At 41.5% G+C, this 72,089-nt stretch overlaps 1 protein-coding gene across 1 annotated transcript; it reads right to left on the bottom strand.

Annotated features, from left to right (window-relative positions):
* Nucleotides 1-24,812: 24,812 nt before the first annotated feature.
* On the bottom strand, nucleotides 24,813-54,575 carry LOC135527739 (adenosine receptor A1-like). The gene is made up of 5 exons (XM_064956271.1): nucleotides 53,092-54,575; nucleotides 48,757-48,867; nucleotides 46,133-46,235; nucleotides 27,471-27,548; nucleotides 24,813-25,931 (listed from the first exon to the last, which is right to left on the bottom strand). The coding sequence occupies exons 1-5, from the start codon at nucleotides 53,430-53,432 to the stop codon at nucleotides 25,431-25,433; spliced, it is 1,134 nt and encodes a 377-aa protein (XP_064812343.1). The 5' UTR covers nucleotides 53,433-54,575; the 3' UTR covers nucleotides 24,813-25,430.
* Nucleotides 54,576-72,089: the final 17,514 nt, after the last annotated feature.

Below are 72,089 nucleotides of genomic sequence, written 5' to 3'. Positions count from 1 at the left end.
GCATTGTAGATGCCTACAATGACAGCAAGCTCAGTCCGATGATCCTGTGACACACCACCCCAGACCATGACGGACCCTCCACCTCCAAATCGATCCCACTCTAGAGTACAGGCCTCGGTGTAACGCTCATTCCTTCAATGATAAATCCGACCATCATCAATGGTGAGACAAAACTGCGACTCGTCAGTGAAGAGCACTTTTCTGCCAGTCCTGACTGGTTCCTGCGACGGTGGGTTCGTGGCCATAGGCGACGTTGTTGCCGGTGATGTCATCCTGTACCTGTCCGCAGGTGTGAAGTTCGGATGCACGGATCCTGTGCAGGTGTTGTTACACGTGGTCTGCCACTGCGAGGACGATCAGCTGTCCATCCTGTCTCCCTGTAGCTCTGTCTTAGTATGGACATTGCAATGTATTGTCCTGGCCACATCTGCAGTCCTCATGCCTCCTTGCAGCATGCTTAAGGCACATTCACGCAGATGAGCAGGGACCCTGGGCATCTTTCTTTTGGAGTTTTTCAGAGTCCGTAGAAAGGCCTCTTTAGTGTCCTAAGTTTTCATAACTGTGACCTTAATTGCCTACTTAATTGCCTCCTAAGCTGTTAGTGTCTTAACGACCGTTCCACTGGTGCATGTTCATTAATTGTTTATGGTTCATTGAACAAGCATGGGAAAAGGTGTTTAAACCCTTTACAATGAAAGATCTGTGAAGTTATTTGACAAATTATCTTTGAAAGACAGGGTCCTGAAAAAGGGACATTTAGTTCTTTGAGTTTATATACCATATGCTATTCTATTCTATTCTACTGTATCTTAGTCCATGCCACTCTGATATTGCTCGTCCATATATGTATATATTATTCATTCCATTCCTTCACTTAGACTTTTGTGTTTTATGTATATGTTGTGAAATTGTTCGATATTACTTGTTAGATATTACTGCACTGTTGGAGCTATAAACATAATCATTTCGCTACACCCGCAATTAAATCTGCTCAACGTGTATGTGACCAAAACAATTTGATTTGATTTGGTATTGTCCTATAGTAGAGGGAGTTAGTTAACAGTATTGTCCTATAGTACAGAGAGTTAGTTAACAGTATTGTCCTACATTACAGAGAGTTAGTTAACAGTATTGTCCTATAGTACAGAGAGTTAGTTAACAGTATTGTTCTATAGTACAGAGAGTTAGTTAACAGTATTGTTCTATAGTACAGAGAGTTAGTTAACAGTATTGTCCTATAGTACAGAGAGTTAGTTAACAGTATTGTCCTATAGTACAGAGAGTTAGTTAACAGTATTGTCCTATAGTACAGAGAGTTAGTTAACAGTATTGTCCTATAGTACAGAGAGTTAGTTAACAGTATTGTCCTATAGTACAGAGAGTTAGTTAACAGTATTGTTCTATAGTACAGAGAGTTAGTTAACAGTATTGTTCTATAGTACAGAGAGTTAGTTAACAGTATTGTCCTATAGTACAGGGAGTTAGGTAACAGTATTGTCCTATAGTACAGGGAGTTAGTTAACAGTATTGTCCTATAGTACAGGGAGTTAGTTAACAGTATTGTCCTATAGTACAGAGAGTTAGTTAACAGTATTGTCCTATAGTACAGGGAGTTAGTTAACAGTATTGTCCTATAGTACAGGGAGTTAGTTAACAGTATTGTCCTATAGTACAGAGAGTTAGTTAACAGTATTGTCCTATAGTACAGAGAGTTAGTTAACAGTATTGTCCTATAGTACAGGGAGTTAGTTAACAGTATTGTCCTATAGTACAGGGAGTTAGGTAACAGTATTGTCCTATAGTACAGGGAGTTAGGTAACAGTATTGTCCTATAGTACAGAGAGTTAGTTAACAGTATTGTCCTATAGTACAGGGAGTTAGTTAACAGTATTGTCCTATAGTACAGGGAGTTAGTTAACAGTATTGTCCTATAGTACAGGGAGTTAGGTAACAGTATTGTCCTATAGTACAGAGAGTTAGTTAACAGTATTGTCCTATAGTACAGGGAGTTAGTTAACAGTATTGTCCTATAGTACAGGGAGTTAGTTAACAGTATTGTCCTATAGTACAGAGAGTTAGTTAACAGTATTGTCCTATAGTACAGGGAGTTAGTTAACAGTATTGTCCTATAGTACAGGGAGTTAGTTAACAGTATTGTCCTATAGTACAGGGAGTTAGTTAACAGTATTGTCCTATAGTACAGGGAGTTAGTTAACAGTATTGTCCTATAGTACAGGGAGTTAGTTAACAGTATTGTCCTATAGTACAGAGAGTTAGTTAACAGTATTGTCCTATAGTACAGAGAGTTAGTTAACAGTATTGTCCTATAGTACAGAGAGTTAGTTAACAGTATTGTCCTATAGTACAGGGAGTTAGTTAACAGTATTGTCCTATAGTACAGGGAGTTAGGTAACAGTATTGTCCTATAGTACAGGGAGTTAGTTAACAGTATTGTTCTATAGTACAGGGAGTTAGTTAACAGTATTGTCCTATAGTACAGGGAGTTAGTTAACAGTATTGTCCTATAGTACAGAGAGTTAGTTAACAGTATTGTCCTATAGTACAGAGAGTTAGTTAACAGTATTGTCCTATAGTACAGAGAGTTAGTTAACAGTATTGTCCTATAGTACAGGGAGTTAGTTAACAGTATTGTCCTATAGTACAGGGAGTTAGGTAACAGTATTGTTCTATAGTACAGGGAGTTAGTTAACAGTATTGTCCTATAGTACAGGGAGTTAGGTAACAGTATTGTCCTATAGTACAGAGAGTTAGTTAACAGTATTGTCCTATAGTACAGAGAGTTAGTTAACAGTATTGCCCTATAGTACAGAGAGTTAGTTAACAGTATTGTCCTATAGTACAGGGAGTTAGTTAACAGTATTGTCCTATAGTACAGGGAGTTAGTTAACAGTATTGTCCTATAGTACAGGGAGTTAGTTAACAGTATTGTCCTATAGTACAGAGAGTTAGTTAACAGTATTGTCCTATAGTACAGAGAGTTAGTTAACAGTATTGTCCTATAGTACAGGGAGTTAGTTAACAGTATTGTCCTATAGTACAGGGAGTTGGGTAACAGTATTGTCCTATAGTACAGAGAGTTAGTTAACAGTATTGTCCTATAGTACAGGGAGTTAGTTAACAGTATTGTCCTATAGTACAGGGAGTTAGTTAACAGTATTGTCCTATAGTACAGAGAGTTAGTTAACAGTATTGTCCTATAGTACAGAGAGTTAGTTAACAGTATTGTCCTATAGTACAGAGAGTTAGTTAACAGTATTGTCCTATAGTACAGAGAGTTAGTTAACAGTATTGTCCTATAGTAGAGGGAGTTAGTTAACAGTATTGTCCTATAGTACAGGGAGTTAGTTAACAGTATTGTCCTATAGTACAGGGAGTTAGTTAATAGTATTGTCCTATAGTACAGGGAGTTAGTTAACAGTATTGTCCTATAGTACAGAGAGTTAGTTAACAGTATTGTCCTATAGTACAGGGAGTTAGTTAACAGTATTGTCCTATAGTACAGGGAGTTAGTTAACAGTATTGTCCTATAGTACAGAGAGTTAGTTAACAGTATTGTCCTATAGTACAGAGAGTTAGTTAACAGTATTGTCCTATAGTACAGAGAGTTAGTTAACAGTATTGTCCTACATTACATAGAGTTAATTAACAGTATTGTCCTATAGTACAGGGAGTTGGGTAACAGTATTGTCCTATAGTACAGGGAGATAGTTAACAGTATTGTCCTATAGTACAGGGAGTTAGTTAATAGTATTGTCCTATAGTACAGAGAGTTAGTTAACAGTATTGTCCTACATTACAGAGAGTTAATTAACAGTATTGTCCTATAGTACAGGGAGTTGGGTAACAGTATTGTCCTATAGTACAGGGAGTTAGTTAACAGTATTGTCCTATAGTACAGGGAGTTAGTTAATAGTATTGTCCTATAGTACAGGGAGTTGGGTAACAGTATTGTCCTATAGTACAGAGAGTTAGTTAACAGTATTGTCCTATAGTACAGGGAGTGAGTTAACAGTATTGTCCTATAGTACAGGGAGTTAGTTAACAGTATTGTCCTATAGTACAGAGAGTTAGTTAACAGTATTGTCCTATAGTACAGGGAGTTAGTTAACAGTATTGTCCTATAGTACAGAGAGTTAGTTAACAGTATTGTCCTATAGTACAGGGAGTTAGTTAACAGTATTGTCCTATAGTACAGGGAGTTGGGTAACAGTATTGTCCTATAGTACAGGGAGTTAGTTAACCGTATTGTCCTATAGTACAGGGAGTTAGTTAATAGTATTGTCCTATAGTACAGGGAGTTGGGTAACAGTATTGTCCTATAGTACAGAGAGTTAGTTAACAGTATTGTCCTATAGTACAGAGAGTTAGTTAACAGTATTGTCCTATAGTACAGGGAGTTTGTTAACAGTATTGTCCTATAGTACAGAGAGTTAGTTAACAGTATTGAACTACATTACAGAGAGTTGGTTAACAGTATTGTCCTATAGTACAGAGAGTTAGTTAACAGTATTGTCCTATAGTACAGGGAGTTAGTTAACAGTATTGTCCTACATTACAGGGAGTTGGGTAACAGTATTGTCCTATAGTACAGAGAGTTAGTTAACAGTATTGTCCTATAGTACAGAGAGTTAGTTAACAGTATTGTCCTATAGTACAGGGAGTTAGTTAACACTATTGTCCTATAGTACAGGGAGTTGGGTAACAGTATTGTCCTATAGTACAGAGAGTTAGTTAACAGTATTGTCCTATAGTACAGGGAGTTAGTTAACAGTATTGTCCTATAGTACAGAGAGTTAGTTAAAAGTATTGTCCTATAGTACAGAGAGTTAGTTAACAGTATTGTCCTATAGTACAGAGAGTTAGTTAACAGTATTGTCCTATAGTACAGGGAGTTAGTTAACAGTATTGTCCTATAGTACAGGGAGTTAGTTAACAGTATTGTCCTATAGTACAGAGAGTTAGTTAACAGTATTGTCCTATAGTACAGAGAGTTAGTTAACAGTATTGTCCTATAGTACAGGGAGTTAGTTAACAGTATTGTCCTATAGTACAGAGAGTTAGTTAACAGTATTGTCCTATAGTACAGGGAGTTAGTTAACAGTATTGTCCTATAGTACAGGGAGTTAGTTAACAGTATTGTCCTATAGTACAGAGAGTTAGTTAACAGTATTGTCCTATAGTACAGAGAGTTAGTTAACAGTATTGTCCTATAGTACAGGGAGTTAGTTAACAGTATTGTCCTATAGTACAGGGAGTTAGTTAACAGTATTGTCCTATAGTTCAGGGAGTTAGTTAACAGTATTGTCCTATAGTACAGAGAGTTAGTTAACAGTATTGTCCTATAGTACAGGGAGTTAGTTAACAGTATTGTCCTATAGTACAGGGAGTTGGGTAACAGTATTGTCCTATAGTACAGGGAGTTAGTTAACAGTATTGTCATATGGTACAGAGAGTTAGTTAACAGTATTGTCCTATAGTACAGGGAGTTAGTTAACAGTATTGTCCTATAGTACAGGGAGTTAGGTAACAGTATTGTTCTATAGTACAGAGAGTTAGTTAACAGTATTGTCCTATAGTACAGGGAGTTGGGTAACAGTATTGTCCTATAGTACAGGGAGTTAGTTAACAGTATTGTCCTATAGTACAGAGAGTTAGTTAACAGTATTGTCCTATAGTACAGGGAGTTAGTTAACAGTATTGTCCTATAGTACAGGGAGTTAGTTAACAGTATTGTCCTATAGTACAGAGAGTTAGTTAACAGTATTGTCCTATAGTACAGGGAGTTAGTTAACAGTATTGTCCTATAGTACAGAGAGTTAGTTAACAGTATTGTCCTATAGTACAGGGAGTTAGTTAACAGTATTGTTCTATAGTACAGGGAGTTAGTTAACAGTATTGTCCTATAGTACAGGGAGTTAGTTAACAGTATTGTCCTATAGTACAGGGAGTTAGTTAACAGTATTGTCCTATAGTACAGGGAGTTAGGTAACAGTATTATATGGTATTGTGATAAATATAGTCTACCTAATTACCCTGAACTAAGACGCCACTACTCTCTAACTTTAGACATGACAACCTTTCAAATTTGCTGGTGAACGTGACTTGAGTTACTTTAATTAAGCTTTTGGTGGGGAATAGCTTTGTACTGCGGGGCAAGAGGAAATTAGAGTATTTTTGGAGGGAAACTATATTTTATATTTTTGGAGCTATATTTATTTACATGTTCTATATGTGGTTCTGTTGGTGGAGGGTTGATGTCATATGTTATGTGTGTTAGAAATGGTCACACATCCAGTCTGTAAACTGAATTCATCCAGAGTCACAGATTTGACATTTCAAAACTGCTAGATGTTGTTTGTGTATTGTGTCTATCAGTGTTGTAAAGTACTTAAGTAAAAAATACTTGAAAGTACTACTTAAATAGTTTTTTGTAGGGTATCTGTACTTTACTATTTATATTTTTGACAACTTTTACTTCACTACATTCCCCCAAAAAATTATGACCTTTTAACTCCTGACACCCAACAGTATTCGTTGCATTTTGAATGCTTAGCAGGACAAGAAAATGGTCTAACTCATAAACTTATCAAGAGAACCTCCCTGGTCATCCCTACTGCCTTTGATCTGGAGGACTCACTAAACAGAGAACCTCCCTGGTCATCCCTACTGCCTCTGATCTGGAGGACTCACTAAACAGAGAACATCCCTGGTCATCCCTACTGCCTCTGATCTGGCGGACTCACTAAACAGAGAACCTCCCTGGTCATCCATACTGCCTCTGATCTGGAGGACTCACTAAACAGAGAACCTCCCTGGTCATCCCTACTGCCTCTGATCTGGCGGACTCACTAAACAGAGAACCTCCCTGGTCATCCCTACTGCCTCTGATCTGGAGGACTCACTAAACAGAGAACCTCCCTGGTCATGCCTACTGCCTCTGATCTGGAGGACTCACTAAACAGAGAACCTCCCTGGTCATCCCTACTGCCTCTGATCTGGAGGACTCACTAAACAGAGAACCTCCCTGGTCATCCTTACTGCCTCTGATCTGGCGGACTCACTAAACAGAGAACCTCCCTGGTCATCACTACTGCCTCTGATCTGGAGGACTCACTAAACAGAGAACATCCCTGGTCATCCCTACTGCCTCTGATCTGGTGAACTCACTAAACAGAGAACCTCCCTGGTCATCCCTACTGCCTCTGATCTGGTGAACTCACTAAACAGAGAACCTCCCTGGTCATCCCTACTGCCTCTGATCTGGTGAACTCACTAAACAGAGAACCTCCCTGGTCATCCCTACTGCCTCTGATCTGGCGGACTCACTAAACAGAGAACCTCCCTGGTCATCCCTACTGCCTCTGATCTGGAGGACTCACTAAACAGAGAACATCCCTGGTCATCCCTACTGCCTCTGATCTGGCGGACTCACTAAACAGAGAACCTCCCTGGTCATCCCTACTGCCTCTGATCTGGAGGACTCACTAAACAGAGAACCTCCCTGGTCATGCCTACTGCCTCTGATCTGGAGGACTCACTAAACAGAGAACCTCCCTGGTCATCCCTACTGCCTCTGATCTGGAGGACTCACTAAACAGAGAACCTCCCTGGTCATCCTTACTGCCTCTGATCTGGCGGACTCACTAAACAGAGAACCTCCCTGGTCATCACTACTGCCTCTGATCTGGAGGACTCACTAAACAGAGAACATCCCTGGTCATCCCTACTGCCTCTGATCTGGTGAACTCACTAAACAGAGAACCTCCCTGGTCATCCCTACTGCCTCTGATCTGGTGAACTCACTAAACAGAGAACCTCCCTGGTCATCCCTACTGCCTCTGATCTGGCGGACTCACTAAACAGAGAACCTCCCTGGTCACCCCTACTGCCTCTGATCTGGAGGACTCACTAAACAGAGAACCTCCCTGGTCATGCCTACTGCCTCTGATCTGGAGGACTCACTAAACAGAGAACCTCCCTGGTCATCCCTACTGCCTCTGATCTGGAGGACTCACTAAACAGAGAACCTCCCTGGTCATCCCTACTGCCTCTGATCTGGAGGACTCACTAAACAGAGAACCTCCCTGGTCATCCCTACTGCCTCTGATCTGGCGGACTCACTAAACAGAGAACCTCCCTGGTCATCCCTACTGCCTCTGATCTGGCGGACTCACTAAACAGAGAACCTCCCTGGTCATCCCTACTGCCTCTGATCTGGGGACTCACTAAACAGAGAACCTCCCTGGTCATCCCTACTGCCTCTGATCTGGCGGACTCACTAAACAGAGAACCTCCCTGGTCATCCCTACTGCCTCTGATCTGGGGACTCACTAAACAGAGAACCTCCCTGGTCATCCCTACTGCCTCTGATCTGGTGGACTCACTAGACACATGCTTCGTTTGTAAATTATGTATGAGTGTTGGAGCATGACCCTGGCTATCCGTAAATTAAAAAAACAAGAAAATGATGCTGTCTGGTTTGCTTAATATAAGGAATTTGAAATGATTTATACTTTTACTTTTGATACTTAAGTATATTTAAAACCAAATACTTTAAAACTTTTACTCAAGTAGTATTTTACTGGGTGATTTTCACTTTTACTTTAGTCGTTTTCTATTGTCTATATTTGGCTGTAGAATCAAAATTTAATGAATTGAGATAAAGGTTGTGGCTCATTTATAGAGCAAATATAACCTAATAGTCAGTTCATCTGAGGGCCAAACAGAGAGACCGCTGAGATCATTTGGTTGTGCGGTGCTGAGGACTGTTTTCTCGGCTCACACAGGAGTAATAAAGGCTTAGTTCAATCATTTTGTGATTTTTTTCCCCCCAAACATAAAAAAAAGAAACATTTTCGTATAATGTTTTTTTTAAGGGGTGCTGCTGCACCTTCAGCATCCCTACTTCCTGCGGCTTTGCTTTAGAGAACCACAGCTGTAACCCTGGTGCCCTCTATCTGTGGGCGGATATACCCTTTTAACACTACTGAGCAGAACCTGCTTGAATTACCTCTAATTCCCAGCAGAGGGCAGTCTGTTATTAGGACCCACAGTGGGACTCACAACACGAAGAAGTAACAGCAAGCCTTCTGCGCAGCATGTACAGTATGGAGGAAGGTGGAAGGTAAGCTATCTCCAAGAGTCAAAAACAAAACGACCAAACAAACGTCTTTAAGATGGACTTTAACAGGCAGTATCACAACCGGCCGTGATTGGGAGTCCCATAGGGCGGTACACAATTTGGCCCAGCGTCGTCCGGGTTTGGTCGGTGTAGGCCGTCATTGTAAATAATAATTTGTTGTTAACTGAGTTTCATAGTTAAATAAAGGTAATATATATATATTATTAAAAAGTATATATATGTTTATTTTGTTTTGGTTCATAAGCCATCTGTGTACAATATAAGGTGGAGGCCATTTTATCCTAAACAAGGACATCATTAGGATACAAGTTGCAAATAAAGTCTGACTAGGTGTGAGAGAAGTCCTTCCCTTTGGACTAAAGGACTTTAAGTTAACCTCAGAAAGAATGTGAACAACAAACAAGAATTCCCCCCCTCCTCTCCCTCTTCTCCCTCCTGTGGAAAGGTAGAATTCCCCCCCTCCTCTACCTCTTCTCCCTCCTGTGGAAAGGTAGAATTCCCCCTCCTCTCCCTCTTCTCCCTCCTGTGGAAAGGTAGAATTCCCCCTCCTCTCCCTCTTCTCCCTCCTGTGGAAAGGTAGAATTCCCCCTCCTCTCCCTCTTCTCCCTCCTGTGGAAAGGTAGAATACCCCCTCCTCTCCCTCCTGTGGAAAGGTAGAATTCCCCCCTCCTCTCCCTCTTCTCCCTCCTGTGGAAAGGTAGAATTCCTCCCCTCCTCTCCCTCTTCTCCCTCCTGTGGAAAGGTAGAATTCCCCCCTCCTCTCCCTCCTGTGGAAAGGTAGAATTCCCCCCCTCCTCTCCCTCTTCTCCCTCCTGTGGAAAGGTAGAATTCCACCCCTCCTCTCCCTCCTGTGGAAAGGTAGAATCCCCCCTACTCTCCCTCCTGTGGAAAGGTAGAATTCCCCCCCTCCTCTCCCTCTTCACCCTCCTGTGGAAAGGTAGAATTCCCCCTCCTCTCCCTCTTCTCCCTCCTGTGGAAAGGTAGAATTCCCCCCCTCCTCTCCCTCTTCACCCTCCTGTGGAAAGGTAGAATTCCTCCCCTCCTCTCCCTCTTCTCCCTCCTGTGGAAAGGTAGAATTCCCCCCCTCCTCTCCCTCCCGTGGAAAGGTAGAATTCCCCCTCCTCTCCCTCTTCTCCCTCCTGTGGAAAGGTAGAATCCCCCTCCTCTCCCTCTTCTCCCTCCTGTGGAAAGGTAGAATCCCCCCCCTCTCCCTCTTCTCCCTCCTGTGGAAAGGTAGAATTCCCCCCCTCCTCTCCCTCTTCTCCCTCCTGTGGAAAGGTAGAATCCCCCTCCTCTCCCTCTTCTCCCTCCTGTGGAAAGGTAGAATTCCCCCTCCTCTCCCTCTTCTCCCTCCTGTGGAAAGGTAGAATTCCCCCTCCTCTCCCTCTTCTCCCTCCTGTGGAAAGGTAGAATCCCCCCCTCCTCTCCCTCTTCTCCCTCCTGTGGAAAGGTAGAATCCCCCTCCTCTCCCTCTTCTCCCTCCTGTGGAAAGGTAGAATTCCCCCTCCTCTCCCTCTTCTCCCTCCTGTGGAAAGGTAGAATCCCCCCTCCTCTCCCTCTTCTCCCTCCTGTGGAAAGGTAGAATCCCCCCTCCTCTCCCTCTTCTCCCTCCTGTGGAAAGGTAGAATTCCCCCTCCTCTCCCTCTTCTCCCTCCTATGGAAAGGTAGAATTCCCCCCCTCCTCTCCCTCTTCTCCTGTGGAACTGTAGTTTTTGGTTGGTTTCTAAACCCACATTAATGGAGCCTTAAGGACAATAGGTCAGTTGAGAGAATGGTCACCGTTTCGTTTCCTTGGTGCTCTAATGATATGGGATGTGTCCCTATTGGCCCTGGTTGAAAGTAGTGCACTATGAAGGGAGTAGGGGGCCATTTGAGATGATTCACTAATGTGAAGGGCTGTAGCTATTTCCTCATCCTCTTATCTATACTCTTGACCTTAACACAATATCCACTCTCACCCAGAAACAGGACTTCAACACGATATCCACTCTCACCCAGAAAAAGAAGGACTTCAACACGATATCTACTCTCAACCAGATACAGAAGGACCTTAACACAATATCCACTCTCACCCAGAAAAAGAAGGACTTCAACACGATATCCACTCTCACCCAGAAAAAGAAGGACTTCCACACGATATCTACTCTCAACCAGATACAGAAGGACCTTAACACAATATCCACTCTCACCCAGAAAAAGAAGGACTTCAACACAATATCCACTCTCACCCAGAAAAAGAAGGACTTCAACACGATATCCACTCTCACCCAGAAAAAGAAGGACTTCAACACGATATCTACTCTCAACCAGATACAGAAGGACCTTAACACAATATCCACTCTCACCCAGAAAAAGAAGGACTTCAACACGATATCCACTCTCACCCAGAAAAAGAAGGACTTCAACACGATATCTACTCTCAACCAGATACAGAAGGACCTTAACACAATATCCACTCTCACCCAGAAAAAGAAGGACTTCAACACAATATCCACTCTCACCCAGAAAAAGAAGGACTTCAACACAATATCCACTCTCACCCAGAAAAAGAAGGACTTCAACACAATATCCACTCTCACCCAGAAAAAGAAGGACTTCAACACAATATCCACTCTCACCCAGAAACAGGACTTCAACACGATATCCACTCTCAACCAGATACAGGAGGAATTTGCTCAGGAAGGGTTGCTAAGATAAGATAACAAGTCATGTGTCCTAAATGGCATCCTATCACCTACACAGTGCACTACTCAGCTCTGGGCCCTAGTTAAAAGTAGTGCACTATGTAGGTGATATGGTGTGACTTGGGACATATTCATGGTTTGAAACTTGAATCCCATTGCTATGGATTGAGTCCTATTTGCATAGAACTCCACAGCCCCTCATTGATTATACCTTACAAGTAAAACACCTGTAATATTGAACAAAGAACCATCGACCTTCATGGTATAAACCAGACCAGTCTGTAGTATAATTATAAACCAGACCAATCTGTAGTATAATTATAAACCAGACCAATCTGTAGTATAAATTAAAACCAGACCAATCTGTAGTATAATTATAAACCAGACCAATCTGTTGTATATATATAAACCAGACCAATCTGTAGTATAATTATAAACCAGACCAATCTGTAGTATAATTATAAACCAGACCAATCTGTAGTATAATTATAAACCAGACCAATCTGTAGTATAAATTAAAACCAGACCAATCTGTAGTATAATTATAAACCAGACCAATCTGTTGTATATATATAAACCAGACCAATCTGTAGTATAATTATAAACCAGACCAATCTGTAGTATTATTATAAACCAGACCAATCTGTAGTATAATTATAAACCAGACCAATCTGCAGTATAATTATAAACCAGACCAATCTGTAGTATAATTATAAACCAGACCAATCTGTTGTATATATATATATATATATATATATATATATAAACCAGACCAATCTGTAGTATAATTGTAAACCAGATCAATCTGTAGTATAATTATAAACCAGACCAATCTGTAGTATAATTATAAACCAGACCAATCTGTAGTATAATTATAAACCAGACCAATCTGTAGTATAATTATAAACCAGACCAATCTGTAGTATAATTATAAACCAGACCAATCTGTAGTATAATTATAAACCAGACCAATCTATAGTATAATTATAAACCAGACCAATCTGTAGTATAATTATAAACCAGACCAATCTGTAGTATATATATATATATATATATATATATATATAAACCAGACCAATCTATAGTATAATTATAAACCAGACCAATCTGTTGTATATATATATATAAACCAGACCAATCTGTAGTATAATTATAAACCAGACCAATCTGTAGTATAATTATAAACCATACCAATCTGTAGTATAATTATAAACCAGACCAATCTGTAGTATAATTATAAACCAGACCAATCTGTAGTATATATATATATATATATAAACCAGACCAATCTGTAGTATAATTATAAACCAGACCAATCTGTAGTATAATTATAAACCAGACCAATCTGTAGTATAATTATAAACCAGACCAATCTGTAGTATATATATATATATATATAAACCAGACCAATCTGTAGTATAATTATAAACCAGACCAATCTGTAGTATAATTATAAACCAGACCAATCTGTAGTATAATTATAAACCAGACCAATCTGTAGTATAATTATAAACCAGACCAATCTGTAGTATAAATTAAAACCAGACCAATCTGTAGTATAATTATAAACCAGACCAATCTGTTGTATATATATAAACCAGACCAATCTGTAGTATAATTATAAACCAGACCAATCTGTAGTATTATTATAAACCAGACCAATCTGTAGTATAATTATAAACCAGACCAATCTGTAGTATAATTATAAACCAGACCAATCTGTAGTATAATTATAAACCAGACCAATCTGTTGTATATATATATATATATATATAAACCAGACCAATCTGTAGTATAATTGTAAACCAGATCAATCTTTAGTATAATTATAAACCAGACCAATCTGTAGTATAATTATAAACCAGACCAATCTGTAGTATAATTATAAACCAGACCAATCTGTAGTATAATTATAAACCAGACCAATCTGTAGTATATATATATATATAAACCAGACCAATCTGTAGTATAATTATAAACCAGACCAATCTGTTGTATATATATATATATAAACCAGACCAATCTGTAGTATAATTATAAACCAGACCAATCTGTAGTATAATTATAAACCAGACCAATCTGTAGTATAATTATAAACCAGACCAATCTGTAGTATAATTATAAACCAGACCAATCTGTAGTATAATTATAAACCAGACCAATCTGTATATATAAACCAGACCAATCTGTAGTATAATTGTAAACCCATAATAATAATGATGTCTGCTGCATTCTCTGACATATTGATTTGAAAAGCAGGAGAAAATGACATGAGATTCTGCTGTGGGGTTGTTAAGTCTTATGTCCGTACAAAAAAATGCAATCAAATAGTTATCACAAGAACCCCATGGAGAAGGCAAGACAGCACAAACAGATCTGGGACTCAGGCTAGGGGAAACGTCAAGATGCCCCTCAAATATCCAGAGATCCTTTGCATTCATTCATTCATAGACACACACGCGCACACACACACACCTTGTACCCAGATGTTCTTTGCATTCAGTCAGAGACCCCGGAACAGAATTGGACTGCTCAACCAAGCAATAACTCTTATCTCATAAGCAACCAAGCGCCCATCGCACTGCCTTGCTGTATCACATATTGAATAATAAACGATTTAGACAGCAGCTACCTAGCCACTATTACCATTAACCTGTTGTGGACCTGTTGATTGTCATTCTGTTAATTATGATTCAGGAAGTGGTGACTAATCTGGGGTTTAGGCATGATTGGGCCAGGCCCACCCAATCAGATTGAGCAAAATAAATAAACACATTTTTGTTTTATTTATTTATATTATTTTTATCCTCTTTACTTGTCAGTGTTCCAAACGGGATATTATTTGTATTTTTTTTAACCTAAACATGCAAACACCATCAGATATAATTCATACCAAGCAGTGCAGTGGGGAAGTCAGATTTGATTAAATATAGCAGAACAGATGAACTGGAATGACATTCACTCTCATGAGTTGCCAAAAATAACTAACTGAAAGCCACATCCCAAATATGAATATGACTCCATTGAGGCATACGTCACTTGGCTTTCTATCTGCACCGTGCTTCTGCCTACTTCATTTGTTCATTTAGCAAACAAGACAGCTCATAATCCAGTGCCTTTATCACAGTCAACACACCATTATTGTTCGCTTTAATAACCTTTAAAAAGAATAAACAAATATCTCAGCCTCATGGCAAAATGTGTAGAAAAGCCTGAGATGCGCTACAGTACCTTCTGAAAGTTATTTTTCCACATTGTGTCGTGTTACTGCCTTCATTTAAAATTATTACCCCATAAGGTCAAAATTGAGTACTGTTTGACAAAATTTGTACAAAATTAAAAGCTGAAATGTCTTGAGTTAATAAGTATTCAACCCCTTTGCTATGATAAGCCTTAATAAGATCAGGAGCAAAAATGTGCTTAACAGGTCACATCATAAATTGCAAGGAAGGACTCACTCTGTCTGCAATAATAGTGTTTAAAAGGATTTTTGAATGCCTACCTCCTCTCTGTACCGCACAAATACAATTATCTTTAAGGTCCCTCAGTTGAGCAGTGCATTTCAAACACAGATTCATCAATATAGACCAGGGAGGTTTTCAAATGACTCGTAAAGAAGGGCACCTATTGGTAGATGGGTCAAAAAAAAGAAGCAGACAATGATAATATCCCTTTGAGCCAGTTGAAGTTATTAATTACACTTTGGAACAGTTACAGAGTTTAATTCGGTGTGATAGGATAAAAACTGAGGAAAGATCAACAACAAAACTGCACATTTTTCCCATTGTCAAAATGTGAATTGAATTGCAGGAAATTAGCTTTAAAAAAGCAACATTTTCTCTCAGCCTCATTGCAAAATGTGTAGAATAGCATGAGATTAGCTATAGAACTGCACTTTTTGAAGGTAATTTTTGGCCCATCCAAATTTTCGCAGGACCACCCACCTTCCGAATTTCTGGCTACGCCACTGTGACTAAGAATAAGATATGCTCTCTGCACCATGCTCACAGCAGTATCATGTGCTTGATTTTGAATGCCATGGATAAGTAGAGTTCCACAATACATTCCAATGGAAGTGTGACCGTAGTTAGCGAGAACCACCGACACTTAACTGGTTAAATACATTTCCTGTATGCTTTGGTGTTCGTATGCACAGATCTCTAATGTCTTCATATAATACTGTTCTCTTGGCCAACATGCTGTAATGTTTCCAAAGTAATGCTTGCTTGCTTATGGAGGTACAATGCACAGAATGCAGGCATGCTACATTTTTACCTGACATTACATACTGTCTGTTTCTATAGGTCTCTGTTCTTTCTGGAAGCTTTAAGTAGCTGTTGATCATCAGTGATCACCTAGCGACAGTAGTGATGTGGACGTATTCCATTTTTCTGCGTCCCAAATTACACCCTTTGTACACTGCTTTTGCCCAGGGCTAGGGTTGTAAAGGAAGGTTATATTACCGTAAACCTTCAAAGCGTCCCAAATGACACCCTTTTTACACTGCTTTTGCCCAGGGCTAGGGTTGTAAAGGAAGGTTATATTACCGTAAACCTTCAAAGTGTACCAGTAAACTACCAGAATTGTAGAATATTTCAAGGATTTGATGTAATCTATTACAAGAGGCATCCAGTTGATTATCACAGGTGTCTGTTATTTACTCTGGCCCGCTCTCTGGAAAATATATGAAATCATTCAATAATATCATTTAAAAATAAAACAATTGAATGACAAAGCTGTAAAACATTATCCCACATATAAATCAGCAATTAAGTGAATACCATTGGTGTTTAATATGAGGGTTTCGGGAATGAAATATATATATATATATATAATTTATATTTTTTTTACACACTTTTATTTATTTTACTATGTCAATATGTATTTGTTGTCAATGTTTTAGCATCAATAGTTGGACAAGTTGCTGAGAAAATTTTAAATAATGCCATTGTTGATTAGATGCTTTTTTTGTTAATTAGGCTATTTTCCATTGAAGCAGATTTTTTTTTACAAAGTCATTCAAATATAAATGACCAAAGTTGACCATTGCCATATATGTTAATTACCAAAATTACAGAAATTAACATAACGTTGGTAAATTACCCATAGCTTTGCAACCCTATCCACCCATATTAGTTCATAGGATGCACAACATTCTCTCTACATGCCACCAGTAACATTACAACATTATCTTTACATGCCACCAGTAACATTACAACATTATCTCTACATGGCACCAGTAACATTACAACATTATCTCTACATGACACCAGTAACATTTTTTGAATTAATTATTTTTTTATTACACCTTTATTAAACCAGGTAGGCTAGTTGAGAACAAGTTCTCATTTGCAACTGCGACCTGGCCAAGATAAAGCGTAGCAATTCACACAACAACACAGAGTTACACATGGAATAAAAACATACAGTCAATAATACAGTAGAACAAAAGAAAACAACAAGTCTATATACAGTGAGTGTAAATGAGGTAAGTTACAGTAGTTAAGGACTGTTGAAGAACATGATAATATCATTTATTCAGTCATTTTTGAAAAATTTATTCTCCAAGTGTGATATTTAAATACATATGTCATCATCACATCAATATACAGGTAGTAGGTTGATTAAAGTTAAACAATTTTCCCTTGACATTTTTTTAACACAACTGGGTCTGCATTCACAGTCTCAGTGTAGCTGTGCTGATCTAGGATCAGTTTAGCCTTTCAGATCGTTATAAATAAGATTACATGGACCAAGGAAGGACCTGATCCTTGATCAGCACTCTTACTCTGAGACGCTTTGTGGTAAATACTGATTATTTCAGTATGCATCCATCGGATAGAGATTATGGTTATGATAAAATCTCAGTATTACATATATACACCTACTGCCTAAAGCATCATTAGACACAGTCTGGGATGGCATCAGTCATATAGCCATTTGGGGCGGCAAGTAGCCTTGTGGTTAGAGCGTTGCACTAGTTACCAGAAGGTTGTAAAGATAAAATCCCCGAGCTGACAAGGTATAATTCTGTCATTCTGCCCCTGAAGGACGCAGTTAACCCCCTGTTCCTAGGCCATCATTGAAAATAAGAATTTATTCTTCACTGACTTGTCTAGTTAAATAAAGGTAAGGAAAAACGTATTTAGACTCTACATACTGTACAATAAACTTCAATATAATACATTCTCATCCTCACACTGTACCAACAGCGAGTGTGGTCAAAGATGATGCGTGCATTACAAAATGGCACTCTATTCCTGATATAGTGCACTAGTTTTGACCGTAGCCCTTTGCACTACCATAGGCCCAAGGGCCCTGGATGAAAGTAGTGTACTCTATAGGTGAACAGGATGCCAATTGAGACACAAACAATGGCAAAAAAAAATAAAATCAAAAGAAAGAAGGACGTGCAGGATGCCATTCCAAGCTAGCCTGATCCCAGATCTGTGCTCTTGTCAAATCCCTAGCTGTCATTAAGGCATGACAGTGAGTGACAAGAAGTTGGCATGATAACACAAAAACAGGCAACCGGCCAATCAGGCTAAATACAAGCGGAGCATTATGCAAACAAAGCACAAAAAAAACAGTTGAGCTAGATACAGTGATTCTATAGATACAGTCTGAATCTGAATTTCCATGTTGAATCCTCAGCCAGTCAGTCAGTCAGTTAGTCCAGACAGATTAAAACACTGATTAAGGCTGTGGCCCGAAGAAGTGGCCCCGTTCAGTGGCATGTAGTCTTGAATACGATGAATGTATGACTGAGTCCCAAATGGCACCCCAGGGAGCCATTTGGGACATTCACACAGAGAAGTTGTAGAGAGCAGAGAGAGTGGGATCAAAAAGCCAAGCAACTCTTATCTCCAGCTGGTTTCAGAAGAGGGATAAACGCTTCTTCTCTATGCTGTCATCCCCCATCCACAGCCAATCACACACACAGATACCAGACCCTGAAAGGAAGGGCTAGAGAGAATATTCTTCAAAAGCTCCTTCAGTTGGAATGAATCCCCCCAGCCCTCTCCAAAGTGCCTCTTTCTCTCTTTCTCTCTCTCTCTCTTCTCTCTGTAGCAGATCAGCATTATTGGGCGGAGGGAGGGAGGAATGTAGCATTGGAGGGAGCGATGGCTGAGGAAGGAGGGAGGGAGGGGAGGAATAATTAAAATTGAGGAGTTAGAAAACCGTCATGTCAGCGCAGACACCTTTTTGTCCTTATCGTTTGTCCTCCCAGCGGTGTAGAGGGGAGGGAGAGGAGAGCAGAGGTGTGGAGGGGAGGGAGAGGACAGCAGAGGTGTAGAGGGGAGGGAGAGGAGAGCAGAGGTGTAGAGGGGAGGGAGAGGACAGCAGAGGTGTAGAGGGGAGAGAGAGGACAGCAGAGGTGTAGAGGGGAGGGAGAGGTGTAGAGGGGAGGGAGAGGAGAGCAGAGGTGTAGAGGGGAGGGAGAGGAGAGCAGAGGTGTAGAGGGGAGGGAGAGGAGAGCAGAGGTGTAGAGGGGAGGGAGAGGAGAGCAGAGGTGTAGAGGGGAGGGAGAGGACAGCAGAGGTGTAGAGGGGAGGGAGAGGACAGCAGAGGTGTAGAGGGGAGGTAGAGGTGTAGAGGGGAGGGAGAGGAGAGCAGAGGTGTAGAGGGGAGGGAGAGGAGAGCAGAGGTGTGGAGGGGAGGGAGAGGACAGCAGAGGTGTAGAGGGGAGGGAGAGGACAGCAGAGGTGTAGAGGGGAGGGAGAGGACAGCAGAGGTGTAGAGGGGAGGGAGAGGAGAGCAGAGGTGTAGAGGGGAGGGAGAGGACAGCAGAGGTGTAGAGGAGGAGGAGAGGAGAGCAGAGGTGTAGAGGGGAGGGAGAGGACAGCAGAGGTGTAGAGGGGAGAGAGAGGACAGCAGAGGTGTAGAGGGGAGGGAGAGGACAGCAGAGGTGTAGAGGGGAGGGAGAGGACAGCAGAGGTGTAGAGGGGAGGGAGAGGAGAGCAGAGGTGTAGAGGGGAGGGAGAGGACAGCAGAGGTGTAGAGGGGAGGGAGAGGACAGCAGAGGTGTAGAGGGGAGGGAGAGGAGAGCAGAGGTGTAGAGGGGAGGGAGAGGACAGCAGAGGTGTAGAGGGGAGAGAGAGGACAGCAGAGGTGTAGAGGGGAGGGAGAGGACAGCAGAGGTGTAGAGGGGAGGTAGAGGTGTAGAGGGGAGGGAGAGGAGAGCAGAGGTGTAGAGGGGAGGGAGAGGAGAGCAGAGGTGTGGAGGGGAGAGAGAGGTGTAGAGGGGAGGGAGAGGACAGCAGAGGTGTGGAGGGGAGGGAGAGGACAGCAGAGGTGTAGAGGGGAGGGAGAGGAGATCAGAGGTGTGGAGGGGAGGGAGAGGACAGCAGAGGTGTAGAGGGGAGGGAGAGGACAGCAGAGGTGTAGAGGGGAGGGAGAGGACAGCAGAGGTGTAGAGGGGAGGGAGAGGAGAGCAGAGGTGTAGAGGGGAGGGAGAGGACAGCAGAGGTGTAGAGGGGAGAGAGAGGACAGCAGAGGTGTTGTGGGGAGGGAGAGGACAGCAGAGGTGTAGAGGGGAGGTAGAGGTGTAGAGGGGAGGGAGAGGAGAGCAGAGGTGTAGAGGGGAGGGAGAGGACAGCAGAGGTGTAGAGGGGAGGGAGAGGTGTAGAGGGGAGGGAGAGGACAGCAGAGGTGTAGAGGGGAGGGAGAGGACAGCAGAGGTGTAGAGGGGAGGGAGAGGACAGCAGAGGTGTAGAGGGGAGAGAGAGGTGTAGAGGGGAGGGAGAGGACAGCAGAGGTGTAGGGGGGAGGGAGAGGACAGCAGCGGTGTAGGGGGGAGGGAGAGGACAGCAGAGGTGTAGAGGGGAGGGAGAGGAGAGCAGAGGTGTAGAGGGGAGGGAGAGGACAGCAGAGGTGTAGAGGGGAGAGAGAGGACAGCAGAAGTGTAGGGGGGAGGGAGAGGACAGCAGAGGTGTAGAGGGGAGGGAGAGGAGAGCAGAGGTGTAGAGGGGAGGGAGAGGACAGCAGAGGTGTAGAGGGGAGAGAGAGGACAGCAGAGGTGTAGAGGGGAGAGAGAGGTGTAGAGGGGAGGGAGAGGACAGCAGAGGTGTAGAGGGGAGAGAGAGGTGTAGAGGGGAGGGAGAGGACAGCAGAGGTGTAGAGGGGAGAGAGAGGTGTAGAGGGGAGGGAGAGGACAGCAGAGGTGTAGAGGGGAGAGAGAGGTGTAGAGGGGGGGAGGGAGAGGACAGCAGAGGTGTAGGGGGAGGGAGAGGACAGCAGCGGTGTAGGGGGGAGGGAGAGGACAGCAGAGGTGTAGAGGGGAGGGAGAGGAGAGCAGAGGTGTAGAGGGGAGGGAGAGGAGAGCAGAGGTGTAGAGGGGAGGGAGAGGACAGCAGAGGTGTAGAGGGGGAGGGAGAGGACAGCAGAGGTGTAGAGGGGAGGTAGAGGTGTAGAGGGGAGGGAGAGGAGAGCAGAGGTGTGGAGGGGAGGGAGAGGAGAGCAGAGGTGTGGAGGGGAGAGAGAGGTGTAGAGGGGAGGGAGAGGACAGCAGAGGTGTGGAGGGGAGGGAGAGGACAGCAGAGGTGTAGAGGGGAGGGAGAGGAGAGCAGAGGTGTGGAGGGGAGGGAGAGGACAGCAGAGGTGTAGAGGGGAGGGAGAGGACAGCAGAGGTGTAGAGGGGAGGGAGAGGACAGCAGAGGTGTAGAGGGGAGGGAGAGGACAGCAGAGGTGTAGAGGGGAGAGAGGTGTAGAGGGGAGGGAGAGGAGAGCAGAGGTGTAGAGGGGAGGGAGAGGACAGCAGAGGTGTAGAGGGGAGGGAGAGGTGTAGAGGGGAGGGAGAGGACAGCAGAGGTGTAGAGGGGAGGGAGAGGACAGCAGAGGTGTAGAGGGGAGGGAGAGGACAGCAGAGGTATAGAGGGGAGGGAGAGGACAGCAGAGGTGTAGGGGGGAGGGAGAGGACAGCAGAAGTGTAGAAGGGAGGGAGAGGTGTAGAGGGGAGGGAGAGGACAGCAGAAGTGTAGGGGGGAGGGAGAGGACAGCAGAAGTGTAGGGGGAGGGAGAGGACAGCAGCGGTGTAGAGGGGAGGGAGAGGTGTAGAGGGGAGGGAGAGGACAGCAGAGGTGTAGAGGGGAGGGAGAGGACAGCAGAGGTGTAGAGGGGAGAGAGAGGTGTAGAGGGGAGGGAGAGGACAGCAGAGGTGTAGAGGGGAGGGAGAGGACAGCAGAGGTGTAGAGGGGAGGGAGAGGACAGCAGAGGTGTAGAGGGGAGAGAGAGGTGTAGAGGGGAGGGAGAGGAGAGCAGAGGTGTAGAGGGGAGGGAGAGGACAGCAGAGGTGTAGAGGGGAGGGAGAGGTGTAGAGGGGAGGGAGAGGACAGCAGAGGTGTAGAGGGGAGGGAGAGGACAGCAGAGGTGTAGAGGGGAGGGAGAGGTGTAGAGGGGAGGGAGAGGACAGCAGAGGTGTAGAGGGGAGGGAGAGGACAGCAGAGGTATAGAGGGGAGGGAGAGGTATAGAGGGGATGGAGAGGACAGCAGAAGTGTAGGGGGGAGGGAGAGGACAGCAGAGGTGTAGAGGGGAGGGAGAGGACAGCAGAGGTGTAGAGGGGAGAGAGAGGACAGCAGAAGTGTAGAAGGGAGGGAGAGGTGTAGAGGGGAGGGAGAGGAGAGCAGAGGTGTGGAGGGGAGGGAGAGGAGAGCAGAGGTGTAGAGGGGAGGGAGAGGAGAGCAGAGGTGTAGAGGGGAGGGAGAGGACAGCAGAAGTGTAGAAGGGAGGGAGAGGAGAGCAGCGGTGTAGAGGGGAGGACAGCAGAGGTGTAGAGGGGAGGGGAGAGCAGCGGTGTAGAGGGGAGGGAGAGGGAAACAAAGCTCCACTCATTCCTCTGCTGTGCTTCTTGTGTCTTACATTTACATTACATTTAAGTCATTTAGCAGACGCTCTTATCCAGAGCGACTTACAAATTGGGTCTTAAGACCCTGAATCAAGATATGTGTCCATTCATAGCTGACGAGCTGCCACAGTAGCTACGTTTAATTCACATTCATATCATTACATTCATATTAAGCCTTTCTCAGCTAAAATCAATTCAGTTTAATGAACAGCAGGAAGATGACACTTATCGTTTGATAAGTGGAACATCTGTAACCCTTTTAAGTCATATGTTCATGTTGTTTTATCCAGGCTGTATCACATCCGGCTGTGATTGGGAGTCCCATAGGGCGGCGCACAATTGGCCCAGCGTCTTCCGGGTTTGACCCGGTGTAGGCCGTCATTGTAAATAAGAATTTGTTCTTAACCAACTTGCCTAGTTAAAAAAAAAAAGTTTTATTTTTAAATAATACAAAAAAATAAGATGATTTTGTTTCGGGTTTATAAGCCATCTTTGTACATGGTAAAATGTAAAACATTTTGAGAACCTCACAGTCAGTGTTGTACTTTGCACATTTTGTGATGAGAATCATATCAACTACCAGTTCCTTTCCAATTTCACAATGTCATAAAGACCCACTGTTCTGTTAACTGTAAATTGAAGCTTAGTGTCTCCAGATTAGTTTGTTATTAAGATGTCTGATTATCAAAGAGATTTAGGCCTAGATTCAATCAGATCAAGCGTTAACTGGCGATAGCCGAAACCCGTATTATAGCTGATGTTTTTGCTGTCTGAGGTGTAATTACGTCGGAGCTGTCAAATCGGTGCCACTGCTCTTGATCATTGTCACGAAGCCCCACCCCTCCCATTCACGTTAGAAGTTCAGAACGAGAAAGGCTATATAGTTGATGCTCAAATTGAAAATCATTATACAAAATAATGAGGATTTCTATCAGCCTGGATTACATCTAACATTCGAATCTGTATACAAGGCTACATAGGATTCCGTGTAGCCAGTGGCAATGTCCGCTTTAGATATAATTCCAGGAGCTGCTTGTGGACTTGACAGCTCTCGAGCAGTTTCACCTCCGACACCTCCTAAAGCGGATCTGATTGAATAATGGCCTTACATTATTGCAAATTTTTCATTACCCCTTTTTAGCGTATAAACCCTAATACTTATTTTCAGTGTTTTTACAGTATAAACTTTAATACTCCTTTTCAATGGTTTTCACCACATAAACCCTAATAGAGTACCACAGAATGAGTCATAATAACCATAAAACCAAACGGTCAAAGAGGGAAATGGTTCCAATCGTTTTTCTACCATACATTTTTTCCATAGAGGATTTTAAAACACTTAAAATGAGGGCTGTGTTTCGTGTAGGCTTACCCTGGCGTGACGTTTTGATTACCATGTAAATCTCTCTCGAACAAGGTGAATTAGATCAATTTTCATAGCCCACCAGAATTAAATTAATAAACTAAAAATGCCATGTTGATCTGGATGAGACTGCGGAATCGAGGCAAAGGTAAGAATCTCTGGATTAACTATGAATCAATCTATCAAAATTATTTATAAAGCCCTTCTTACATCAGCTGTTATCTCAAAGTGCTATACAGAAACCCAGCCAAAAAAAAACTAAAAGCAAGCAATGCAGGTGTAGAAGCACGGTGGCTAGGAAAACTCCCTAGAAAGGCAGGAACCTAGGAAGTAACCTAGAGAGGAACCATGCTCTGAGGGGTGGCATGTCCTCTTCTGGCTGTGCCGGATTGAGAAATATAACAATTACATGGCCAAGATGTTCAAACGTTCATAGATGACCAGCAGGGTCAATGTTAGCTAAATGTAGTAATGAATAAATTGGCTACATTTCTTTAAATGGACAATTCTGTTAACTGTCTTGAGCAAGTTTTAAATTGACACAATACCTGTTAGCAAAGGTGCCAGCTAGAGATGACCTGCAGGGATTTCTACTTTGATGCTAATTAGCATTTTCAACTCTGAGAGTAAATAGAGGCGAATATGTTGATAAAAGTCACCTTGTCCGAGAGAGATTTACATGATTATCAAAACGTCACGCCAGGGTAAACCTACATGAAACACAGCCCTTATTTTAAGTGTTTCTAAAATCCCCTATGGGAAAAATGATTGGAACCATTTACCTGTTTGACCTCGAGCTTTTATGGGTATTATGACACCTCCACCATGGGGCTAAATACTCCGTTTCAATGCTTTTACCATATAAACCCTAATACTCCGTTTCAATGTTTTTACCGTATAAACCCTAATACTCAGTTTCAATGTTTTTACAGTATAAACCCTGATACTCCATTTCAATGTTTTTTCCTCTGCCTCAAACTCGAATACACCTCCGCCTGTTAAAATGTGATTTCACAGTCTGTAAGATATCTTTACAAGTCCTGCAAGCCGCCAAACTCTGCTCCTAAATCCTTCCATTCAGTAGGTAACATGCCACACCCCCATTCACAAAAGGTGTACACACAACACATCCAATGACTTTCAGGTGCAAGGTACAAAAAGTAAACGGGTTAAACTTTTCTTTCACCATGTCATACTCCTCCATTGGTAGCTAGCTATACATTCAGAATGACTATGAGGATGCCTCTGACTCCTGTTAAACAACCTCTACTCATCTCCCAAGACATAGAAACTCATAAGGTTTCTGACACATTAATGTAGAAACTCCCTTCTGTTTCCGGGGTTAGTTAGATATCGTTGAGCTCCATTGGGGGCTTCTACTTGGTTGGGTCATCATTGTGAGACTGTGGCCGTTGGGGCTTGACCTCCTGCATCTGCTCTAGTGAAGGCTGCTGCCCTTCTCGTGGTGGCGATAGAGCTGGCCGTGAGTCTCTGTTCGGATTAGGATCCCCGTTCCCGTTTCCGTTGCCATTCTGGTTCTCTTTCCTATCCTTCTCACTAGGCTGGTTCAAGATGGCGGGTACGTCCTTACAACAGAGGTACTGCTTCCAGATCTTCAGGAAAGCGTCGCGGAACTTCTTGATGCGGAAGGCGTAGACGATGGGGTTGACGGCTGAGTTGCCATGCGTGAGCAATATGGCGATGTAGATCAGGAACAGGGGTTTGTCGCAGGTCGGACAGAACAACGTGATGCAGTTGATGATGTGGAGGGGAAGCCAGCTGATGGCGAACAGGAAGAGGACCAGGGCCAGGGACTTGGCCAGTTTGAGTTCCTTGTTGTAGTACTTGTTGGGATCGGTGTGGTTGGTGGTGCAAGCCTGTAAGAATAAAGATTACCTTTAAAAATGTATTATTGTAATTAACAAATAATAATTTTGATAGCTTTTATAGGGGATCCATTTCCCCTAGATAGATCATCTAGTGACCTTGGTTCTAGTCTGTTTCTGTTTTTGCCATCTCCTTATTTTTAATTTGATTTCACCTTTATTTAACCAGGTAGGCAAGTTGAGAACACATTTATTTAACCAGGTAGGCCAGTTGAGAACACCTTTATTTAACCAGGTAGGCCAGTTGAGAACACCTTTACATAACCAGGTAGGCCAGTTAAGAACACCTTTATTTAACCAGGTAGGCCAGTTGAGAACACCTTTATTTAACCAGGTAGGCCAGTTGAGAACACCTTTACATAACCAGGTAGGCCAGTTGAGAACACCTTTACTTAACCAGGTAGGCCAGTTGAGAACACCTTTACATAACCAGGTAGGCCAGTTGAGAACACCTTTATTTAACCAGGTAGGCCAGTTGAGAACACCTTTACATAACCAGGTAGGCCAGTTGAGAACACCTTTACTTAACCAGGTAGGCCAGTTGAGAACACCTTTACTTAACCAGGTAGGCCAGTTGAGAACACCTTTACATAACCAGGTAGGCCAGTTGAGAATACCTTTATTTAACCAGGTAGGCCAGTTGAGAACACCTTTACTTAACCAGGTAGGCCAGTTGAGAACACCTTTATTTAACCAGGTAGGCCAGTTGAGAACACCTTTACTTAACCAGGTAGGCCAGTTGAGAACACCTTTACATAACCAGGTAGGCCAGTTGAGAACACCTTTATTTAACCAGGTAGGCCAGTTGAGAACACCTTTATTTAACCAGGTAGGCCAGTTGAGAACACCTTTACTTAACCAGGTAGGCCAGTTGAGAACACCTTTATTTAACCAGGTAGGCCAGTTGAGAACACCTTTATTTAACCAGGTAGGCCAGTTGAGAACACCTTTATTTAACCAGGTAGGCCAGTTGAGAACACCTTTATTTAACCAGGTAGGCCAGTTGAGAACACCTTTACTTAACCAGGTAGGCCAGTTGAGAACACCTTTATTTAACCAGGTAGGCCAGTTGAGAACAAGTTCTTATTTACAGCTGCGACCTGGCCAAGATAAAGCAAAGCAGTGCGACAAAAACAACAACACAGAGTTACACATAAACAAACGTACAGTCAGTAACACAAAGTAAAATAAAAATAGAAAAATCTATGTACAGTGTGTGGAAATGTAGATGAGTAGGGAGGTAGGCAATAAACAGGCCCTAGAGGTGAAAATAATGACAATTTAGCATTAACACTGGAGTGATAGATGTGCAGATGATGATGTGCAAGTAGAGATACTGGGGTGCAAAAGAGCAAGAGGGTAGGTAATAATATGGGGATGAGGTAGTCAGTCGGGTGTGACTATTGAGACTTATGACTTATGGAAGTTTCCTGTTCGGCATTACAATGAGTGATAAGGAATTGACAAGGTATCCCCTACAGAGGTGGGGCGAGGCTACATGGACGGGAGGAAGGGTGGTGGTCACCTCACCTTCTTGTTGAGTTGCTTGTGGATCATGTAGAAGATCTCTGTGTAAATGACCAGCATGAGGAGTAAAGGAGGCAGCACCTGTAGTGGAAAATAGTCCAGTCCAGGTTATCTCCAGTACCATGTTTTACCCCATGCACTAGTTGAGCTACAGGGCTACTAAACAACAATACATGTATCCCTGAAATGCTTTAGTTCAACAAACAACATCAGACGTCCTGACCTCAAGTCTTAGAAACATAAGATACACTGCATATAGAGAGATGTTATAATACCCAGCTGATATACTACATATAGAGAGATGTTATAATACCCAGCTGATATACTACATATAGAGAGATGTTATAATACCCAGCTGATATACTACATATATATAGAGATGTTATACTACCCAGCTGATATACTACATATAGAGAGATGTTATAATACCCAGCTGATATACTACATATAGAGAGATGTTATAATACCCAGCTGATATACTACATATAGAGAGATGTTATAATACCCAGCTGATATACTACATATAGAGAGATGTTATAATACCCAGCTGATATACTACATATAGAGAGATGTTATAATACCCAGCTGATATACTACATATAGAGATGTTATAATACCCAGCTGATATACTACATATAGAGAGATGTTATAATACCCAGCTGATATACTACATATATAGAGATGTTATAATACCCAGCTGATATACTACATATAGAGATGTTATAATACCCAGCTGATATACTACATATAGAGATGTTATAATACCCAGCTGATATACTACATATAGAGAGATGTTATAATACCCAGCTGATATACTACATATAGAGATGTTATAATACCCAGCTGATATACTACATATAGAGAGATGTTATAATACCCAGCTGATATACTGCATATAGAGAGATGTTATAATACCCAGCTGATATACTACATAAAGAGAGATGTTATAATACCCAGCTGATATACTACATATAGAGATGTTATAATACCCAGCTGATATACTACATATAGAGATGTTATAATACCCAGCTGATATACTACATAAAGAGAGATGTTATAATACCCAGCTGATATACTACATAAAGAGATGTTATAATACCCAGCTGATATACTACATATAGAGAGATGTTATAATACCCAGCTGATATACTACATATAGAGAGATGTTATAATACCCAGCTGATATACTACATATAGAGAGATGTTATAATACCCAGCTGATATACTACATAAAGAGAGATGTTATAATACCCAGCTGATATACTACATAAAGAGAGATGTTATAATACCCAGCTGATATACTACATAAAGAGAGATGTTATAATACCCAGCTGATATACTACATATATATAGAGATGTTATAATACCCAGCTGATATACTACATAAAGAGAGATGTTATAATACCCAGCTGATATACTACATATAGAGAGATGTTATAATACCCAGCTGATATACTACATAAAGAGAGATGTTATAATACCCAGCTGATATACTACATATAGAGATGTTATAATACCCAGCTGATATACTACATATAGAGAGATGTTATAATACCCAGCTGATATACGACATAAAGAGAGATGTTATAATACCCAGCTGATATACTACATATATATAGAGATGTTATAATACCCAGCTGATATACTACATATAGAGAGATGTTATAATACCCAGCTGATATACTACATATATATAGAGATGTTATAATACCCAGCTGATATACTACATATAGAGATGTTATAATACCCAGCTGATATACTACATATAGAGAGATGTTATAATACCCAGCTGATATACTACATATAGAGAGATGTTATAATACCCAGCTGATATACTACATATAGAGATGTTATAATACCCAGCTGATATACTACATAAAGAGAGATGTTATAATACCCAGCTGATATACTACATAAAGAGAGATGTTATAATACCCAGCTGATATACTACATATAGAGATGTTATAATACCCAGCTGATATACTACATATAGAGATGTTATAATACCCAGCTGATATACTACATATAGAGATGTTATAATACCCAGCTGATATACTACATAAAGAGAGATGTTATAATACCCAGCTGATATACTACATAAAGAGAGATGTTATAATACCCAGCTGATATACTACATATAGAGAGATGTTATAATACCCAGCTGATATACTACATATAGAGAGATGTTATAATACCCAGCTGATATACTACATATAGAGAGATGTTATAATACCCAGCTGATATACTACATAAAGAGAGATGTTATAATACCCAGCTGATATACTACATATATATAGAGATGTTATAATACCCAGCTGATATACTACATATAGAGATGTTATAATACCCAGCTGATATACTACATAAAGAGAGATGTTATAATACCCAGCTGATATACTACATATATAGAGATGTTATAATACCCAGCTGATATACTACATATAGAGAGATGTTATAATACCCAGCTGATATACTACATAAAGAGAGATGTTATAATAATCAGCTGATATACTACATATAGAGATGTTATAATACCCAACTGATATACTGCATATAGAGATGTTATAATACCCAACTGATATACTACATATAGAGATGTTATAATACCCAGCTGATATACTACATATAGAGATGTTATAATACCCAGCTGATATACTACATAAAGAGAGATGTTATAATACCCAGCTGATATACTACATAAAGAGAGATGTTATAATACCCAGCTGATATACTGCATATAGAGATGTTATAATACCCAACTGATATACTACATAAAGAGAGATGTTATAACACCCAGCTGATATACTACATATATATAGAGATGTTATAATACCCAGCTGATATACTACATATAGAGAGATGTTATAATACCCAGCTGATATACTACATATAGAGATGTTATAATACCCAGATGATATACTACATAAAGAGAGATGTTATAACACCCAGCTGATATACTACATATAGAGAGATGTTATAATACCCAGCTGATATACTACATAAAGAGAGATGTTATAATACCCAGCTGATATACTACATAAAGAGAGATGTTATAATACCCAGCTGATATACTACATAAAGAGAGATGTTATAATACCCAGATGATATACTACATAAAGAGAGATGTTATAACACCCAGCTGATATACTACATATAGAGATGTTATAATACCCAGATGATATACTACATAAAGAGAGATGTTATAACACCCAGCTGATATACTACATATAGAGAGATGTTATACTACCCAGCTGATATACTACATAAAGAGAGATGTTATAATACCCAGCTGATATACTACATATATATAGAGATGTTATAATACCCAGCTGATATACTACATAAAGAGAGATGTTATAATACCCAGCTGATATACTACATAAAGAGAGATGTTATAATACCCAGCTGATATACTACATAAAGAGAGATGTTATAATACCCAGCTGATATACTACATAAAGAGAGATGTTATAATACCCAGCTGATATACTACATAAAGAGATATGTTATAATACCCAGCTGATATACTACATATAGAGAGATGTTATAATACCCAGCTGATATACTACATATAGAGAGATGTTATAATACCCAGCTGATATACGACATAAAGAGAGATGTTATAATCCCCAGCTGATATACTACATATATATAGAGATGTTATAATACCCAGCTGATATACTACATATATATAGAGATGTTATAATACCCAGCTGATATACTACATATAGAGATGTTATAATACCCAGCTGATATACTACATATAGAGATGTTATAATACCCAGCTGATATACTACATATAGAGATGTTATAATACCCAGCTGATATACTACATATAGAGAGATGTTATAATACCCAGCTGATATACTACATATAGAGATGTTATAATACCCAGCTGATATACTACATATAGAGAGATGTTATAATACCCAGCTGATATACTACATATATAGAGATGTTATAATACCCAGCTGATATACTACATATAGAGATGTTATAATACCCAGCTGATATACTACATATAGAGATGTTATAATACCCAGCTGATATACTACATATATAGAGATGTTATACTACCCAGCTGATATACTACATATAGAGAGATGTTATAATACCCAGCTGATATACTACATATAGAGATGTTATAATACCCAGCTGATATACTACATATAGAGAGATGTTATAATACCCAGCTGATATACTGCATATAGAGAGATGTTATAATACCCAGCTGATATACTACATATATATAGAGATGTTATAATACCCAGCTGATATACTACATATAGAGATGTTATAATACCCAGCTGATATACTACATAAAGAGAGATGTTATAATACCCAGCTGATATACTACATAAAGAGATGTTATAATACCCAGCTGATATACTACATATAGAGATGTTATAATACCCAGCTGATATACTACATAAAGAGAGATGTTATAATACCCAGCTGATATACTACATAAAGAGAGATGTTATAATACCCAGCTGATATACTACATAAAGAGAGATGTTATAATACCCAGCTGATATACTACATATATATAGAGATGTTATAATACCCAGCTGATATACTACATAAAGAGAGATGTTATAATACCCAGCTGATATACTACATATATAGAGATGTTATAATACCCAGCTGATATATTACATATAGAGAGATGTTATAATACCCAGCTGATATACTACATAAAGAGAGATGTTATAATACCCAGCTGATATACTACATATAGAGATGTTATAATACCCAGCTGATATACTACATATAGAGAGATGTTATAATACCCAGCTGATATACGACATAAAGAGAGATGTTATAATACCCAGCTGATATACTACATATATATAGAGATGTTATAATACCCAGCTGATATACTACATATAGAGAGATGTTATAATACCCAGCTGATATACTACATATATATAGAGATGTTATAATACCCAGCTGATATACTACATATAGAGATGTTATAATACCCAGCTGATATACTACATATAGAGAGATGTTATAATACCCAGCTGATATACTACATATAGAGAGATGTTATAATACCCAGCTGATATACTACATATAGAGAGATGTTATAATACCCAGCTGATATACTACATATAGAGATGTTATAATACCCAGCTGATATACTACATAAAGAGAGATGTTATAATACCCAGCTGATATACTACATAAAGAGAGATGTTATAATACCCAGCTGATATACTACATATAGAGATGTTATAATACCCAGCTGATATACTACATATAGAGAGATGTTATAATACCCAGCTGATATACTACATATAGAGATGTTATAATACCCAGCTGATATACTACATAAAGAGAGATGTTATAATACCCAGCTGATATACTACATAAAGAGAGATGTTATAATACCCAGCTGATATACTACATATAGAGAGATGTTATAATACCCAGCTGATATACTACATATAGAGAGATGTTATAATACCCAGCTGATATACTACATATAGAGAGATGTTATAATACCCAGCTGATATACTACATAAAGAGAGATGTTATAATACCCAGCTGATATACTACATATATATAGAGATGTTATAATACCCAGCTGATATACTACATATAGAGATGTTATAATACCCAGCTGATATACTACATAAAGAGAGATGTTATAATACCCAGCTGATATACTACATATATAGAGATGTTATAATACCGAGCTGATATACTACATATAGAGAGATGTTATAATACCCAGCTGATATACTACATAAAGAGAGATGTTATAATAATCAGCTGATATACTACATATAGAGATGTTATAATACCCAACTGATATACTGCATATAGAGATGTTATAATACCCAACTGATATACTACATATAGAGATGTTATAATACCCAGCTGATATACTACATATAGAGATGTTATAATACCCAGCTGATATACTACATAAAGAGAGATGTTATAATACCCAGCTGATATACTACATAAAGAGAGATGTTATAATACCCAGCTGATATACTGCATATAGAGATGTTATAATACCCAACTGATATACTACATAAAGAGAGATGTTATAACACCCAGCTGATATACTACATATATATAGAGATGTTATAATACCCAGCTGATATACTACATATAGAGAGATGTTATAATACCCAGCTGATATACTACATATAGAGATGTTATAATACCCAGATGATATACTACATAAAGAGAGATGTTATAACACCCAGCTGATATACTACATATAGAGAGATGTTATAATACCCAGCTGATATACTACATAAAGAGAGATGTTATAATACCCAGCTGATATACTACATAAAGAGAGATGTTATAATACCCAGCTGATATACTACATAAAGAGAGATGTTATAATACCCAGATGATATACTACATAAGAGAGATGTTATAACACCCAGCTGATATACTACATATAGAGATGTTATAATACCCAGATGATATACTACATAAAGAGAGATGTTATAACACCCAGCTGATATACTACATATAGAGAGATGTTATACTACCCAGCTGATATACTACATAAAGAGAGATGTTATAATACCCAGCTGATATACTACATAAAGAGATATGTTATAATACCCAGCTGATATACGACATAAAGAGAGATGTTATAATACCCAGCTGATATACTACATATATATAGAGATGTTATAATACCCAGCTGATATACTACATAAAGAGAGATGTTATAATACCCAGCTGATATACTACATAAAGAGAGATGTTATAATACCCAGCTGATATACTACATAAAGAGATATGTTATAATACCCAGCTGATATACGACATAAAGAGAGATGTTATAATACCCAGCTGATATACTACATATAGAGAGATGTTATAATACCCAGCTGATATACTACATATAGAGAGATGTTATAATACCCAGCTGATATACGACATAAAGAGAGATGTTATAATCCCCAGCTGATATACTACATATATATAGAGATGTTATAATACCCAGCTGATATACTACATATATATAGAGATGTTATAATACCCAGCTGATATACTACATATAGAGATGTTATAATACCCAGCTGATATACTACATAAAGAGAGATGTTATAATACCCAGCTGATATACTACATAAAGAGAGATGTTATAATACCCAGCTGATATACTACATATAGAGAGATGTTATAATACCCAGCTGATATACTACATATAGAGAGATGTTATAATACCCAGCTGATATACGACATAAAGAGATATGTTATAATACCCAGCTGATATACTACATATAGAGAGATGTTATAATACCCAGCTGATATACTACATATAGAGAGATGTTATAATACCCAGCTGATATACTACATATAGAGAGATGTTATAATACCCAGCTGATATACTACATATAGAGAGATGTTATAATACCCAGCTGATATACTACATATAGAGAGATGTTATAATACCCAGATGATATACGACATAAAGAGAGATGTTATAATACCCAGCTGATATACTACATATAGAGATGTTATAATACCCAGCTGATATACTACATATAGAGATGTTATAATACCCAGCTGATATACTACATAAAGAGAGATGTTATAATACCCAGCTGATATACTACATAAAGAGAGATGTTATAATACCCAGCTGATATACTACATAAAGAGAGATGTTATAATACCCAGCTGATATACTACATATAGAGATGTTATAATACCCAGCTGATATACTACATAAAGAGATGTTATAATAATCAGCTGATATACTACATATATATAGAGATGTTATAATACCCAGCTGATATACTACATATAGAGAGATGTTATAATACCCAGCTGATATACTACATAAAGAGAGATGTTATAATACCCAGATGATATACTACATAAAGAGAGATGTTATAATACCCAGATGATATACGACATAAAGAGAGATGTTATAATACCCAGCTGATATACTACATAAAGAGAGATGTTATAATACCCAGCTGATATACTACATAAAGAGAGATGTTATAATACCCAGCTGATATACGACATAAAGAGAGATGTTATAATACCCAGCTGATATACTACATAAAGAGAGATGTTATAATACCCAGCTGATATACTACATATAGAGAGATGTTATAATACCCAGCTGATATACTACATATAGAGATGTTATAATACCCAGCTGATATACTACATAAAGAGAGATGTTATAATACCCAGCTGATATACTACATAAAGAGAGATGTTATAATACCCAGCTGATATACTACATATAGAGAGATGTTATAATACCCAGCTGATATACTACATATATATAGAGATGTTATAATAATCAGCTGATATACGACATAAAGAGAGATGTTATAATACCCAGCTGATATACTACATACATATAGAGATGTTATAATACCCAGATGATATACGACATAAAGAGAGATGTTATAATACCCAGCTGATATACTACATAAAGAGATATGTTATAATACCCAGCTGATATACTACATATATATAGAGATGTTATAATACCCAGCTGATATACGACATAAAAGAGATGTTATAATACCCAGCTGATATACTACATAAAGAGATATGTTATAATACCCAGCTGATATACTACATAAAGAGATGTTATAATACCCAGCTGATATACTACATATAGAGATGTTATAATACCCAGCTGATATACTACATATAGAGAGATGTTATAATACCCAGCTGATATACTACATATATATAGAGATGTTATAATACCCAGCTGATATACTACATAAAGAGAGATGTTATAATACCCAGCTGATATACTACATATATATAGAGATGTTATAATACCCAGCTGATATACTACATATAGAGAGATGTTATAATACCCAGCTGATATACTACATATATATAGAGATGTTATAATACCAAGCTGATATACTACATATAGAGATGTTATAATACCCAGCTGATATACTACATAAAGAGATGTTATAATACCCAGCTGATATACTACACATATAGAGATGTTATAATACCCAGCTGATATACTACATATAGAGATGTTATAATACCCAGCTGATATACTACATATAGAGAGATGTTATAATACCCAGCTGATATACTACATATATATAGAGATGTTATAATACCCAGCTGATATACTACATATATATAGAGATGTTATAATACCCAGCTGATATACTACATATATATAGAGATGTTATAATACCCAGCTGATATACTACATATATATAGAGATGTTATAATACCCAGCTGATATACTACATATATATAGAGATGTTATAATACCCAGCTGATATACTACATATAGAGATGTTATAATACCCAGCTGATATACTACATAAAGAGAGATGTTATAATACCCAGCTGATATACTACATAAAGAGAGATGTTATAATACCCAGCTGATATACTACATATAGAGAGATGTTATAATACCCAGCTGATATACTACATATAGAGAGATGTTATAATACCCAGCTGATATACGACATAAAGAGATATGTTATAATACCCAGCTGATATACTACATATAGAGAGATGTTATAATACCCAGCTGATATACTACATATAGAGATGTTATAATACCCAGCTGATATACTACATATAGAGAGATGTTATAATACCCAGCTGATATACTACATATAGAGAGATGTTATAATACCCAGCTGATATACTACATATAGAGAGATGTTATAATACCCAGATGATATACGACATAAAGAGAGATGTTATAATACCCAGCTGATATACTACATATAGAGATGTTATAATACCCAGCTGATATACTACATATAGAGATGTTATAATACCCAGCTGATATACTACATAAAGAGAGATGTTATAATACCCAGCTGATATACTACATAAAGAGAGATGTTATAATACCCAGCTGATATACTACATAAAGAGAGATGTTATAATACCCAGCTGATATACTACATATAGAGATGTTATAATACCCAGCTGATATACTACATAAAGAGAGATGTTATAATAATCAGCTGATATACTACATATATATAGAGATGTTATAATACCCAGCTGATATACTACATATAGAGAGATGTTATAATACCCAGCTGATATACTACATAAAGAGAGATGTTATAATACCCAGATGATATACTACATAAAGAGAGATGTTATAATACCCAGATGATATACGACATAAAGAGAGATGTTATAATACCCAGCTGATATACTACATAAAGAGAGATGTTATAATACCCAGCTGATATACTACATAAAGAGAGATGTTATAATACCCAGCTGATATACGACATAAAGAGAGATGTTATAATACCCAGCTGATATACTACATAAAGAGAGATGTTATAATACCCAGCTGATATACTACATATAGAGAGATGTTATAATACCCAGCTGATATACTACATATAGAGATGTTATAATACCCAGCTGATATACTACATAAAGAGAGATGTTATAATACCCAGCTGATATACTACATAAAGAGAGATGTTATAATACCCAGCTGATATACTACATATAGAGAGATGTTATAATACCCAGCTGATATACTACATATATATAGAGATGTTATAATAATCAGCTGATATACGACATAAAGAGAGATGTTATAATACCCAGCTGATATACTACATACATATAGAGATGTTATAATACCCAGATGATATACGACATAAAGAGAGATGTTATAATACCCAGCTGATATACTACATAAAGAGATATGTTATAATACCCAGCTGATATACTACATATATATAGAGATGTTATAATACCCAGCTGATATACGACATAAAGAGAGATGTTATAATACCCAGCTGATATACTACATAAAGAGATATGTTATAATACCCAGCTGATATACTACATAAAGAGAGATGTTATAATACCCAGCTGATATACTACATATAGAGATGTTATAATACCCAGCTGATATACTACATATAGAGAGATGTTATAATACCCAGCTGATATACTACATATATATAGAGATGTTATAATACCCAGCTGATATACTACATAAAGAGAGATGTTATAATACCCAGCTGATATACTACATATATATAGAGATGTTATAATACCCAGCTGATATACTACATATAGAGAGATGTTATAATACCCAGCTGATATACTACATATATATAGAGATGTTATAATACCCAGCTGATATACTACATATAGAGATGTTATAATACCCAGCTGATATACTACATAAAGAGAGATGTTATAATACCCAGCTGATATACTACACATATAGAGATGTTATAATACCCAGCTGATATACTACATATAGAGATGTTATAATACCCAGCTGATATACTACATATAGAGAGATGTTATAATACCCAGCTGATATACTACATATATATAGAGATGTTATAATACCCAGCTGATATACTACATATATATAGAGATGTTATAATACCCAGCTGATATACTACATATATATAGAGATGTTATAATACCCAGCTGATATACTACATATATAGAGATGTTATACTACCCAGCTGATATACTACATATATAGAGATGTTATAATACCCAGCTGATATACTACATATAGAGATGTTATAATACCCAGCTGATATACTACATAAAGAGAGATGTTATAATACCCAGCTGATATACTACATATAGAGAGATGTTATAACACCCAGCTGATATACTACATATAGAGAGATGTTATAATACCCAGCTGATATACTACATAAAGAGAGATGTTATAATACCCAGCTGATATACTACATATAGAGAGATGTTATAACACCCAGCTGATATACTACATAAAGAGAGATGTTATAATACCCAGATGATATACTACATATTTATAGAGATGTTATAATACCCAGCTGATATACTACATAAAGAGAGATGTTATAATACCCAGATGATATACTACATATATATAGAGATGTTATAATACCCAGCTGATATACTACATAAAGAGAGATGTTATAACACCCAGCTGATATACGACATAAAGAGAGATGTTATAATACCCAGCTGATATACTACATATAGAGAGATGTTATAATACCCAGCTGATATACTACATATAGAGAGATGTTATAATACCCAGCTGATATACTACATATAGAGAGATGTTATAATACCCAGCTGATATACTGCATATAGAGATGTTATAATACCCAGCTGATATACTACATATATATAGAGATGTTATAATACCCAGCTGATATACTACATAAAGAGAGATGTTATAATACCCAGCTGATATACTACATAAAGAGAGATGTTATAATACCCAGCTGATATACTACATATAGAGAGATGTTATAATACCCAGCTGATATACTACATAAAGAGAGATGTTATAATACCCAGCTGATATACCACATATATAGAGATGTTATAATACCCAGCTGATATACTACATATAGAGAGATGTTATAATACCCAGCTGATATACTACATATAGAGAGATGTTATAATACCCAGCTGATATACTACATATATATAGAGATGTTATAATACCCAGCTGATATACTACATATAGAGATGTTATAATACCCAGCTGATATACTACATAAAGAGAGATGTTATAATACCCAGCTGATATACTACATAAAGAGAGATGTTATAATACCCAGCTGATATACTACATAAAGAGAGATGTTATAATACCCAGCTGATATACTACATATATATAGAGATGTTATAATACCCAGCTGATATACTACATATAGAGAGATGTTATAATACCCAGCTGATATACTACATATAGAGATGTTATAATACCCAGCTGATATACTACATAAAGAGAGATGTTATAATACCCAGCTGATATACTACATAAAGAGAGATGTTATAATACCCAGCTGATATACTACATATAGAGATGTTATAATACCCAGCTGATATACTACATATAGAGATGTTATACTACCCAGCTGATATACTACATATAGAGAGATGTTATAATACCCAGCTGATATACTACATATAGAGAGATGTTATAATACCCAGCTGATATACTACATAAAGAGAGATGTTATAATACCCAGCTGATATACTACATATATATAGAGATGTTATAATACCCAGCTGATATACGACATATAGAGATGTTATAATACCCAGCTGATATACTACATAAAGAGAGATGTTATAATACCCAGCTGATATACTACATAAAGAGATGTTATAATACCCAGCTGATATACTACATATAGAGAGATGTTATAATACCCAGCTGATATACTACATATAGAGAGATGTTATAATACCCAGCTGATATACTACATATAGAGAGATGTTATAATACCCAGCTGATATACTACATAAAGAGAGATGTTATAATACCCAGCTGATATACTACATAAAGAGAGATGTTATAATACCCAGCTGATATACTACATATATATAGAGATGTTATAATACCCAGCTGATATACTACATATAGAGAGATGTTATAATACCCAGCTGATATACTACATAAAGAGAGATGTTATAATACCCAGCTGATATACTACATATAGAGATGTTATAATACCCAGCTGATATACTACATATAGAGAGATGTTATAATACCCAGATGATATACTACATATAGAGATGTTATACTACCCAGCTGATATACTACATATAGAGAGATGTTATAATACCCAGCTGATATACTACATATAGAGAGATGTTATAATACCCAGCTGATATACTACATAAAGAGAGATGTTATAATACCCAGCTGATATACTACATATAGAGAGATGTTATAATACCCAGCTGATATACTACATATAGAGAGATGTTATAATACCCAGCTGATATACTACATAAAGAGAGATGTTATACTACCCAGCTGATATACTACATATAGAGATGTTATAATACCCAGCTGATATACTACATATAGAGAGATGTTATAATACCCAGCTGATATACTACATAAAGAGAGATGTTATAATACCCAGCTGATATACTACATATAGAGATGTTATAATACCCAGCTGATATACTACATAAAGAGATGTTATAATACCCAGCTGATATACTACATATAGAGAGATGTTATAATACCCAGCTGATATACTACATATAGAGATGTTATAATACCCAGCTGATATACTACATATATATAGAGATGTTATAATACCCAGCTGATATACTACATAAAGAGAGATGTTATAATACCCAGCTGATATACTACATATATATAGAGATGTTATAATACCCAGCTGATATACTACATATAGAGAGATGTTATAATACCCAGCTGATATACTACATATATATAGAGATGTTATAATAATCAGCTGATATACTACATATATATAGAGATGTTATAATACCCAGCTGATATACTACATATATATAGAGATGTTATAATACCCAGCTGATATACTACATAAAGAGATGTTATAATACCCAGCTGATATACTACATATAGAGATGTTATAATACCCAGCTGATATACTACATATAGAGATGTTATAATACCCAGCTGATATACTACATATAGAGAGATGTTATAATACCCAGCTGATATACTACATAAAGAGAGATGTTATAATACCCAGCTGATATACTACATATAGAGAGATGTTATAATACCCAGCTGATATACTACATAAAGAGATGTTATACTACCCAGCTGATATACTACATAAAGAGAGATGTTATAATACCCAGCTGATATACTACATATATATAGAGATGTTATAATACCCAGCTGATATACTACATAAAGAGATGTTATACTACCCAGCTGATATACTACATATAGAGATGTTATAATACCCAGCTGATATACTACATATAGAGAGATGTTATAATACCCAGCTGATATACGACATATATAGAGATGTTATAATACCCAGCTGATATACTACATATATATAGAGATGTTATAATACCCAGCTGATATACTACATAAAGAGAGATGTTATAATACCCAGCTGATATACTGCATATATAGAGATGTTATAATACCCAGCTGATATACTGCATATAGAGAGATGTTATAATACCCAGCTGATATACTACATAAAGAGAGATGTTATACTACCCAGCTGATATACTACATATAGAGAGATGTTATAATACCCAGCTGATATACTACATATAGAGAGATGTTATAATACCCAGCTGATATACTACATATAGAGAGATGTTATAATACCCAGCTGATATACTACATATAGAGAGATGTTATAATACCCAGCTGATATACTACATATATATAGAGATGTTATAATACCCAGCTGATATACTACATAAAGAGAGATGTTATAATACCCAGCTGATATACTGCATATATAGAGATGTTATAATACCCAGCTGATATACTACATAAAGAGAGATGTTATAATACCCAGCTGATATACTACATATAGAGATGTTATAATACCCAGCTGATATACTACATAAAGAGAGATGTTATAATACCCAGCTGATATACTACATATATATAGAGATGTTATAATACCCAGCTGATATACTACATATAGAGATGTTATAATACCCAGCTGATATACTACATAAAGAGAGATGTTATAATACCCAGCTGATATACTACATATAGAGAGATGTTATAATACCCAGCTGATATACTACATAAAGAGAGATGTTATACTACCCAGCTGATATACTACATATAGAGATGTTATAATACCCAGCTGATATACTACATATAGAGAGATGTTATAATAACCAGCTGATATACTACATATAGAGATGTTATAATACCCAGCTGATATACTACATATAGAGATGTTATAATACCCAGCTGATATACTACATATAGAGAGATGTTATAATACCCAGCTGATATACTACATATAGAGATGTTATAATACCCAGCTGATATACTACATATATATAGAGATGTTATAATACCCAGCTGATATACTACATAAAGAGAGATGTTATAATACCCAGCTGATATACTACATATATATAGAGATGTTATAATACCCAGCTGATATACTACATATAGAGATGTTATAATACCCAGCTGATATACTACATAAAGAGAGATGTTATAATACCCAGCTGATATACTACATAAAGAGAGATGTTATAATACCCAGCTGATATACTACATAAAGAGAGATGTTATAATACCCAGCTGATATACTACATAAAGAGAGATGTTATAATACCCAGCTGATATACTACATATATATAGAGATGTTATAATACCCAGCTGATATACTACATATATATAGAGATGTTATAATACCCAGCTGATATACTACATAAAGAGAGATGTTATAATACCCAGCTGATATACTACATAAAGAGAGATGTTATAATACCCAGCTGATATACTACATAAAGAGAGATGTTATAATACCCAGCTGATATACTACATAAAGAGAGATGTTATAATACCCAGCTGATATACTACATATATATAGAGATGTTATAATACCCAGCTGATATACTACATAAAGAGATGTTATAATACCCAGCTGATATACTACATATAGAGATGTTATAATACCCAGCTGATATACTACATAAAGAGAGATGTTATAATACCCAGCTGATATACTACATATAGAGATGTTATAATACCCAGCTGATATACTACATAAAGAGAGATGTTATAATACCCAGCTGATATACTACATATAGAGAGATGTTATAATACCCAGCTGATATACTACATATAGAGATGTTATAATACCCAGCTGATATACTACATATAGAGAGATGTTATAATACCCAGCTGATATACTACATATAGAGATGTTATAATACCCAGCTGATATACTACATATAGAGAGATGTTATAATACCCAGCTGATATACTGCATATAGAGAGATGTTATAATACCCAGCTGATATACTACATATAGAGAGATGTTATAATACCCAGCTGATATACTACATATAGAGATGTTATAATACCCAGCTGATATACTACATATATATAGAGATGTTATAATAATCAGCTGATATACTACATATATATAGAGATGTTATAATACCCAGCTGATATACTACATAAAAGAGATGATGATATACTACATATATAGAGATGTTATAATACCCAGCTGATATACTACATGTATAGAGATGTTATAATACCCAGCTGATATACTACATATAGAGAGATGTTATAATACCCAGCTGATATACTACATAAAGAGATGTTATAATACCCAGCTGATATACTACATAAAGAGATGTTATAATACCCAGCTGATATACTACATAAAGAGATGTTATAATACCCAGCTGATATACTACATAAAGAGATGTTATAATACCCAGCTGATATACTACATATAGAGAGATGTTATAATACCCAGCATATAGAGAGATGATATACTGATATATATATAGAGAGATGTTATAATAATCAGCTGATATACTACATATATATAGAGATGTTATAATACCCAGCTGATATACTACATAAAGAGAGATGTTATAATACCCAGCTGATATACTACATATAGAGAGATGTTATAATACCCAGCTGATATACTACATAGAGAGATGTTATAATACCCAGCTGATATACTACATATATATAGAGATGTTATAATACCCAGCTGATATACTATATAAAGAGAGATGTTATAATACCCAGCTGATATACTACATATATATAGAGATGTTATAATACCCAGCTGATAAACTACATAAAGAGAGATGTTATAATACCCAGCTGATATACTACATATAGAGATGTTATAATACCCAGCTGATATACTACATAAAGAGAGATGTTATAATACCCAGCTGATATACTACATATAGAGAGATGTTATAATACCCAGCTGATATACTACATATAGAGAGATGTTATAATACCCAGCTGATATACTACATATAGAGAGATGTTATACTACCCAGCTGATATACTACATATAGAGATGTTATAATACCCAGCTGATATACTACATATAGAGATGTTATAATACCCAGCTGATATACTACATAAAGAGAGATGTTATAATACCCAGCTGATATACTACATATAGAGATGTTATAATACCCAGCTGATATACTACATAAAGAGAGATGTTATAATACCCAGCTGATATACTACATATAGAGAGATGTTATAATACCCAGCTGATATACTACATATATATAGAGATGTTATAATACCCAGCTGATATACTACATAAAGAGAGATGTTATAATACCCAGCTGATATACTACATAAAGAGAGATGTTATAATACCCAGCTGATATACTACATAAAGAGAGATGTTATAATACCCAGCTGATATACTACATAAAGAGAGATGTTATAATACCCAGCTGATATACTACATATAGAGATGTTATAATACCCAGCTGATATACTACATAAAGAGAGATGTTATAATACCCAGCTGATATACTACATATAGAGAGATGTTATAATACCCAGCTGATATACTACATATATATAGAGATGTTATAATACCCAGCTGATATACTACATATAGAGATGTTATAATACCCAGCTGATATACTACATATAGAGAGATGTTATAATACCCAGCTGATATACTACATAAAGAGAGATGTTATAATACCCAGCTGATATACTACATAAAGAGAGATGTTATAATACCCAGCTGATATACTACATATATATAGAGATGTTATAATACCCAGCTGATATACGACATAAAGAGAGATGTTATAATACCCAGCTGATATACTACATAAAGAGAGATGTTATAATACCCAGCTGATATACGACATAAAGAGAGATGTTATAATACCCAGCCGAAGAAGTTGAAGTAGACCATATAGTCCATGCTGATTACGTTCTCAAATTGACAAGTGATAATGAGATCCTCGTTCAGGGAACCGTTCTGCTGCAGCCTGTAGGGAGGAAGACAAAATGGGGGGATAGAGAGGGGGTGAACAGCAGACTCGTACATTTCCTCAGTGAAAACAATGTACTGAGCAAATGTCAAATTGGCTTTTTACCAAACTACAGTACGTCAGACCACGTATTCACCCTGCACACCTTAATTGACAAACAAACAAAGCAAAACAAAGGCAAAGTATTCACATGCTTTGTTGATTTAAAAAATAACTTTGACTCAATTTGGCATGGAGGTCTGCTATACAAATTGATGGAAAGTGGTGTTGGGGAAAATTATACGACACTATAAAATCCATGTACACAAACAACAAGTGTGTGTCAGGACCCGGTTTTGAACCTGGGTCTCCGGAGTGAGAAACAGTCACTTAACCAACTGAGCCACGAATAGACAGCAGAACCCAGAAGATGAGGCAGACACAGCAGTACTTAAGACGGTGTATTTAATAAAGAAAAAATCCTAAAATACAAAAAATGGCAAATCCAAAAGGTGGTAGGAAAAACACAAAAAGACCTCAAAAGAAACTCACCAAAAATAAACAAAAACAAAAAAAACAGAATACCACAAGAACTTCACCCGGAATCGACAAGAGCACACAGAACACTAGGGCAGGGTGCTAACATACAAACACAGAGCACAGAACTGAGGGAAACAAAGGGTTTAAATACAATCAGGGAAAACGAGACACAGGTGCAAATAATAATGGGGATCAAGGGAAAAACATAGGGACAAAAAGCACAATGGGGACATCTACTGACCAAAACCCGGAACAACCCTGGCCAAATCCTGACAGTGTGCGGTTAAAATGGGCAAAAAACACACACATTTCTTGCCACAAGGCCGTGGGGTGAGACAGGGATGCAGCTTAAGCCCCACCCCCTTCAACAAATTGGTGAGGGCACAAGAACAGTCTGCAGCACCCGGCCTCACCCTACTAGAATCTGAAGTCTACTGTTTGCTGATGATCTGGTGCTTCTGTCCCCAACCAAGGATGGCCTACAGCAGCACCTAGATCTTCTGCACAAATTCTGCCAAACCTGGGCCTTGACTGTAAATCTCAATAAGACAAAAATAATGGTGTTCCAAAAAAGGTCCAGTCGCCAGGACAACAAATACAAATTCCATCTAGACACTGTTGCCCTAGAGCAAACAAAAAATCTATACATACCTCTGCCTAAACATCAGCGCCACAGGTAACTTCCACAAAGCTGTGAACGAGCTGAGACAAGACAGGGGCCTTCGATGCCATCAAAAGGAACATCAAATTCGACATACCAATTGGGATCTGGCTAAAAATACTTGAATCAGTTATAGAATCCATTGCTCTTTATGGTTGTGAGGTCTGGGGTCCGCTCATCAACCAAGAATTCACAAAATGGGAGAAACGCCAAATTGAGACTATGCATGCAGAATTCTGCAAAAATATCCTCTGTGTACAACGTAAAACACCAAATAATGCATGCAGAGTAAAATTAGGCCGATACCCGCTAATGATCAAAATCCAGAAAAGAGCAGTTAAATTCTACAACCACCTAAAAGGAAGTGATTCCCAAACCTTCCATAACAAAGCCATCCCCTATAGAGAATTAAACCTGGAGAAAAGTCCTCTAAGCAAGCTGGTCCAGACAGCGCCCCAGGACAGCAACATAATTAGAACCAACCAAATCATGAGACAACAAAAAGATAATTACTTGACACATTGGAAAGAATTAACTTTTTTTAGCAAACTAGGATGCTACTTGGCCCTAAACAGAGATTACACTGTGACAGAATACCTGACCACTGTGACTGACCCAAACTTAAGGAAAGCTTTGACTATGTACAGACTCAGTGAGCATAGCCTTGTATGACAATATTAGAGACACTTATTTCACTCAGATTACACAAATCCACAAAGAATTCGAAAACAAACCCAATTTTGATAATCTACTGGGTGAAATACCACAATGCCATCACAGCAGCAATATATGTGACCTGTTGCCACAAGAAAAGGGCAACCAGTGAATAACAAACATCATTGTAAATATAACCCATATTTATGTTTATTTATTTTCCCTTTTGTACTTTCACTATTTGCACATTGTTACAACACTGTATATATACATAATATGACATTTGAAATGTCTTTATTCTTTTGGAATTTCTGTGAGTGTAATGTTTACTGTTTATTTTGATTGTTTATTTCACTTCTGTTTATTATCTATTTCACTTGCTTTGGCAATGTTACCATATGTTTCCCATGCCAATAAAGCCCTTGAATTGAAATGAGAGGGTACGGGGGAGGGGGGAGAGTGAGATAGAGAGAGGTGTTATTTACTTTGAATTGGGTAGATTATAGATACAGAGTATCAATAGCAGAACTAGAATAGATTAATTGTTTATAAATACATGATTGAAAGGACAATTGGGGAGCCTGAAACGACAACCCTATGGGGCAACCCTATGGGGCCCTGTTCAAAAGTAGTGCACTATATAGAGAATAGGAAGCAACTAATTTAAAATACATAGCTATCTACCTCCAGAGGTTGTTCCAGCCCAGCATGGGGGTCAAGCCCACGATGAAGGCCACAGTCCAACACACCACCACCGCCACGGCCGCTCGCTGCTTTGTCACCACACGTTTATAGCTGTAGAGATAGAGACAAACCAGGCGGTTAGGGAGTTAGTCACCTATATCATAACACAAGGAGTTAGTCACCTATACCATAACACAAGGAGTTAGTCACCTATATCATAACACAAGGAGTTAGTCACCTATACCATAACACATGGAGTTAGTCACCTATACCATAACACAAGGAGTTAGTCACCTATACCATAACACATGGAGTTTGTCACCTATACCATAACACATGGAGTTAGTCACCTATACCATAACACAAGGAGTTAGTCACCTATACCATAACACAAGGAGTTAGTCACCTATACCATAATACAAGGAGTTAGTCACCTATACCATAACACAAGGAGTTAGTCACCTATACCATAACACAGGGAGTTAGTCACCTATACCATAACACACGGAGTTAGTCACCTATACCATAACACATGGAGTTGGTCACCTATACCATAACACATGGAGTTAGTCACCTATACCATAACACATGGAGTTGGTCACCTATACCATAACACAAGGAGTTAGTCACCTATACCATAACACAGGGAGTTAGTCACCTATACCATAACACAAGGAGTTAGTCACCTATACCATAACACATAGAGTTAGTCACCTATACCATAACACAGGGAGTTAGTCACCTATACCATAACACACAGAGTTAGTCACCTATACCATAACACATAGAGTTAGTCACCTATACCATAACACACAGAGTTAGTCACCTATACCATAACACATGGAGTTGGTCACCTATACCATAACACATAGAGTTAGTCACCTATACCATAACACACAGAGTTAGTCACCTATACCATAACACATAGAGTTAGTCACCTATACCATAACACACAGAGTTAGTCACCTATACCATAACACATAGAGTTAGTCACCTATACCATAACACACAGAGTTAGTCACCTATACCATAACACAGGGAGTTAGTCACCTATACCATAACACACAGAGTTAGTCACCTATACCATAACACATGGAGTTGGTCACCTATACCATAACACATGGAGTTAGTCACCTATACCATAACACATGGAGTTGGTTCACCAGACACTTATAGCTTCAAGAAAAAGTGTGATTCACAAAAAAATGTTTGTGAGAATCTCACTTGGTCTTAAAAAAAAAGGTTCTTATTAAAAATTGACAATAAAAACACAATGTCACCTTTGTGTCATGAACTCCCTGCACCACAAACAAGGAAAGCATAGTAGTGTGCGTGCTCACACCCCCCCCCCATTTTTTAAATGACAGCTTTTCAACATAAAGAAAACTACAAAATGTAGAACTATACTGATGATATTCTTTCTCTTTCATACCTCCTCCCTCCAACCATTGCAATCGTTTTATTTTTCTCTCGAAGCGATGACAGTGATTTATGGTTTAAAAATGTTTACTAAATCTCAATATTCACATAGAGTACTAATGTATACCCCACACACACACACACACGCCCACACCCACACGCACACGCACACACACACCCACACCCACATGCACACGCACACACGCCCGCACACACCCGCTCACGCTCACGCTCACGCACACGCACACGCACACACACACACACACACACACACACACACACACACACACACACACACACACAGTCTAGTGTAGATAACGCACATAGCTCCCATAACAGCCTGACGGTTTAGTAACAATGGAAATAGTTTCTTATCAAACATAGAAAATGATTCACACGGCCTATTGTTTCCTCTTGCGTTACTCTGTCCATGTGCATATCATGTAGATTAGTGAGAGGTGGTGGGAGTGGCATTTCAACTACCCTTTCTTAAGCTATATAGGACTGCGTGTATTTTACAGGCCGGATTTAGATTGATGCATTATTAGGGCATATTACATGTATGATGATGACTGTTTAACGATGAAAACAAATCCAGAAATTGATTTTAATCCATTATTGACACTAAATTGTTCATTATGGACAGTTCCTTTTCATATGGATTGTTCCTTTTTGTCCTTCGGTCATATAGAACAACTCCTCTGGAATCATTGATTGGTTTATAATGGGAAATAGTTTAATTATAGTACTGCCTCATTTGAAGTGTTATTTTCTGTAGAAGTGTTAAAAGTGTTGTGAAAGAGGTCGATGGCACGTATGAGCTAACTGATAACTTGAGAAGGATTAATGATAGAAACATACATCAAAGACAGTAAATAATGAGATTCAGCTATGCTACTGCCATGAGGAGACAATCCTTTTCTCTCTCTCTCTCTCTCTCTCTCTCTCTCTCTCTCTCTCTCTCTCTCTCTCTCTCTCTCTCTCTCTCTTTCTCCCTTTGTCTCTCATTGTCATGACAAATTCCCAATCTCTCCCTAGCTCTCTCTTTCGCTCTCTCTCTGTCTGTTTCATTCTCATGACAAATTCCCAATCTCTCTCTAGCTCTCTCTCTCTCCTTCTCTTTCTTTCTCTCTCTCTCTCTCTCTCTCTCTCACTCTCGCTCCCTGTCGCTCTCATTCTCATGATAAATTTCCCAATCTCTCCAGCTCTCTCTCTCTCTCTCTCTCTCTGTTATGACAAATTAACCATTCACAATCTATCTCACAAGTCAAAAGTGGCTTCGTTAAAAAAGGATTCAAAGCAAGTATATCACTGTCTAACAATATTCTACAACAAATGGACCACATTCTCTCCTCCTCAGCCTCCTCCTGCTTCTCCTCAGCAGCATAGTCCCAAACCTTTTGTTTCACTCTGAACATGGCAGCAGTAGTGGGTGTGTCATTTATGTTACTGTAACAGACTCACTCAGTCCACTGTAACACAAACCATCTTTCAAAAAAGAAAGCTGTCTCCCCAAAGTACTGCAAAAACAAATAAAACATTATAATGCACACATGCTCTTTTATTAATTAAATAAGCTGATGCGTTTTGGCCTCAACGGTATCCTCTATGGTATTCTCCTCTAATATCTTTCAGTAAGCCCCATAGAAAATGGACAAATACTGTAAGTTGAACAGCAAAAAGCAGCACATCGACAGCAGAGAAGACTAAGACAGACAGAGATGTGATTTTCTCCAAAAGGTAACAGTAGAGAAGAAAGGGTAAGACAGACAGAGATGTGATTTTATCCACACATCTTGTTAGTTTCTCATCCTTCCTTCACTGCATTCCCGAGGACAAAAAAAAAGCTAATTAGAGCTGCTTGTATCAGCTCTGCTATGGTAAGCTGTCAGTGTGTGTGTGTCTTCACACGTTTGTGTGTGTACTTGGGTGTGTGCTTGCATGTGTTTGCGTGCTTGCCTTACTGCGTGTGTGTGTGTGTGTGTGTGTGTTAAGCTGTCATGTCAATACCAGCATGTCAGAGTCCCTCCCTTCTCCATGCCTACAGGGTATTGGCAGTGAGGATAGGATATAGGACATCCTAGTCAAATAAGAAACAGATAAATGAATGTCAGGAGAGGAAACATGTGTGTGAGATAGAGAGAGAGAGTGTGTGTGTGTGTGTGTGTGTGTGTGTGTGTGTGTGTGTGTGTGTGTGTGTGTGTGTGTGTGTGTGTGTGTGTGTGTGTGTGTGTGTGTGCGTGTGTGTGTGCGTGTGTGTGTGTGTGTGTGATTGAGTATAGCAGCTATAAATAAGCAAGCTCACATGTCCTTCTCCTCTTCCATACCTCCATCTCCCCATCCACACCTGCTTCTCTTCCACCTCCTCTTTTCCTTCTCCTCCCCCTCCACTCCTCCTTCTCCTCTTCCCCCTCCACACCTCCCCATCCCCCTCCACACTACCTCCTCCTCCCCACATCCTCCTCACTCTCCACACCTCCTCCCCCTCCACACCTCCTTCTCATCCTCCTCCCCCTCCACACCTCCTTATCACTACACCCTCTTCATTACCTCCTCTTCCTCATCAGCCCCTCCTCCTCATCATTACACCCTCTTCATCACCTCCATATCACCTCCTTCTTCCCTTCACCCTCATTTCACCTTTTCCTTACATCCTCATCCTCATCATCCTCAGTAGTGCCTTTTATCCACCTGCTAATGTAATAGCCTATAACTGGATGGCACCTGAGAGAACGGGCTCATAATAATGTCTGGAACAGGGCAAATAGAATGGAAACCATGTGATTAATTTGATACCATTCCACTAATTCCACTCCAGTCATTACCACGAGCCAGTTCTCCCCAATGAAGGTGCCACCAACCTCCTGTGCGATGGTCAGTTTACATAGAAGACACAATGAGCTGGTTTGGGTTTACCTGGTTGGAATCTTGACCCTGAGATAGCGGTCAATCGCAATGGCCAGGAGGGCCAGGATGGAACTTTGCGTCAGTACCAGCACCGTGCACGCGACCATTAGGCAGCTGTAGAAGTGAGTTTGGAGTCCGATGCTGATAGTTATCGCCAAGGGGATGACGAGGGCTCCCACTGCGATATCCGCCAGGGCCAGAGAAACAATGAAGCAGAATGTTGTGTCTCTCAACGACTTGTTAATTTTCACCGCCCAGACCACCATCACATTACCCAGGACGGAGAAAACGGCAATCACCACCTCCATGCCGATGTAGAGCGCCTGGGCTGGGGCGAGTGCTTCAGACATCCTTACAGCCTATTATAGCCCAAATGAGAAGACTAGGTATTATTCCAACAAAAGCAAGCTTGGAAAGCCAACAAAATAATCATTTGATTAGGGTTACACTCCTATAGTGCAAATTGACTTGTGCGTTGCGCGCCCATTCAATGTCCGTTCTACAGTGGCCACATCACTTGGATTATTCAATTTTCACCATACTGAAGTTCTGATACACATCCAGCTTGTGAAGCGATTTAGCATCATATGGACACCAAGAAGCAGATCTAGGAATGAATGGCTAGGCCTATTCTTTTGACGGTGTAGCAGACTGGTAGTTCAGAGGTTATTGTGGTGCGTTGTTGCTACTGTCCTCGTCCAAAAACCCTGTTCCACCGCTTAGCTGGATCCACCTGCGCTCGGGGAAGGGACCTGGCCGCCGAGTATTGTTTATTATTTACCCCCAGGTAGTCACTTCATCATCTTCCACTTCAAGAAGAAGAAAAATCGCCCTGGAAAGTATTTTGTGGACGAAGTACGAACACTGAGCACACACTGGTTGAATCAACGTTGTTACCACGCAATGAAATGACTTTGAACCAACTTGGAATAGACATTGAATTGACATCTGTGCCCAGTGGGAAGAGGTTTCTTTCTCTCCATGTTGTGCAAGGCGGCAGCTCAAATCAAATGCTCAACTGCAATCCCGGTGCCCGTGCCCGTGCGCCGTGCTCTTTCCCGTTGTGCTTTGAGAGTCAAAGCAATGCGTGACCTAAAATATAATATCTTCTTTGTTTTGGTCCCACACGCTCTGATTTCGCCTTCTTCGTGTCATTATGCTATTCTCTGATTTGAACCTTCTCTGTTTCATTAATCTATTCTCTGATTTCACTTTCCGGTTTCATGAGGCTATTCTCTGATTTCAAACTATTGGTCATTGCCATAATTCCAACTCTGCCATTGCAAGTTGCGTCCCTCTTGTTTCTTCCAATGTATAGAGAAATGAAGGAGAATTGTACTGTGCTGCCGTGGCCGTCCCATAGATGTCTCTCTCTTTGTGCCAACGGGCGAATGGCGATTGAACTCACTCTTTGATTTATCTAGTAGGTTTTCTCCGAGGATACCCTAGACTATTTATTTGGGGTTTAATTATTCTCCCTCCCACCTCGTACTGTCCCGGTGTCAATTCGATTGTGAAAACGTTACTCACAATCAACGGGTGTCTCAGGCAGCGCTCGTTGATTACTCTGTTGTGACAAGGGTGTGAGTGGTTCAAATCAAATCAAATCCCTCTGAAAGGAGATTTCGAATGGGAGACAATGGACGAGATAAAAACAAATAAAAGAGGATGTTATGCAGTAGACTGCAGTCCAACTAACATCAATCAAATTACGTGGTTAGCAGATGTTATTGCGAGTGTAGCGAAATGCTTGTGCTTAATTTCCGACAGTGCAGTAATATCTAACAATTCCACAACAACTACCTAATACACACAAATCTAAGTAAAGGAATGGAATAACAAAATGTGCATATAAATATATGGATGAGCAATGACCAAGCAGCATAGGCAAGATGGAATAGATGCTATAAAATACAGTATATACATATGAGATGACTACTGCAAGATATGTAAACTTAATTAAAGTGGCATTATTAAAGTGACTCGTGATCCATTTATTAAAGTTGTCAATAATTTAAAGTCTGTATGTAGGCAGCAGCCTTTCTTTGTCAGTGATGGCTGTTTAACATCAGCCTTGAGATAGATGCAATTTTTCAGTATCTCTTTCCCAGCTTTGATGCACCTGTACTGACCTTGCCTTCTGGATGGTAACAGGGTGAACAGGCAGTGGCTCGGGTGGTTGTTGTCCTTGATGATCTTTTTGGCCCTCCTGTGACATCGGGTGCTGTAGGTGTCCTGGAGGGCAGGTAGTGTGCCCCCAGTGATGCGTTGTGCAGATTGCACCACGTTCTGGAGAGCCCTGCGGGTGTGGACAGTGCAGTTGCCGTACCAGGCGGTTATACCGGATGCTCTCAATTGTGCATCTGTAAAAGTTATAGTTAAGTATATCCAGTGTAGACTCAATGGTCCCAGGATCAATTACTATATATGTAGGCCTTCTCGCCCTGGTCGTGCTCCAAATGGCACTCTTTTCCTTAGTACACTACTTTAGGCTGTGGTCAAAAATAATGCACTAAATAGGGAACAGGGTGCCATTTGGGATGAATCCCCAGTTTTCTGTCTGTGTTAGAGCAGTGTATGTGGAACACTCAGCAATGTGAGGTCTGGGCTCACCAGTGAGTGAGTGATGGCTCTTGTCCTGTCTCTGGTTCAAAGGTGGAGAGAGAGAGAAAGAGACAGATGGAGAGAAAGAGAGCGAGAGAGAGAGACAGACAGAGAGAGGGAGAAAGAGAGAGAGACAGAGCGAGAGAGAGGGAGAGAAAGAGGGAGAAAGAGAGAGAGACAGAGCGAGAGAGAAGGAGAGCGAGAGAGAGAGACAGAGAGAAGGGGGGAGAGAGAGAGAGAGCTACATTAAGAGGGAAAGGGGTCCCAGATGGTGTACTGTGCTCTGACACTCACTTACATAACATTGAATAGGCAGGAGCTAGATTAGGGCAGGGAGCTAGATTAGGGCAGGGAGCTAGATTCAGGCAGGGAGCTAAATTAGGGCATGGAGCTAGATTAGGGCAGGGAGCTAGGTTAGAGCAGGGAGCTAGATTAGGGCAGGGAGCTAGGTTAGGGCAGGGAGCTAGATTAGGGCAGGGAGCTAGGTTAGTACAAGGAGCTAGGCTAGGGAGCTAGATTAATGAAGGGAGCTAGGCTAGGGCAGGGAGCTAAGGCAAGGAGCTGGGGAAGGGAGCTAGGCTAGGGCAGGGAGCTAAGGCAAGGAGCTGGGGAAGGGAGCTAGGCTAGGGCAGGGAGCTAGGTTAGTACAAGGAGCTAGGTTAGTATAAGGAGCTAGGCTAGGGTAGGGAGCTAGATTAATGAAGGGAGCTAGGCTAGGGCAGGAAGCTAGGCTAGGGCAGGAAGCTCGGTAAGTACAAGGAGCTAGATTAGTACAAGGAGCTAGGCTAGGGTAGGGAGCTAGATTAATGAAGGGAGCTAGGCTAGGGCAGGAAGCTAGGCTAGGGCAGGAAGCTAGGCTAGGGCAGGGAGCTAGGCTAGGGCAGGGAGCTAAGGCAAGGAGCTGGGGTAGGGAGCTAGGTTAGGGCAGAGAGCTAGGTTAGTACAAGGAGCAAGGCTAGGGTAGGGAGCTAAGGCAAGGAGCTGGGGCAGGGAGCTAGGCTAGGGCAGGGAGCTAGGTTAGGGCAGGGAGCAAGGTCAGTACAAGGAGCTTGGCTAGGGTAGGGAGCTAGATTAATGAAAGCAGCTAAACTAGGGCATAGAGCTAGGCGAGGGCAGGGAGCTAGGGCAGGGAGCTAGGCTAGGGCAGGGAGCTAGGCTAGGACAGGGAGCTAGGATTGAACAGGGAGCTAGATTAGGGCAGGGAGCGAGGTTTGTGCAAGGAGCTAGTCTAGGGCAGGGAGCTAGTGAAGGGTGCTAGGCTAGGGCAGGGAGCTAAGGCAGGGAGCTAGGTCAGGGAGCTAGGCTAGGGCAGAGAGCTAGGATAGGGAGCTAGGGCAGGGAGCTAGGCTAGGGCAGGAAGCTAGGTCAGGGAGCTAGGCTAGGGCAGGGAACTAGGACAGGGAGCTAAGGCAGGGAGCTAGGGCAGGGAGCTAGGGAAGGGAGCTAGGCTAGGGAGCTAAGGCAGGGAGCTAGGTCAGGGAGCTAGGCTAGGGCAGAGAGCTAGGTAAGGGAGCTAGGCTAGGGCATGGAGCTAGGATAGGGAGCTAGGGCAGGGAGCTAGGCTAGGGCAGGAAGCTAGGTCAGGGAGCTAGGCTAGGGCAGGGAACTAGGATAGGGAGCTAAGGCAGGGAGCTAGGGCAGGGAGCTAGGGAAGGGAGCTAGGCTAGGGCAGGGAGCTAGGGCAGGGAGCTAGGCTAGGGCAGGGAGCTAAGGCAGGGATTTAGGTCAGGGAGCTAGGCTAGGGCAGAGAGCTAGGTAAGGGAGCTAGGGCAGGGAGCTAGGCTAGGGAGCTAGGCTAGGGCAGGGAGCTAGGATAGGGAGCTAGGGCAGGGAGCTAGGCTAGGGAGCTAGGCTAGGGAGCTAGGATAGGGAGCTAGGGCAGGGAGCTAGGCTAGGGCAGGGAGCTAGGATAGGGAGCTAGGGCAGAGAGCTAGGTAAGGGAGCTAGGGCAGGGAGCTAGGGCAGGGAGCTAGGTCAGTGTGCTAGGGATGGGAGCTAAGGCAGGGAGCTAAGGCAGGGAGCTAAGGCAGGGAGCTAGGTCAGGGAGCTTGGGCAGGGAGCTAGGTCAGGGAGCTAGGGCAGGGAGCTAGGGCAGGGAGCTAGGGCAGGGAGCTAGGGCAGGGAGCTAGGGATGGGAGCTAAGTCAGGGAGCTAGGTCAGGGAGCTAGGTCAGGGAGCTAGGGATGGGAGCTAAGGCAGGGAGCTAAGGCAGGGAGCTAGGTCAGGGAGCTAGGGCAGGGAGCTAGGGATGGGAGCTAAGGCAGGGAGCTAGGGCAGGGAGCTAGGGCAGGGAGCTACGTCAAGGTAGGGTAGATTTACTGTAGCTGGAGGGGGTGAAAAGGATATGTGATACTTACAGAAGCAAAAATAATACAGTACATATTTTTTTTCTCCTGTTTAAAAAAAATCCCCATTTGCTCTTTTAGAGGCAGCAGCTACACTTCCTGGGGTCCATTACAGTAGACTAATTTTTATAACAGCTGCAATTAGATTATATTACACTAATAAGGATATTTCCAGAATAAAATACATAACTGTCAAGACAATTATATTGATTTAATGGTCTTTAATATTACAAATGCCTTTATGGATGCAATTTAATATACTGTGTCCATCCTTAGCCTTTAGAAATGATCAATTATATTGAATCGAAGTTAATTTCCCTATATAAGTGATAGTCAGAAATCAATACTGAGTTTAAAACAGATCGTTAACAGTATAGACAAAATAAGTGTGTCCACTGTAGAATCAATGGTCCCAGGATCACTTACTATATATGTAGGCCTTCTCTCCCAGGCCGTACTCCAAATAGCACCCTTTTCCTTAGTACACTACTTTAGGCTGTGGTCAAAAGTAGTGCACTAAATAGGGAACCGGGTGCCATTTGGGATGAATTGTACATTTTCTGTCTGTGTCAGAGCAGTGTCTGTGGAACACTCAGCAATGGGAGGTCTGGGCTCACCAGTGAGTGAGTGATGCCTCTTGTCCTGTCTCTGGTTCAAAGGTGGAGAGAGAGAGAGAAAGAGACAGAGGGAGAGAGAGAGAGAGAAAGAGAGAAAGAGAGAGAAAGAGAGAGAGAGAGAGCTACAGTAAGAGATCCCAGATGGCGTACTGTGCTCTGACACTCACTTACATAACATTGAGTAGACAGGAGACAGGCAGGCAGGGAGCTAGATTAGTACAAGGAGCCAAGTTAGGGCAGGGAGCCAAGTTAGGGCAGGGAGCTAGGGCAAGGAGCTAGGGCAGGGAGCTAGGTTAGGGCAGGGAGCTAGTTTAAGGCAAGGAGCCAGGGCAGGGAGCTAGGCTAGGGAGCTAGGCTAGGGCAGGGAGCTAGGCTAGGGCAGGGAGCTAGGCTAGGGCAGGGAGCTAGGGCAGGGAGCTATGACAGGGCAGGGAGCTAGGCTAGGGCAGGGAACTAGGCTAGGGCAGGGAGCTAGGCTAGGGCAGGGAGCTAGGAAAGGACAGGGAGCTAGGCTAGGGCAGGGAGCTATTCTAGGGCAGGGAGCTAGGCTAGGGCAGGGAGCTAGGCTAGGGCAGGGAGCTAGGAAAGGGCAGGGAGCTAGGCTAGGGCAGGGAGCTAGGCTAGGGCAGGGAGCTAGGGCAGGGAGCTATGAAAGGGCAGGGAGCTAGGCTAGGGCAGGGAGCTAGGCTAGGGCAGGGAGCTATTCTAGGGCAGGGAGCTAGGCTAGGGCAGGGAGCTATTCTAGGGCAGGGAGCTAGGCTAGGGCAGGGAGCTAGGAAAGGGCAGGGAGCTAGGCTAGGGCAGGGAGCTAGGGCAGGGAGCTATGAAAGGGCAGGGAGCTAGGCTAGGGCAGGGAGCTAGGCTAGGGCAGGGAGCTAGGCTAGGGAGCTAGGAAAGGCCAGGGAGCTAGGCTAGGGCAGGGAGCTAGGCTAGGGCAGGGAGCTAGGAAAGGGCAGGGAGCTAGGCTAGGGCAGGGAGCTAGGCTAGGGCAGGGAGCTAGGCTAGGTTAGGGAGCTGGGGCAGGGAGCTAGGCTAGGGCAGGGAGCTAGGGCAGGGAGCTAGGGCAGGGAGCTAGGGCAGGGAGCTAGGAAAGGGCAGGGAGCTAGGGCAGGGAGCTAGGAAAGGGCAGGGAGCTAGGAAAGGGCAGGGAGCTAGGGCAGGGAGCTAGGGCAGGGAGCTAGGGTAGGGAGCTAGGAAAGGGCAGGGAGCTAGGGCAGGGAGCTAGGAAAGGGCAGGGAGCTAGGGTAGGACAGGGAGCTAGGAAAGGGCAGGAAGCTAGGAAAGGGCAGGGAGCTAGGAAAGGGCAGGGAGCTAGGGCAGGGAGCTAGGAAAGGGCAGGGAGCTAGGAAAGAGCAGGGAGCTAGGGCAGGGAGCTAGGAAAGGGCAGGGAGCTAGGAAATGGCAGGGAGCTAGAGCACGGAGCTAGGCTAGGGCAGGGAGCTAGGAAACGGCAGGGAGCTAGGGCAGGGAGCTAGGAAAGGGCAGGGAGCTAGGAAAGGGCAGGGAGCTAGGGCAGGGAGCTAGTAAAAGGGCAGGGAGCTAGGTCAGGGAGCTAGGCTAGGGCAGAGAGCTAGGATAGGGAGCTAGGGCAGGGAGCTAGGCTAGGGCAGGAAGCTAGGTCAGGGAGCTAGGCTAGGGCAGGGAACTAGGACAGGGAGCTAAGGCAGGGAGCTAGGGCAGGGAGCTAGGGAAGGGAGCTAGGCTAGGGAGCTAAGGCAGGGAGCTAGGTCAGGGAGCTAGGCTAGGGCAGAGAGCTAGGTAAGGGAGCTAGGCTAGGGCATGGAGCTAGGATAGGGAGCTAGGGCAGGGAGCTAGGCTAGGGCAGGAAGCTAGGTCAGGGAGCTAGGCTAGGGCAGGGAACTAGGATAGGGAGCTAAGGCAGGGAGCTAGGGCAGGGAGCTAGGGAAGGGAGCTAGGCTAGGGCAGGGAGCTAGGGCAGGGAGCTAGGCTAGGGCAGGGAGCTAAGGCAGGGATTTAGGTCAGGGAGCTAGGCTAGGGCAGAGAGCTAGGTAAGGGAGCTAGGGCAGGGAGCTAGGCTAGGGAGCTAGGCTAGGGCAGGGAGCTAGGATAGGGAGCTAGGGCAGGGAGCTAGGCTAGGGAGCTAGGCTAGGGAGCTAGGATAGGGAGCTAGGGCAGGGAGCTAGGCTAGGGCAGGGAGCTAGGATAGGGAGCTAGGGCAGAGAGCTAGGTAAGGGAGCTAGGGCAGGGAGCTAGGGCAGGGAGCTAGGTCAGTGTGCTAGGGATGGGAGCTAAGGCAGGGAGCTAAGGCAGGGAGCTAAGGCAGGGAGCTAGGTCAGGGAGCTTGGGCAGGGAGCTAGGTCAGGGAGCTAGGGCAGGGAGCTAGGGCAGGGAGCTAGGGCAGGGAGCTAGGGCAGGGAGCTAGGGATGGGAGCTAAGTCAGGGAGCTAGGTCAGGGAGCTAGGTCAGGGAGCTAGGGATGGGAGCTAAGGCAGGGAGCTAAGGCAGGGAGCTAGGTCAGGGAGCTAGGGCAGGGAGCTAGGGATGGGAGCTAAGGCAGGGAGCTAGGGCAGGGAGCTAGGGCAGGGAGCTACGTCAAGGTAGGGTAGATTTACTGTAGCTGGAGGGGGTGAAAAGGATATGTGATACTTACAGAAGCAAAAATAATACAGTACATATTTTTTTCTCCTGTTTAAAAAAATCCCCATTTGCTCTTTTAGAGGCAGCAGCTACACTTCCTGGGGTCCATTACAGTAGACTAATTTTTATAACAGCTGCAATTAGATTATATTACACTAATAAGGATATTTCCAGAATAAAATACATAACTGTCAAGACAATTATATTGATTTAATGGTCTTTAATATTACAAATGCCTTTATGGATGCAATTTAATATACTGTGTCCATCCTTAGCCTTTAGAAATGATCAATTATATTGAATCGAAGTTAATTTCCCTATATAAGTGATAGTCAGAAATCAATACTGAGTTTAAAACAGATCGTTAACAGTATAGACAAAATAAGTGTGTCCACTGTAGAATCAATGGTCCCAGGATCACTTACTATATATGTAGGCCTTCTCTCCCAGGCCGTACTCCAAATAGCACCCTTTTCCTTAGTACACTACTTTAGGCTGTGGTCAAAAGTAGTGCACTAAATAGGGAACCGGGTGCCATTTGGGATGAATTGTACATTTTCTGTCTGTGTCAGAGCAGTGTCTGTGGAACACTCAGCAATGGGAGGTCTGGGCTCACCAGTGAGTGAGTGATGCCTCTTGTCCTGTCTCTGGTTCAAAGGTGGAGAGAGAGAGAGAAAGAGACAGAGGGAGAGAGAGAGAGAGAAAGAGAGAAAGAGAGAGAAAGAGAGAGAGAGAGAGCTACAGTAAGAGATCCCAGATGGCGTACTGTGCTCTGACACTCACTTACATAACATTGAGTAGACAGGAGACAGGCAGGCAGGGAGCTAGATTAGTACAAGGAGCCAAGTTAGGGCAGGGAGCCAAGTTAGGGCAGGGAGCTAGGGCAAGGAGCTAGGGCAGGGAGCTAGGTTAGGGCAGGGAGCTAGTTTAAGGCAAGGAGCCAGGGCAGGGAGCTAGGCTAGGGAGCTAGGCTAGGGCAGGGAGCTAGGCTAGGGCAGGGAGCTAGGCTAGGGCAGGGAGCTAGGGCAGGGAGCTATGACAGGGCAGGGAGCTAGGCTAGGGCAGGGAACTAGGCTAGGGCAGGGAGCTAGGCTAGGGCAGGGAGCTAGGAAAGGACAGGGAGCTAGGCTAGGGCAGGGAGCTATTCTAGGGCAGGGAGCTAGGCTAGGGCAGGGAGCTAGGCTAGGGCAGGGAGCTAGGAAAGGGCAGGGAGCTAGGCTAGGGCAGGGAGCTAGGCTAGGGCAGGGAGCTAGGGCAGGGAGCTATGAAAGGGCAGGGAGCTAGGCTAGGGCAGGGAGCTAGGCTAGGGCAGGGAGCTATTCTAGGGCAGGGAGCTAGGCTAGGGCAGGGAGCTATTCTAGGGCAGGGAGCTAGGCTAGGGCAGGGAGCTAGGAAAGGGCAGGGAGCTAGGCTAGGGCAGGGAGCTAGGGCAGGGAGCTATGAAAGGGCAGGGAGCTAGGCTAGGGCAGGGAGCTAGGCTAGGGCAGGGAGCTAGGCTAGGGAGCTAGGAAAGGCCAGGGAGCTAGGCTAGGGCAGGGAGCTAGGCTAGGGCAGGGAGCTAGGAAAGGGCAGGGAGCTAGGCTAGGGCAGGGAGCTAGGCTAGGGCAGGGAGCTAGGCTAGGTTAGGGAGCTGGGGCAGGGAGCTAGGCTAGGGCAGGGAGCTAGGGCAGGGAGCTAGGGCAGGGAGCTAGGGCAGGGAGCTAGGAAAGGGCAGGGAGCTAGGGCAGGGAGCTAGGAAAGGGCAGGGAGCTAGGAAAGGGCAGGGAGCTAGGGCAGGGAGCTAGGGCAGGGAGCTAGGGTAGGGAGCTAGGAAAGGGCAGGGAGCTAGGGCAGGGAGCTAGGAAAGGGCAGGGAGCTAGGGTAGGACAGGGAGCTAGGAAAGGGCAGGAAGCTAGGAAAGGGCAGGGAGCTAGGAAAGGGCAGGGAGCTAGGGCAGGGAGCTAGGAAAGGGCAGGGAGCTAGGAAAGAGCAGGGAGCTAGGGCAGGGAGCTAGGAAAGGGCAGGGAGCTAGGAAATGGCAGGGAGCTAGAGCACGGAGCTAGGCTAGGGCAGGGAGCTAGGAAACGGCAGGGAGCTAGGGCAGGGAGCTAGGAAAGGGCAGGGAGCTAGGAAAGGGCAGGGAGCTAGGGCAGGGAGCTAGTAAAAGGGCAGGGAGCTAGGGCAGGGAGCTAGGAAAGGGCAGGGAGCTAGGAAAGGGCAGGGAGCTAGGCTAGGGCAGGGAGCTAGGAAAGGGCAGGGAGCTAGGAAAGGGAGCTAGGAAAGGGCAGGGAGCTAGGGCAGGGAGCTAGGCTAGGGCAGGGAGCTAGGCTAGGGCAGGGAGCTAGGCTAGGGCAGGGAGCTAGGGCAGGGAGCTTGGAAAGGTCAGGGAGCTAGGAAAGGGCAGGGAACTAGGAAAGGGCAGGGAGCTAGGGCAGGGAGCTAGGAAAGGGCAGGGAGCTAGGAAAGGGCAGGGAGCTAGGAAAGGGCAGGGAGCTAGGAAAGGGCAGGAAGCTAGGAAAGGGCAGGGAGCTAGGGCAGGGAGCTAGGGTAGGGAGCTAGGAAAGGGCAGGTAGCTAGGGTAGTGGGCTAGGAAAGGGCAGGGAGCTAGGAAAGGGCAGGGAGCTAGGAAAGGGCAGGGAGCTAGGAAAGGGCAGGGAGCTAGGAAAGGGCAGGGAGCTAGGAAAGGGCATGGAGCTAGGAAAGGGCAGGGAGCTAGGAAAGGGCAGGGAGCTAGCGTAGGGCAGGGAGCTAGGAAAGGGCAGTGAGCTAGGAAAGGGCAGGGAGCTAGGGCAGGGAGCTAGGCTAGGGCAGGGAGCTAGGAAAGGGCAGGGAGCTCGGAAAGGGCAGGGAGCTAGGAAAGGGCAGGGAGCTAGGGTAGGGCAAGGAGCTAGGAAAGGGCAGGGAGCTACGAAAGGGCAGGGAGCTAGGCCAGGGAGCTAGGAAAGTGCAGGGAGATAGGGTAGGGCAGGGAGCTAGGGTAGGGAGCTTGGAAAGGGTAGGGAGCTAGGGTAGGGAGCTAGGAAAGGGCAAGGAGCTAGGAAAGGGCAGGGAGCTAGGCTAGGGCAGGGAGCTAGGGCAGGGAGCTAGGAAAGGGCAGGGAGCTAGGAAAGTGCAGGGAGCTAGGGCAGGGAGCTAGGAAAGAGCAGGGAGCTAGGAAAGGGTAGGGAGCTAGGAAAGGGCAGGGCCCCAGGAAAGGGCAGGGAGCTAGGGCAGGGAGCTAGGGTAGGGAGCTAGGGTAGGGCAGGGGGCTAGGCTAGGACAGGGAGCTAGGGTAGGGCAGGGCAGATGTGCTGTAGTTGGAGAAGAAGAAGATCTATGATACTTACAGAAACAAAATATGACGGGAATATCAATTTTAGTTTCTAAAACAGTTCCAACATGAGAAAACTTGGGCAAAAATTCAGTCAACATCAAATATGTTTGCTCAAATTGTCTCATATTTTCATCCAACTGGAAATTATTATTTGGACCTGTTTCCTAAAGAAAGGCTGTGGAACTAGTTACACACGCAATGCTTTTAACATACAATTTTTCAATATACATGTTTGACATACAGGGCATTTGGAAAGTATTCAGACCCCTTCCCTTCTTCCACATTTTGTTACGTTATAGCCTTATTCTAAAAAAAAAAATCCTTATCAATCTACACACAATACCCCATATTGACAAAGCGAAAACAGGTCTTTAGATATTTTTGCTTAAAAAAAAATACTTATATACATAAGTATTCAGTCCCTTTGCTATGAGACTGGAAATTGAGCTCAGGTGGATCCTTTTTCCATTGATCATCCTTGAGATGTTTCTACAACTTGATTGGAGTCCACCTGTGGTAAATTCAATTGATTGGACATGATTTGGAAAGGCACACACATGTCTATATAAGGTCCCACAGTTGACATAATAATGGCGACGGAGGAGATGGCTGCTGTTTTACGGTCCCCTAACCAATAGTGCTATTGTCTGTGTTTTTTCGAGTTATTTGTAACTTATTTTGTACATAATGTTTCTGCCACCTTGTCTTATGACCAAAAAGAGCTTCTGGATATCAGGACAGCGATTATTCACCCCGTACTGGAGGAATACTTCTTCTTCAACGAGAGGCCCGACAAGGCCCTCATCCCCATCATTCGCATGAGAAAGAGACAGAGATATCGGGGCGAAGGTCTGGGTGCCTTGTAAGGATCCGATGGCGAGTGTGTAATCTTCCTTTACCATCGGTCCTATTAGCCAATTTACAATCAATGGAAAATAAATTTGTAAATAGTAAACTACGATCACGTATATATTCTACAACGGTAATATCTTATGTTTCACCGAGTCGTGGCTGAACGACGACATGAATAACACACAGCTGGCGGGTTTTACGCTTGTTCGGCAGGATAGAACAGCCGGCTCTGGTAAGACAATTGTCTTTGTATATTTGTAAACATCAGCTGGTGCATGAAATCTAGAGTATCTCATGATAAATTGTAGACCACACTATTTACCAAGAGAGTTTTTTGTCTATATTCTTCGTAGCTGTCTATTTACCACCACAACCCGAGTCTGGCATTAAGACCACACTTAATGAGCTGTGTACAGCCTTAAGCAAACAGGAAAACGCTCATCCAGAGGCAGCGCTCCCAGTGACCGAGGACTTTAGTGCAGGGAAACTTAAATCCATGTTACCTAATTTCTACCAGCATTTGACATGTGCAACCAGAGGGAAAACAACTCTAGACCACCTTTACTCCACACACAGAGACACTTACAAAGCTCTCCCTCGCTCTCCATTTGACAAATATGACCATAATTCTATCCTCATGATTCCAGCTTACAAGCAAAAATGATAGCAGGAAGCACCAGTGACTCGATCAATAAAAAAGTGGTCAGATGAAGCAGATGGTAAACTACAGGACTGTTTCGCTATCACAGACTGGAACATGTTCCGGGATTCTTCCGATGGCATTGACTATTACACGACATCAGTCACTGGCTTCATCAATAAGTGCATTGAGGACGTCGTCCCCACAGTGACCGAACGTACATAAACTCAGCAAAAATTATAAACATCCTCTCACTGTCAACTGCGTTTATTTTCAGAAAACTTAACATGTGTAAATATTTGTATGAACATAACAAGATTCAAAAACTGAGACATAAACTGAACAAGTTCCACAGACATGTGACTAACAGAAATTGAATAATGTGTCGCTGAACAAAGGGGGGGTCAAAATCAAAAGTAACAGTCAGTATCTGGTGTGTCCACCAGCTGCATTAAGTACTGCAGTGCATCTCCTCATGAACTTTGCCAGATTTGTCAATTGTGAGATGTTACCCCGCTCTTCCATTAAGGCACCTGCAAATTCCCAGTCATTTCTGGAAATGGCCCTAGCCCTCACCCTCCCAAGCAACAGGTCCCAGACATGCTCAATGGGATTGAGATCCGGGCTCTTCGCTGGCCATGGCAGAACACTGACATTCCTGTCTTGCAGGAAATCATGCACAGAACGAGAAGTATGGCTAGTGGCATTGTCATGCTGGAGGGTCATGTCAGAAAGGGTACCACATGAGGGAGGAGGAGGATGTCTTCCCTGTAACGCACAACGTTGAGATTGCCTGCAATGACAACAAGCTAAGTCCGATGACACTGTGTCACACCGCCCCAGCCCATGAAGAACCCTCCACCTCCAAATCGATCCCGCTCCAGAGTACAGGCCTCGGTGTAACACTCATTCCTTCGACGATAAACGGAAATCCAACTATCACCCTTGGAGAGACAAAACTGCGACTCGTCAGTGAAGAGCACTTTTTGCCATTCCTGTCTGGTCCAGCAACGGTGGGTTTGTGCCCATGGGCGACATTGTTGCCAGTGATGTCTGCTGAGGACCTGCCTTACAACAGGCCTACAAGCCCTCAGTCCAGCCTCTCTCAGCCTATTGCGGACAGTCTTAGCACTGATGGAGGGATTGTGCGTTCCTGGTGTAACTCGGGCAGTTGTTGTTGCCATCCTCTACCTGTCCCGCAGCTGTGATGTTCGGATGTACCGATCCTGTGAAGATGTTGTTACAAGTGACCTGTCGCTGCGAGGACGATCACCTGCCCATCCTGTCTCCCTGTAGCGCTATCTTAGCCGTCTCACAGTATGGACATTGCAATTTATTGCCATGGCCACATCTGCAGTTCTCATGCCTCCTTGCAGCATGCCTAAGGCACGTTCACACAGATGATCAGGGACCCTGGGCATCTCTTTTTGTGTTTTTCAGAGTCAGTACAAAGGCCTCTTTAGTGTTCTAAGTTTTCATGACTGTGACCTTAATTGCCTAACGTCTGTAAGCATTTAGTGTCTTAATGACCGTTCCACAAATGCATATTCATTAATTGTTTATGGTTCATTGAACAAGCATGGGAAACAGTGTTTAAACCCTTTACAATAAAGATCTGTGAAGTTATTTTGATTTTTCTGAATCATCTTTGAAAGACAGGGTCTGGAAAACAGGCAGTTTATTTTTTTGCTGAGTTTTCCTCAACCAGAAACCATGGATTACAGGCAACATCCGCACTGAGCTAAAGGGTAGAGCTGCCGCTTTCAAGGAGCGGGACTCTAACCCGGAAGCGTATAATAAATCCGGCTATGCCCTCCGACGAACCATCGAACAAGCAAAGCGTCAATATAGGATTAAGATTGAATCTTACTACACTGGATCTGACGCTCATTGGTTGTGGCAGGGCTTGCAAACTATTACAGACTACAACAACCTCTCCCTCAACGAGATCAAGACAAAGGAGATGATTGTGGACTACAGGAAAAGGAGGACCGAGCACACCACATTAACATCGTGAGGGCTGTAGTGGAGCAGGTTGAGAGCTTCAAGTTCCTTGGTGTCCACATCACAAACAAATGATCATGGTCCAAACACACCAAGACAGTCGTGAAGAAGGGCTGTAGTGGAGCAGGTTGAGAGCTTCAAGTTCCTTGGCGTCCACTTCACCAACAAACTAACATGGTCCAAGCACATCAAGACAGTTGTGAAGAGGGCACGACAAAACCTATTCCCTCTCAGGAGACTGAAAAGATTTGGCATGGATCCTCAGATCCTCAAAAGGTTCTACAGCTGCACCATCGAGAGCATCCTGACTGGTTGCATCACTGCCTGGCATGGCAACTGCTCAGCCTCCGACCGCAAGGCACCACAGAGGGTAGTGCGTACGGCCCAGCACATCACTGGGGCCAAGCTTCCTGCCATCCAGGACCTCTATACAAGGCAGCATTAGAGGAAGGCCCTAAAAATTGTCAAAGACTCCAGCCACCCTAGTCATAGACTGTTCACTCTGCTACCGCACGGCAAGCGGTACCGGAGTGCCAAGTCTAGGTCCAAAAGGCTTCTTTTTAGAAACCTCTACCACCAAGCCATAATACCCCTGAACAGCTAATCAAAGGGCTACCCAGACCCCTCTTTTACACTTCTGCTACTCTCTGTTTATTATCTATGCACAATCACTTCTACCTACATGTACATATTACCTCAATTACCCCAACTAACTGGTGCCCCCCGCACATTCACATTACCCCCTGCATATAGCCTCACTATTGTTATTTTACTGCTGCTCTTTAATTATTTTTTCCTTTTCTTTTCAATTTTTTGCTTATCTATTTATTACTTATCACTTGTTTTTCTTAAAACTGCATTGTTAGTTAAGGGCTTGTAAGTAATCATTTCCCTGTAAGGTCTACATCTGTTGTATTCGGCACATGTGACAAATACAATTTGATTTGACATCAGAGCAAAAACCAAGCCATGAGGTCGAAGGAATTGTCCGTAGAGATCCGAGACTGGATTGTGTTAAGGCACAGATCTTGGGAAGGGTACCAAAACATTTCTGTAGCATTGAAGGTCCCCAAGAACACAGTAGCCTGTTCGGAAACCAAACTCTTCCTAGAGCTGGCTCACAAGCCAAACTGAGCCATCTGGGGAGAAGGGCCTTGGTCAGGGAGGTGATCAAGAACCCTATGGTCACTCAGATTTCCTTTGTGGAGATGGGAGAACCTTCAAAAGGACAACCATCACTGCATCAGGTCTGGAGGAAACCTCCCTTTGGTGAAGCATGGTGGTGGCAGCTTCATGCCGTGGGGAAGTTTTTCAGCTGCACTGACTGGGAGACAAGTCAGGATTGAGGGAAAGATGAACAGAGAAAATTACAGAGAGATCCTTGGTGAAAACCTTCTCCAGAGTGCCCAGGACCTCAGACTGTGGTGACAGTTCACTTTCCAACAGGACAATAACCCTATGCACACAGCCAAGACAACGCAGGAGTGCCTTCAGACAAGTCTCTGAATGTTCTTGAGTGGCCCAGCCAGAGCCCGGACTGGAACCCGATTGAACATCCTGAAAATAGCTACGCAGCAATGCTCCCCATCCAACCTGACAGAGCTTGAGAGGATCTGCAGAGAAGAATGGGAGAAACCCCCCAAATACAGGTGTGGCAAGCTTGTAGCGTCATACCCAAGATGACTCACTTTACACTTCAAAGTAAATCTCAGCTCTGTCAAAAGTACCCTCAAGAAAAACTATTTTATTGATCACAAGGAGTAGCATTAAAACAAAGTAATATTCCCCAACAACATTAGACGACTATACAGAAAAACCTAAACTTCCTTAAATAAGAAAAAGAAAATCAATGATGAGAGGATAGTCAGAGATTACTGCTATTTGACACAGGCACGGTGGTGTAGCAGAAAGATTGGAACGCTGTGAACCAGAAGTTGGAACTAAGTTTTGCCCAACATTTTTTCGGTCTTGTTCAGGTAACCGAAAAGTTTAGTAAACAAAGAACATGCTGTGGTACCAGCTTCTTAATAATAATTTGTTGAAACAACAACATTTGTCGGTGTTTATTATTATTGTACATTTATTTTTTTACAGTGTATGACTGCCTCATTAGTGGGGTGAGCTGAGTGTGGGAAAGGTGTGTGACTGCCTGCTTGGTTAGTGGGGGAAGGGGGAGGAGGTCTGTGACTGCCTGCTTGGTTAGTGGGGGAAGGGGGAGGAGGTCTGTGACTGCCTGCTTGGTTAGTGGGGGAAGGGGGAGGAGGTCTGTGACTGCCTGCTTGGTTAGTGGGGGAAGGGGTAGGAGGTCTGTGACTGCCTGCTTGGTTAGTGGGGGAAGGGGGAGGAGGTCTGTGACTGCCTGCTTGGTTAGTGGGGGAAGGGGGAGGAGGTCTGTGACTGCCTGCTTGGTTAGTGGGGGAAGGGGGAGGAGGTCTGTGACTGCCTGCCTGGTTAGTGGGGGAAGGGGTAGGAGGTCTGTGACTGCCTGCCTTCCAAATTAAATCAAATTTCAGGTGAGTGTTTAATGCAGTCAGGTCGGAGTGTCTGCCTGCTTTGAGGGGTGAGAGAGGGGAAGGATAGGAAAACCAATAACTACAGGGGGGAAGGAACCACATGCTCATCTTCTATCAGACACTGATCACACCTGTCAATCATCACAATGAAGGATGTTGGTGATACTGAGAATGCGTCCCAAATTGTACCCTATTCCGAATGAAATACACTACTTTTGATCAGGGCCCTATGGTCAAAGTAGTGCACTACAGACACTGACAAACATTTATATCAGAATCTATCATATTTGATCTCCAGCACCTGCTCAAAACCATGTGATGTGTGTGTGTGTGTGTGTGTGTGTGTGTGTGTGTGTGTGTGTGTGTGTGTGTGTGTGCGTGTGTGTATTTGTGTGTGTGTGTATGTGTGTGTGTGTGTGTGTGTTCTCTTTTCCTACAGACTCACCTTTCTGTATATGTAATTCTGCACTGGGTGTTGCCCAAAGAACAGCATGGGATGCAATAATGGGATTGACCAGTGTTTAAAAAAAAAAGTGTTTTCATTGTGATTAGATTAGTGCACTCCTATAATGTAATGTTTGTTATTACACAAGAACATTATGTGTTGCAGTTACGTTAAACTGTGACCTGCTGTTTTAAGCTAAATATCTAATCTTGTGTTTAGTGTTTTTGGAGCTGTCGAGTAATTGCTGGTGAGGTAGAATGGTTGGTGGCGTGAGCGAGACAAACTCTAGCTCTCCTGGAAGTTGCCCAAAGTGCACAATCAAACCTGTGCTTTCTGTTTTTGAGGATGACCACACAAAATGTTGGTTTCACCATTCTCTTAAACCGCATGTCTTGTTTGTATTAACAACACAACATATCAGGGTGCAATGTGCTCTCAGTGTTCTTCCCTCGGTGTGTCCAGATCTCGCGAGCTTTTACATACATTATTTACAGTCTGTTAACACGATGCTACCAAATGGCACTACATTCCTTATTTAGTGCACCACCCTCGGGTCAAAAGCAGTGCACTATATAAGGAATAGGGTGCCATTTGGTATGCATATCTCTTTTGCAGCTTTACTGAGTCCCAGAGCTAGAGAATAGATGAACAGAGATGCTGTGCTCAACATGGCATAAACAGAGCTCCGAATCAAATATATATTGTGTCTGGTTCTGTGCTCCCAGGAGAGCAGAGGGAGGAATTCCATGGAGTACAGTCAGTGAAGATATCAAATACAGCCTCATACCTGTCATAGCTTTCATCCCAAATGGCGCTCCATTTCCTACATAGTGAGCCCTGCTCTGGTGAAAAGGGGTGCACTATGTAGGGAATATGGTGCCATTTGGGACTCAACCATAGTGTGTGAAGGAAATGAAGGAATCGTTTGCTATCTAGGCACCTTGAATGACATGTCAACATTCTCTCCATACTTTCGGATTGGTTAGATAGACTATATCCCAGAGGCAGTGGTAATGTATCTGGTTAGATAGGCTGTATCTGATTGGTTAGATAGGCTCTATCTGATTGGTTAGATAGGCTGTATCTGATTGGTTAGA

This window comes from Oncorhynchus masou, chromosome 33 (assembly GCF_036934945.1).
Source record: "Oncorhynchus masou masou isolate Uvic2021 chromosome 33, UVic_Omas_1.1, whole genome shotgun sequence".
Classification (NCBI taxonomy): domain Eukaryota; kingdom Metazoa; phylum Chordata; class Actinopteri; order Salmoniformes; family Salmonidae; genus Oncorhynchus; species Oncorhynchus masou.
This window is presented reverse-complemented; position numbering and strand designations above follow the sequence as displayed.

Excerpts from the sequence above, each read along its gene's own strand:
- LOC135527739 (XM_064956271.1), bottom strand. The coding sequence starts at position 53,432 with ATGTCTGAAGCACTCGCCCCAGCCCAGGCGCTCTACATCGGCATGGAG. Across the intron at positions 46,236-48,756 it reads GGCTGGAACAACCTCTGGAG|GCTGCAGCAGAACGGTTCCC; the intron begins GTAGATAGCTAT and ends TCCTCCCTACAG. Across the intron at positions 27,549-46,132 it reads ACTTCAACTTCTTCGGCTGG|GTGCTGCCTCCTTTACTCCT; the intron begins GTATTATAACAT and ends TTTCCACTACAG.